This window comes from Siphateles boraxobius, unplaced genomic scaffold, assembly GCF_051911475.1.
Source record: "Siphateles boraxobius isolate OS27281-9 unplaced genomic scaffold, OSU_SipBor_1 2, whole genome shotgun sequence".
Classification (NCBI taxonomy): Eukaryota; Metazoa; Chordata; class Actinopteri; order Cypriniformes; family Leuciscidae; genus Siphateles; species Siphateles boraxobius.
The window spans coordinates 10,971-83,059 of record NW_027508810.1 but is presented as its reverse complement, the minus strand read 5'-3'; the positions used below and the strand labels follow the sequence as shown (position 1 = coordinate 83,059).

General features: G+C 39.7%; 4 protein-coding genes across 7 annotated transcripts in view; 3 read left to right on the top strand and 1 right to left on the bottom strand.

The window, feature by feature from the left end:
* The first annotated feature begins 17,843 nt into the window (after positions 1–17,843).
* On the top strand, positions 17,844–35,150 carry plp1a (proteolipid protein 1a). 3 transcript variants are annotated; one of them, XM_077235614.1, is made up of 7 exons: positions 17,844–18,225; positions 22,063–22,249; positions 22,472–22,628; positions 23,019–23,187; positions 24,508–24,581; positions 24,671–24,736; positions 29,391–30,078. In XM_077235614.1, the coding sequence occupies exons 1-7, from the start codon at positions 18,210–18,212 to the stop codon at positions 29,469–29,471; spliced, it is 750 nt and encodes a 249-aa protein (XP_077091729.1). In that variant the 5' UTR covers positions 17,844–18,209; the 3' UTR covers positions 29,472–30,078. The 3 variants fall into 3 exon arrangements, with proteins under 3 accessions (XP_077091729.1, XP_077091730.1, XP_077091728.1); XM_077235615.1 differs by lacking the exon at positions 29,391–30,078 and adding an exon at positions 30,800–34,726 and having other exon boundaries at positions 17,846–18,225; XM_077235613.1 differs by lacking the exon at positions 29,391–30,078 and adding an exon at positions 34,760–35,150 and having other exon boundaries at positions 17,849–18,225.
* A 3,615-nt stretch (positions 35,151–38,765) lies between these two features.
* On the bottom strand, positions 38,766–45,087 carry rab9b (RAB9B, member RAS oncogene family). Of its 2 annotated transcripts, none has more exons than XM_077235611.1 (2): positions 45,044–45,087; positions 38,766–40,008 (listed from the first exon to the last, which is right to left on the bottom strand). In XM_077235611.1, the coding sequence occupies exon 2, from the start codon at positions 39,984–39,986 to the stop codon at positions 39,378–39,380; it is 609 nt and encodes a 202-aa protein (XP_077091726.1). In that variant the 5' UTR covers positions 39,987–40,008; positions 45,044–45,087; the 3' UTR covers positions 38,766–39,377. The 2 variants fall into 2 exon arrangements, with proteins under 2 accessions (XP_077091726.1, XP_077091727.1); XM_077235612.1 differs by having other exon boundaries at positions 38,766–40,040; positions 45,044–45,086.
* An 842-nt stretch (positions 45,088–45,929) lies between these two features.
* LOC143744227 (nuclear factor 7, brain-like) lies at positions 45,930–49,664 on the top strand. The gene is made up of 6 exons (XM_077235610.1): positions 45,930–46,520; positions 47,349–47,444; positions 47,559–47,789; positions 47,907–47,929; positions 48,011–48,129; positions 48,544–49,664. The coding sequence occupies exons 1-6, from the start codon at positions 46,125–46,127 to the stop codon at positions 49,086–49,088; spliced, it is 1,410 nt and encodes a 469-aa protein (XP_077091725.1). The 5' UTR covers positions 45,930–46,124; the 3' UTR covers positions 49,089–49,664.
* Positions 49,665–67,514: 17,850 nt separating this feature from the next.
* pofut4 (protein O-fucosyltransferase 4) overlaps positions 67,515–72,089 on the top strand; it is an 8,343-nt gene continuing 3,768 nt past the window's right edge. The window contains exons 1-3 of the mRNA XM_077235607.1: positions 67,515–67,634; positions 69,434–70,106; positions 71,717–72,089. The exon at positions 71,717–72,089 is cut by the window's right edge and continues 250 nt beyond it. Of these exons, the coding sequence (XP_077091722.1) occupies positions 69,441–70,106; positions 71,717–72,089 (1,039 nt within the window). The 5' untranslated portion in view covers positions 67,515–67,634; positions 69,434–69,440. The remainder of the gene's footprint in view (positions 67,635–69,433; positions 70,107–71,716) is intronic.

Here is a 72,089-nt window from a genome sequence, read left to right as displayed (position 1 = left end):
ACAGGGTTTGGGTCCTACAGTCACTAACACCCGAGGCGGCTAAGGGTACCTCTAAGCCTGGGGCCACTGTAGCGATGGAAACAGGTGCTGGCAGACTGGAAAGTGCATCCACATTTCTGTTCGCAGAGCCTGGGCGGTATCTGATTTCAAAGTCAAACATTGCTAGCTCTGAGGCCCAACGATGTTCGGTAGCCCCTAACTTAGTCGTCTGTAAATAACATAATGGGTTATTGTCGGTGAAGACCACAAACTTTGCACCTAGAAGATACTCCCTAAACTTGCTGGTTATAGCCCATTTAAGGGCTAGATGCTCTAACTTACAGGAGCTATAGTTGGACATGTTTCTCTCGGTCGGCCGCAAGCCTCTACTGGCAAAAGAAATGGGCTTCCTACGTCCATCTTGCTCTTGGGCTAGGAGGGGTCTGAGCCCGGCATGGCTTGCATCAACTTTAAAGACGAACGATTTTGTGAAGCCAGCATACGCTAAGACGGGTGCACTGATCAGACAGTTTTTTAGTGTCTGAAAATTCTGCTGGCAATCTGCGGTCCAGCCATCTCCTAGTGTGTTGGCCTGGGACTTTGACCTATTAGAGCCTGTCTCCACCTGAGCAACCAGTCTATGCAGCGGGGTGGCTATCTTTGCAAAGCCCTCCACAAAACGACGGTATTACGATGCAAACCCCAGAAAAGATCTTAGTTCCTTTGTAGTGGTCGGCTGTATCCATTCTGGCTACCCCTGAGGCAGAAACGACAAGTCCCAAGTATTTTACCTCTCTTTGAAAGAAGTGGCATTTAGATGGTTTTAATTTGAGGTGGTTACTGTGCAGACGGTTAAAGACGAGTTCCAAGAGCTTCAAGTGTTTGTCAAAAGAGGTCGAAAAGATGATTATGTCATCTAGATTAAGAAGAATTGATTGAAAGCTTTAATCTCCAAAGATCCTCTCCATCAACCTCTGGAACGTATTCGGCGAGTTACAAAGGCCAAACGGCATACGATTAAACTCAAAGAGTCCAAATGGTGAACAAAATGCTGTCTTGGCCTTATCCACTTCTGCAACTGGCACTTGGTTGTAACCACTGGCAAGATCTAAAGTTGAGAACCACTTCCCTCCAGTCAGTGCATCCAAGGACTTATCTATACGGGGCAGTGGGTAAGCGTCCTTCCTCTTCTTTGCATTCAAGAGCCGATAGTCAACACAGAGTCTAAGGTCTCCCCCTTTCTTTTGCACGATAACTATAGGTGACGAGTAGGGACTAGAACTAGGTTTCACAATTCCGGTCTCCAACAGCTGCTGGATATGGGCTTTGACTTGGTAGTACTGGGAACGGGGCAGTCGACAGTATCTCTGCCTAAAGGGGACATCCTCAGTGAGGTAGATCTGATGCTCTACCAAGGTGGTACACCCTATATCACCATCCCCCTGACTGAAAACATTGCTGTGTTTCTGCAATAGCACCTTTACTTGATGTTCCTGATCTGCAGATAAGGTTGGCCAAGATGTGTTAGAAAAAGCAATTGAGGGAGTGGCTTTCATCTCAGCTGACTGGACTAGGCAAACCTGTTCCCCACTACCAGACTCGTCGCTATGGGCGGGCCATAGGGGGCCAGGCCCGCCCCAAAAAATGCTTGTGCCCCCCCACTTGAGGCACAGATAATTTAATTTTTATTTAATTTTAATATTATCAGTTGCTCATTTTGTTTTGCATTAATGTTGCATTATTTATCATTAAAACATTAAAAATATAAAGAAACAACGGTGAGATTTTGTTTGATTGATGGGAATCTACACTGCAACAGCCTATCACGGCCTTACTAAAAAGAACGTTAGGCTACGTACTTGACGTACAACGAAGCCGCTTAACAGTTACCGCCATTTTTGAAAGCTGTTTCAAAACGAGTTTTCGCCGGCTTACTCGCTTCAGTTCCTTCCGGGTGGAAGGATACTTTCATGTGGAGGTTCTGCTCTGAGAATCGCCGCCTCCCGGTGTACTGACAGGAGGGACTGGAGAGAGGACAGCGCTGCCTCCACTCAAAGTACCGGTAGGTTCAAAGTCTCTGTGCGAGTGTATGTGCGTGCGTGTGTATGTGTGTGTGTCTAATGGCAATGCATATCCCTCTGTTCACTGCTTTAAAATTTAATGTTTGAGAGATGCTTCTGGTGTTACATCTAATATGTTGTATAGTCAAGTGTTATATGGATATTCTTAACATTGCTTCTGTGTAATGTGGTGTAGGCTATAGGCTACCTGGTCATATTGCACATCAGATGTGTGGAAGTATTCAATCATGGATGACAAAAATATTGTAATATGCCAACTCTGTAAGGGCCGTTTACATATCGCATCTAAAAATGCATGGAAAGTGCATCCGCGCCACTTTCTCCTTCTTTCCACAAGGGCTTGCGCTCCCGTTGCGTCTGTGGTTGCTGTGCAACCATGAACTGAGCTCTCCAAGATGACGAGGAAGTATCAGCAAAGGATTAATTCATTTCTTGCCCTTGCATTAGCTTTACTACTAGATATATTTATGGAGATGAGAAATAAAAACACATATAACAGAGTGTCAATGTTGTTTTGCCTTTCAAGAGTTGAAAGGGCAGAAACTAATCAGTTCACGTGCCGCCTTATCTTTATGAGCCATTCTAACATTACATTGAGTATCATGATTCATGTACAAAACTAACGTTTATTTTTACGTTTCTGTCAATCTGAGACAGATTGCCATGATTCGTTGCTATGGGTTGAATCACTTGCGTGTCTTGCTTCGGACTTAACTGAAGGGGTCAGTCTCCATTTTCGAGGGTCTAAACTCGTGTAGCCTAGTGTGGACGGCAGGCATAACCGTAGCAAAATTTATGCGTTTTAAAGTGAAAATGCACTAATGTAAACGTCCACAGTCTGCTCAGGAACTGATGCTCTCGAGCCAAATATGGCTCTTTCAGTGCCTACCTATGGCTCGACGGCAGGAAAAAATAAACCAATCCATTTTCAATCTTACATATTTTAAAATATTACATAATTCATTGATGCCTGTTTGGCATGTATAAAACACAAACCAATCATCATCTGGCACAAGAAGTTCAAATTTCATTGGACAATATGAAGTGGAGCGGTAATTTTCCAGTCATTCATAAATCGTTTGAAAATTAGAAAGATTTACATTTATGAAGGATCTGAATCTGCGTCATTGAAACAATGGATGTTAATTTACTAAAAGCACTGCACAAAGCCAACAAAAAAAATTGCATTAATGGTTCAAGTCACTTGTGTTTAGCCTATGTATTTTGATAGGCCTACACTGTTTACCATTTGGAAACCTACTCGGTTACTAACGTAACCTCAGTTCCCTGAGAGTAACGGAATGGGTATTGCGTATCTAATACACAGTGGGGAAACTCCTTTTCCTTAAAATATTGAAGCAATCATTTAAAACGCAGTGCAGCTGCACAGCGAACACAGCAGAGTGTCTAGCTCGCTCATTGGCTGTGCTGCGGCAACTGCACATCCAATGGCCGAGCGCCTCGGACGTGCGACCCAATCAACTGACTTGTAAACTTCAGGAATGTGTGTTGGAGCTGAACTCTGCAGAAAGTTAGCTCTTCAGGAGTTGCACAACCCTGATTAATAATTAGACTGTGTGTTGAATCATGAGTTTGACAACAACACTGTAAATACTTAAATGTCCTCATATCAAGTTCCTTATCAATTTTCCTTTGACTCATGGCTGTTGATATACAGTTGACTCTTGATATGAGAAGCATATAATCATAACCAGGGAGCAACTACACAAGTCATAACTAGTTTTTTTTTAAGTATTCTTTTTAGTTTTTTAACTGGCTAACCAAGTGCGGGTAAAAAGTAATCCCAGTACAATACAATACAGATTGTTTCAAAGCAGCTTGAAGGGGGTGGATTCTTGAATCCACTGCTGCTTCAATGTAAATGTAATGAGTGATTAAAAACAAGGTATTGATCAATATGTTTTCCTTCTAAATATCAAATGAGTTGAATGACTTATTTAAGCTTATGAGTTCCCTTTCGAGAGGTCTCTCCTATTGCGTAAGCTTACGCTATGGGAAAACTCCTTTTCTCGAGAATATTGAAGCAAAATTTTTAAAACGCAGTGCAACTGCAACGCAGACACAGGAACGAGCGAGTTAACGAGGTCATTAAGCCTATGGCAGGGCTGCTAACACGTACGAGTCAATCGGCTCATTCGCGCCTTGGCACGTCAGAGCCCGCCATGATGGGCGTGGCTTAAGCTATATAAGATCCCCATAGGCATTCAGATTTTATCTCCTTCTTTTATCTCCTTCAGTGAACTCACCACTTCGCTGACCTCCGGAAATGAAGCTCGCCGCCGTCGACAAGGCTTTCCAGCGAGACAAGCACCTGAGGAAGCCAGCTTCAACTCGACTCGTTCGACGCCGGCTTCAGCTCGCTGACCTGCTGTGCCATCCGGCGCGCCGTTTTACCGTTGTGTCACACTTCCGAGTAAAAGAGCAGATTTCCTGCCATTGTTTCAAATGCTTCGCTCTTCGTGCGCCTCGTGCAGAGGCCCTCTCTTCAGTGGAGATCGGCACATGCTGTGTACTTCCTGTCTCAGACAAGACCATGCGGATGCTGCACTCACCAAGGGCGGCTGCCCTGTGTGAGATGTCATGGATCTCCCCACCCTGCGGGCTCGTCTAGCCATCTCCACCGAGGACGACGACCCTGAGTTTCCCACTCCCCTTCGTCGGAGCTGCGCAAGAAAAAGCGGTGCATGCTTAGAGGGCCCGAGTGGACGGACACGAACAAGCTCACGTCGGCCAGTGCCCTTGTGCCTCGCTCTCTCCTAGAGAAACCCCCTCGCCAGTCCTGTTTACATAGACGGACTAGCGCCCCTCTATGCGAGCGGCCGGTCTCGTCTCTTTTGGGGCATCGGACACGGAGGATGTGGAGGATGACAGCCTTTCTGTTGCTGCATCCGAGTGTGATGAGTGGGCGGCCTCCATTTCCGGCCCGGCGTCGTCAACACAAGCCAGCATGGAGAATGTAAGATCCAGCTTGGACGCTGAACTTCTCTGCGTGCTCACTAAGGTCATTGAAGACTTTGGGCTTGAGTGGTCTTTGCCCGAGGAGCCCACGCACAGCCCGTTGGATGAGTGGTTTCTTTGTAGCTGTGGTTGAAATGACGGTACTGAGCGGCACATGTCCTTTGCACCGAAGTGTTAAAACTACTAGGTTGCTTCGTGCCATTCACATTCCAGGGGAGCTCAACCGTGTGGCAGACGTGCTCTCACGGCTGCCTCCCCTGCCAGGAGAGTGGCGACTCCATCCCCAGTCAGTCCAGCTGATTTGGAGTGTCTTCGGAGTCGCACAGGTAGACCTGTTTGCCTCTCCGGACACGACCCATTGCCAGTGGTTTTCCTCCCTGTCCGAGGGGACCCTCGGCACGGACGCCCTGGCTCACAGCTGGCCCCGGGACCTGCGCAAGTATGCGTTTCCCCCAGTGAGCCTTCTTGCACAGACTCTGTTGCATGGTCTGGGAGGACGAGGAGCAGGTCCTTCTTGTGGCGCCGTATTGGGACTTGGTTCATCGAACTCATGCTCCTCGCGACAGCCCCTCCTTGGCCGATTCCTTTGAGGAAGGACCTTCTTCCTCAGAGACGGGGCACTCTCTGGCACCCGCGTCCAGACCTCTGGAAACTCCATGTCTGGTCCCTGGACGGGACGCGGAGGTTCTAGGTGGTCTACCACTGGCAGTGGTAGACACCATCACTTCCGCTAGAGCTCCCTCTACGAGGCGCCTCTATGCGTTGAAGTGGAACCTGTTCGTCGATTGGTGTTCCTCCCGTCAGGAGGACCCCCGGACTTGCCCGATCGGTGTCGTGCTTTCCTTCCTGCAGGATGGGTTGGAGCGGAGGCTGTCCTCCTCCACCCTCAAAGTGTATGTCGCAGCAATAGCCGAGCATCACGATGCAGTGGAAGGTAAGTCCCTAGGGAAGCACGACCTGGTCATCAGATTCCTTAAGGGTGCCAGGAGGTTAAATCCACCTCTGTACCCTCTTGGGACCTTGCTCTGGTACTTAGAGCTCTTCAAAGTCCTCCCTTTGAGCCTTTGCTGACGGTAGAGCTTAATATCCTGTCCATTAAGATAGCGCTCCTGTTGGCATTGGCCTCTTTCAAGAGGGTCGGGGATCTGCAGGCTTTTTCGGTCGATGAATCGTGCCTAGAGTTTGGGCCGGGCCTTTCTCACGTTGTGTTGAGACCCCGGCTCGGATATGTGCCCGAGGTTCCTACCACTCCCTTCGTGGACCAGGTAGTGAACCTGCAAGCGCTGCCCCAGGAGGAGGCAGACTCAGCCCTGGCTTTTCCCTGTCCCGTCCGTGCCCTACGGGTTTATATTGACAGAACGCAAAGCTTCAGAACCTCAGATCAGCTCTTTGTCTGTTACGGAGGCCAGCAGAAGGGGAAGGCTGTCTCCAAGCAAAGGTTAGCCCACTGGTTAGTGGATGCTATCACCCGAGCAAATGAGTCTCTGGGTGAGCCTTGTCCTCCCAGGTTGCGCGCTCACTCCACTAGATGTGTTGCCGCCTCCTGGGCTTTGGCTCAAGGCACCTCGCTGACAGACATCTGTAGAGCTGCGGGCTGGGCGACACCTAACACGTTCGCTAGGTTCTATAGCCTTTGTGTGGAACCTGTTTCCTCCCGAGTTCTGGCTACGGCCAGTGGGTCGAGGGAATAGGTTGTATTGGCTTGCTGCGCCACTCCGCCTCAAACAGCGGATACGTGCGTTCTTTGCTCCGTATGGCGCCCTCTGTTGGTTAGCCTCGTGAGTTCCTCCTTCACCCCTCCGGTGCTGGGCGTGGCGCTCCGCCCGGCGCCAGGTCTGCTACCTCTAGTAGGAGTTGTTAGTAGACCGGGTGCTCCAGTGGTCTCTACTGTGACCCATCATGCCACGTGCAGTTTAGCCGTGTCTTCCCCTTGACGGACTCGTTCGTCGTCCCTGCTGAGTACGCTCCCACTTCCCTTGGATTGGGACTACCTCAGGGACTGCCATATGTTTCACTATACCTTCGGGCTAGTACATATGTGTATTCCTGGCCTTCCTCAGTCAGGCTGGGGCTTCCGCAGCGTTCCCTCCTCTCTTGAGGGAACGCTTTCCCAGTGTTATCCAATGTCCACTGTGCGGGTCTTGCGGAACAGCAGTGTGGTTCCCGTGCTGGCTCCCGCAACTTTTTCAAGAAACTGCTGCAGAGTAGCTTAGCCGGGCGCTGGAAGGGGCCAGCACCATGGCGTTTTATTAGGGATCCCAATTCGTCAGGGAACTCCCCCGACGACACGTCGGAGTTCCCAGGACGAAAGGGAACATCTCGGTTACGTATGTAACCCTCGTTCGGAGGGTGTCGTCCCTTCGCCATGTTGCTGTACCTTCGCGGAGGACTGGACACCGTTCGGCTCCTCAGCGAAAATTATTGCGCAATGTTTACTTCCGCCTTTTATACCCGCGCAGGTAGGTGGGTCGCGGAATGCAAATCTTGCATGCCAATTTTCATTGGCTCGTTTTAATTCACTCGAAGGCAATTGGTCTCCCTAGCGTGATCCCAATTCGTCAGGGAACTCCCCCGACGACACGTCTCCGTTCCCTGTACTCAGGGACCCATACCCTGTGTATGACACTGTAATTTGCTCTGGCCCCCTTACTGTTTGCAGGACTTAGTAGACTGTCCTCACTCAATGGCTCGCTGTCTATGTGGCGTCCGCAAAATATAATTCATAGACAATTGGAAAAGTTTTTGGGACAGACCTGACCTGTTGAAAAGAGATGATATTCATTCCTCCTGGAATGGTGCTGCTCTTCTCTCTAGTAATATGGCATATATTCTTAGAGCTCAAACATGACGAATTGGGGCTCAGGTCAGGAAGCAGACAGACTGGCTTAAGTGACCGTCTGCTAGCTGTCTCACGTCAGAGGTCAGCTAAATCCCATCACGTAGAGACTCTTTCCCCTAGATATCATTATATAGAGACTGTGTCTGTTCCCCGAACTAGGAAATGTAAAAAAAAAACTCCCAAACCCATTTACGGGTAAAATTTGATTGATAAAACAGATAAAACATAGATATAGTACAGATGAACAAATGATCAAGCTCGGGTTGCTGAATATTCAATCCCTTACTTCAAAAGTACTTATTGTTAATGATATAATTACAGATTATAACCTAGATGTGCTGTGTTTGACAGAAACCTGGCTAAAACTAGACGATTACATTACTTCAAATGAAGCCACACCCCAAGATTACTGTTATAAAAACGAGCCACGTCTGAAAGGAAAAGGGGGAGGTGTTGCTGTAATCTATAGTATTAGCTTCAGAATTTTTTATAAGTTTAGTTTCAAATATAATTATTTTGAAGTGTTGGTGCTTAATGTAACAATTTCTAGTGTAAATGATAAATCCCGACATTTGTGCTAGCTACTGTATACAGGCCACCAGGGACAGACTTTATCAAAGAATTTGCTGATTTTTTATTGGAGTTAGTACTGGCTGCAGATAAAGTCCTAATTGTTGGTGATTTTAATATACATGTAGAAAACGAAAAAGACGCATTGGGATTGCTCTATTGGGCTTAACTCTATTGGAGTTAGACAACACGTGTCAGGACCTACTCACTGTCATAATCATACTTCAGATCTAATATTATCACATGGAATCAATGTTGATGCTGTTGAAATTCTGCCGCAGAGTGATGACATCTCAGATTATTATCTAGTCTTGTGTATACTCCATTTAGCCAAGGTTGCCAAGCCGACTCCGTTTTACAAATATGTTAGAACCATAACTAAAACCACTTAAGATTACTTTATTAATAATATACCTGATCGGTTTTATCTGCTCAGTATCCCAGTTAGCTTAGAAGAACTCGATATTACGACAGAAACTTTTGACTCTCTCTTTTCCAGCACTTTAGACACAGTTGCTCCTTTGCGTTTAAAATAGATTAAAGAAAATATTCCAACGCCGTGGTACAATGAGCACACTCAGGCCCTTAAGAGAACAGTCAGAAAAATGGAGTGTAGCTGGTAAAAAACAAAACTAGCCTTTTAAGAATTTCCCGGAGAGCGAGTTTGGTTTGTGTACAGAAGGGCCTTCAAAACTGCTAAATGTGCTTTTTTTTCGGCTCTCCTAGAAGAAAACAAACACAACCCTTGGTATGTATTTGATACAGTGGCAAAATTAACAAGAAATAAAACGTCTACTTCGGAAATTTCCAAAGAGCATAGCGGTAATGACTTTATGAACTTCTTTACTTACAAGATTGATAATATTAGAGAGAAAATTATATCTATGCAACCGTCTACTACGGTATCGCATCAGACAGTGCATTGTTGTGTCCCTGAGGAAAAATTCCATTTATTCGTTCCATTTAAACTCTTTAAATCATCTAAATCAACAACATGTCAGACCCTATACCGAAAGCGGACTTTTCCCTCCACAGACACACGTCGGTTAACTAAGAAATACACTGGCGCTCCCCGGGGCGGTTCAGCGCAAAGAGGAGGCGTGTTCCGGCGCAAACTTTCCCTCATGCTATTTTGCTGTTCTATAAAACAATTGCGCCACTGACCAGAAAAAAACTAGTCTAAAGTCAATGGCGCGTTGCGCGTACATTCAGATGCTATTTCAAGCGAGCATGCTTGGCCATAATACAGAGTGTGAACAACGTGCATACACTGTAGAGGATTCTCTCATCTACACAGATGCATTTAACTTTTTGCAAATGATACATTATTATAAGGAAAAATATTAAAACACGAGGGAAATTATTGTTGTGTCCTTGACGATGGGGAAAATAGGCATAAAGCTTACACATTTACCCAAATTATTATATGCATGTTTAATCGAAGCTAATTTGGGTGGGTTTGTCCCAACCCCAATGTCACTCTCTTTCTTTTACGGCCCTGGCGAGAACATCGATCTCCTCGGCTGAGAACCGATTCTGAAGCGCGCCTTGTAAATGCGCCGTTATAATAGTATTGCGCCATGGAACAAGCGCACCTCGTTCATCATTCTCTTAAAGGGAATGTGATATAAAGCTCTTATTGGTTTGTTTCCCGTTACGCCCAAACCACACCTATGAATAATGAAGCTACTTCAGACCAACCCCTTTTAGATTTGCGCCCGCCCACAAAGTTACTTGCGCTTTGCACTTTGACACTTGCGTTTCAGATCGTTAAAATAGGGCCCTATATCTCTTCACGTCCCGACGAAACTCACCAATTCACAAAATTAATGGAATGCATAGTATGCATGCAAAATTTGGATGACTAGTAATTTCCTACTACTTAATTCTGAAAAAACAGAGTTTCTAATGATTAGACCAAAAACCTCAGCACGTACGTAGCTAGAATACTGTCTAACAACTGATGGCTGCTCTGTCAAGTCTTTGTCGTCGGTTAGGAACCTGGGTGTGCTCTTTGATACTAATCTTTCATTTGAAAACGCCACGTTTCTAGCATCTGTAAAACCGCATTCTTCCATCTTAAAAATATATCTAAATTACGACATATGCTTTAAATGAAAAATGCGGAACAGTTAGTTCATGCGTTCATGACCTCAAGGCTAGATTATTGTAATGCTCTTATGGGTGGTTGCCCTGCTCGCATTGTAAACTACAGCTGGTCCAAAACGCAGCAGCTGGAGTTCTTAGTAGAACCAGGAATTATTTCCATATTAGCCCGGTTCTGGCAACACTGCATTGGTTCCCTTTTAAACATTGTATACATTTTTAAATATTGCTGATTACTTACAAAGCACTAAATGGTTAAGCTCCCCAGTACTTGAGCGATCTCTTAATGAATTATAGTCCTTCACATCTATTACAGTTGATAATACCTAGAATATTAAAATCGACTGCTGGCGGTATATCCTTTTACTATTTTGCACCAAAACTCTGGAACAGTCTCCCTAACATTGTCCGGGAAGCAGACACTCTCTGTCAGTTTAAATCTAGAATAAAAACACATCTCTTTAACCTGCCATACACATAGAACACTATACATTCATATTATTTAAATTAGTTAAATGATTATTAGGCTGCATAAATTAGGTCAGCCGGAACCGGGAACACTTCCTATAACATCTGATGTACTCGCTACATAATAAGAAGAATGGCATCTACGCTAATGTTAGTATTTCTGTTTATTCCGAGGTTTACTGTAATCAGCCGGATCCGGACCGTGTCCAGATCAGATGGTGGACCCGAGCCTAGACACGACCATAAGGCGTGATGTAGTCAGCCGGATCCGGGACGTATCCAGATCAGATGGAGGACCTGCGCATAGACACGACCCCACCGCATCCCTGAATTGTCAGCAGAGATTGTTAACTAGAGACTCAGCAGAGACTCTCCCCTGTGAAGGCCTCATTGACACAACAGACTCAAACTCAACAAACTCGTCTCCATATGCTTGTGATGACTCCGATCTTCAACCAGATGGAACTGGATAATATTCTTATTGTTTAAATCCAATCCGACTTCTGACCTATAATGCTGCCAGAATCATTATCATACACTATTCGTTCGTTGGCCAGAGGAGAACTGTCCCCCCGAATGAGCCTGGTTTCTCTCAAGGTTATTTTCTTCATTCTGTCACTGATGGAGTTTTGGTTCCTTGCCACTGTAGCCTTTTTCACCATTGTTTTTTAGCTTGCTTATGTGACGGAGCGGTACAGGTTTAAAACACAAGCCCAAGTTCTTTTACTTGTAGAAAATTAAACTACACCACCTTGGGAATTTCACCCAAGGAAATATTAATAGCACTTAGAAGTGTTTTAAGGTCACACAGGTTCGACTCTCTTTGCATAAATGGTAGGAAGGAAACTTGAGAAATGTATAAAAATGCAAAGATTTTATTGGTACAAAAGTTAATTTAAAATGGAGGAAGAAATCATTTTAAAGTGTCACAGCTCTCTCCAACAATAGAACCAAAAAGAAATAAACAATACACAAAAATAATTTTTACATGAAGACTAAACTGTACAGTTCACAGAAACGTAAAGACAGAAAATCAACAAAATACACTCACTGTTAAAGGTTCGTGGCTGAAACAGTTTTAATTAATCAAATAATAAAGAATCGAGGAAAGAAACAAATACATAAACACTCTACATAGAGACTAATATTCACACACTAACAAAAGGAAAAACATCAAAACAAACAAAGCACATCAAGTATGCGAAACTAGACCGTCTCTTGTGACAAAACAGCTTTAACTCGTACCTGACAGGGGGCAGTCGTCAAATCCACTAAAGCAAGCCGAGGGAAACACGGAAAGGGATGAAAATACAGGCTAGTGTAACGGTTTGTATATGGGTTCTGTTAAATTGCTGCATAAATGGGGACAGCGCCGCCTGCTGGCGTCACTTTCACATTGAAAGTGAAATAATAAAAAATAATAACTAAAAATAACGAATTATGGGTAATCCACAGCAGAACTCCTGATAACTGGTGTGGTAAGTTGCATGTTAAATGCTGCGGAGACAATTTTAGCCAAAATGCTTTAAAGCCTTCCACCCAATGTTTTCTTTTACTGTATTTTTGGGTAACACTTTATTTCGATAGTCCACTTTAGACATTCTACTAACTATAAGTAACTTTGCAGCTACGTCATCTAACTGTCATTAGAGTATTAGTAGACTGTCTGCTTAATATCTGCAAACACTTTATTTTGTTGGTCCCCCAATAGACATTCTACTGACTAAAAGTAACTTAGCAACTACAAGTCAACTTGTTCTCCTAACCCGAACCCTAACACCTAACCATAACCTAACAGTCTACTGACAGTCTACTATAGCCTACTAATACTCTAATTACAGTTACTTGTCATGTAGTTGAAAAGTTACTAATAGTTAGTAGAATGTCTAAAGTGACTCGAAATAAAGTGTGACCTATTTTGGTTGTAATGTAATTTAGAGATGAATGTCGTTTGTTTCGCGTCGCGTGAGTCATTAGTTTTAGGCTCAGAGCTGAATGCTAAATCTAGCTTATTTTGCATGGCTTCTAATGCTATTCCTCCATCTGACTTACTGTGTGTTGTGTAGGGCTGTTTATGTCTCTGTCCATGATGTCGACATGTCTGTCCTGATTCAGCTTGGTTTCGCCATGTGCTGATATTGATGTTGATTTGATGTTGACATTTGTTATGTGAGAAATGTAACCATTCCACTATACGATCACAGTTGAACAAAAAGAGCAGAACTCCTGATAACTGCTGTCGGCTGTTTATGTCTCTGTCCGTGATGTCGACATGCCTATCCTGATTCAGCTTGGTTTCCCCATGTGCAGATGCAGCTCCACACAGTGAGACGGATCCATAGAGAACCGTTACATTGGTGCTGTGATTGTGTCATTGAGTGAGTGGACATCTGCCTGCTATTGACAGACCACTGTAGCTGTGGCTTGATTTGGACATCGTGGACTGTGGTCTCATGAAGAGGACATCTCGGTGTTATCCTTTGCACGTTGGAAAGGATTTTAACTTAGCTCTTATTTTTTCTTTTATTTTTTGAGGTCAGTTCCCTTTCGAGGGAACTCGCGATGCGTTGATGATGCTTTGGGAACGCTTCCACCGTGAATGGGTCTGAAGCATCGATGTCAACTACTCCAATGGATGGAATGAACGGCACGTGCAGGTGACGTCATGGCCAGGAAGAGATAAGAGCGGATCCGATGAAACCGGTATTAACTTCTGTTGCCTCAGCAAGCGATCTGTGTAAAAATGGCTCTTATATTTACTGTTGTCTGTCTGATATATATATATATATATATACACTATGGCAAAACAATTGCACGAACTCCGTGTTTTTCCCTGCTCACGTTATTTAACGAGTGGGGACACACACAAGCTTTGTGTGATTTGTTTGGGAGTGGAGTATGCGGGGCTGATTGCCGGCATTGTGAGAAGCTTTCGCTTCACATGCTCCCCTCCCGCCTGTCACTTTTCGAGGAAAGTGGCCAGGCTCACAATTCTCTGGGTGCAAGACCCTGGGGATCGCAAATGGATTTCTTTTTTCAAAGGGATCCATTGCTCTCTCTCCGGTATCGGAAGCCCGCGCCACGGTTTCTTCCACCCGGGGAGAGAGACCAATGCTTCAGTGCTCTACCTCCGAGGAGGTAGATGTGTTGAGCATTGAAAGTGACACAATCATGGGGGAAAAAGATACGCCATCTCTTTCCCCAGCGTATGAGGAGCTGGTGGAGGTGATTACTAAGGCTGTAAAAAAAAAAAAAATTATGGCCAGCAGAGAAAAGGGGCACTCGTCCTAAAAATAAAAATAAATTAAAAAAGCACTTCCTTCCCTCTATTGTTTCACCTCCATCACGGGGCCTTCCATTTTTTCCCGATCTGCACAGCGAGCTGTCTAGATCATGGAATAAACCATACTCTTCACGACTATTCAACCCTCAGGTTCATGTTTATTCAGATATTAGAGGGTTGAGAGAGTATGGCTATGGGGCGATGCCCCGGGCAGAACAGACGCCTGCGAGCTATCTGTCTCCCGGTTCAGCATCATCCCTGAAGGCATCGGCTGTGCCCACAAAACCATTTAAGGAAACTATTTCCAATCTAGTCGGCAAAGCATATATTCTGGCGCAGTGTCACCTCGACATTGCGTCAGACTCGCGCCCTCTGAGGGGGGTTCGAAAACAGTCAGTTCGGGTGGTTCCTGCCAGTATGCTTCAGGTCCCCGAGACTGGCTGTCTCAATTACACAAGATGGTCAGCCTCGAGGTTCCCTTGGTAGATTTTCTGGCAGCGTGGAAGCTACTGACAAGTATATCTCTATGGGTCCTGCAGTTAGTAGTAAGAGGCAGATTTGGTTATCGTCCTCCAGGCTACAACGGGGTGTTGCTCACGTTAGTGCATCCCGAGCAGGCTCTGGTAATGGAGCAAGAGGTAAAGGCCCTGTTAGCAAAGAAAGCTATAGAGCAGCTCACCCGACATTGCGTCGAGTCTTTACAGTCGTTATCTCATTGTTCCAAAAAAGGATGGAGAACTGGAACGTCAAAGAGCTTCCTTCCTTCAGAGGGGATGGATCTGACTCAGTTGACATCAAGGAGTGGGAAGACCTGATGAGGGCCTTTGTTAAGAAGGGAAACATGCATACTGCCGAACATGTTAGGAGATACTTGTTCACCTGCGGGGCAGAGCAAAAGACATAGACATTCTCAACTCTATTGGAGTTAGACAACACATGTCAGGACCTACTCATTGTCGTAATCATACTCTAAATCTAATATTATCACACGGAATTAATGTGGATGCCGTTGAAATTCTGCAGCAGAGCGATGACATCTCAGATCATTATCTAGTCTTGTGTAAACTTCATTTAGCAAATGCTGCAAAGCCGACTCCGTGTTTCAAATATGTTAGACCTATCATTTCTGCCACTAAAGATTGCTTTATAAATAATCTTTCTGATCAGTTTCATCATCTCAGCATCCCAGATAGCTTAGAAGAACTCGATATTATTATATCGAAGTGCGAAGTCTTGATTAGCTCTGGCTGTCACCACTGAGCGTGGATTCCCGTGGATTGATTAATACCTTGACCTTGGACTGTGTATCCTGTTTCTGATTGTTCTCTGCCCGCCCTGACTTGGGTTGTTTACTGGACCTTGCTTCTCGCCGCCTGCCCAGACCATCGCCTGTTATCTGGTTTGTCTCTGCCTTGTCTTCGTTGCCCTGTTTGCTGTTGTTGATTCCTGCCTGTCTGACTACTCAAATAAAAGCTGCAAATGGATACCCTTGAGTCTGCTGCATCATTACAATAGTACTGAGACACCTTTCATTAGAGTCACAAATTATTTGCTCTTATCATCCAATTGTGGTTGTATCTGCATAGTTTAATCGAATAGTTTAATAACTATGCTGCATAGTTTAGATCAGCCGGAACCGGGAACACTTTCCATAAATCCTGATGTACTTGGTACATCATAAGAAGGATGGCGTCTACGCTAATATTAGTCTCTCTGTTTATCCCAGGGTTTACCGCAGTCCGCCGGATCCAGAACATATCCAGATCTGATGAAGGACCATCGCATGGACACGACGACAACGCATCCCTGAAGGGCCAGCCTCATCAACACTGTGAAGGCTTCATGGACAACTCAACAAACTCGTCTCCATACCGGCGTGATGAGTCTGACCCCCAACCAGATGGAACTGGATAAATATTGTGAAAGTTCTGATCCATTCTGACTTCTGACCTATAATGCTGCCTAAATCATAATCATACACTGTTCGTTCGTTGGCCAAAGGAGGACTGGCCCCCTGACTGAGCCTGGGTTCTCCCAAGGTTTTTTTCTCCATTCTGTCACCTGATGGAGTTTTGGTTCCTTGCCACTGTCGCCTTTTTTGCCTTTTCTTCACCTTTGTCGCCATTGGCTTTTAGCTTGCTTAGTTGGGGACATTTAATTTTATATTTAACAATATTATTACAAAATTATTTTCCTTTTATCTCTGTAAAGCTGCTTTGAAACAATCTGTATTGTAAAAAGCGCTATATAAATAAAGGTGACTTGACTTGATCTTTAATACTTTTCCATGCTATATTATTGCTGAGAAATGGTCATACCCATGTGTATAAATTCTCTACCGATTGAATTGTTATATCTGATCCAAGGATATTGTTTTGTTTTGTTTTTTTGTTTTTTGTTTTGTATATTGAAGTTTTTTTCTATAGTTTTTTTTTTTCCATTTTGGAATTTATTCATGTTTTTACATCTGCAAGCACATTTTGCACTTTACTGGCTTGGGAGAAACCAAAATAAACCGAAAACTGGCATTTAACATCCTCCATGTGTTGTTTAAAGAACTCTCGACGATATCCCTAGTTGATTCATGACTCTCTCAATTGCAAAATCCTTCCAGTGCACTGAAACCTTCTCATTGACAAATAAAGCTTAAAAAAACTGTTTTTTAAAAATCTTTTCAAAACTGATGTCATGTATGTTTATCAGTCCTAAACAATGTGTTTAAACAAGTTTCAGTTGTTAAATAACATTTAAAAGTGTTTAAATTAATTTTAGACATTTATGTCAGGCGGTACAACCAGATAGTTGTATGTATATAAAGACATGGAAAGTGTACCCATCCCAACCTACCCATCCTTGAAATTAGAAGTTTTCCAGTATTTGAGAAAGATCTACAAACCTTTTTTTTTTACTCGTAGCAAGGATCAGTTGGACTCCTCTGGATGATGCATTATCATGCTTACTGTTAATACCTTGTCAATTCCTAAAGTGCCATGTTTGCAGTTGTGCCACCCTGACATACAAAATTGCTGGACAAAATTTTTTCAATTATCTTAACAGCTTTAAAACTCCTGATATTTTTACATTTGTTTATATGAGAGGTTTCGAACATAAAATGATGCCATTGTATTTAGCTTTTAATTTGTATTATTAATATATTTTTATTAAACTCACAAACCCCAGTCTGGGAAACCCTGATGTAATGTAATATTTAATGCACTTCATGTTGTTGATAACAAAGAATGGAATATATTTTCTTTCTTTCTCTTTGTATTTTTTTTATCAATATGGTACAAGATTATCCTATTCAAATCAATATGATAAACGAGTAAGGTAAAACGTAATCTAAAAGTAATCAAACAGTTGTCAAATTAAATTACCTTAAATATGTAACGTAATGCATTATGTTACTAACTTAAATTTTTGTCCTGTAATTCGGAATCAGTAATGGACTACAATTAGCACTGCTTCTAATTTGATGCTAAAGCTCTCGTCTCAAGCACTTTGATGTGTGAACACTAGAGGTTAGCAGAGAGTCCAATCTCATAGAAATCCACACCAAACAAAGTTTTAGCTCATTAGCAGTACCTCTTTTCTAATGTCTTATGTTGAACTAAAATTAAGGTTAAATAAAATGACAAACACATTAAACTTTTAATAAAATTAAGGTTCAACTCTCAGTTTACTGAGCTGAAAGTGGCCTGTAATTCTGAATCACACACTTTGCATCTTGAAGCTGCTGCTGGCACTTATTTTAAGAGAGCATGTTTCTGCATCATCATGACCCTGTCAGTCTGCTCCCTGAACTCTGAGCCAGTCCATTGAAAAGACACATTGTTTCTTAAGACTGTTCTCTGAGTCTGTGTAGGAGAGACTGCGAGCAGCATTACACTGAAGCACAGCACTGATGCCTACAGACATGGGTAAGTTCAGCATTTCTACTCTTTAAAAGGGGCTTTTAAAAGGATTTTGTATATGATTTGAATAAAAAATGTTATCTGTAGTTTGATAAACTAGTAGAGACACAGTGATACACTTGCATATCCAGCTGCTACATATCTGAGAGTGTCTGAAAGTCACTGCAATAGATACTAAATTCCTGCACAGGAGAGTTTCTCAGAACTAACTTTTCATTCATTCAATCATAATTTCAGCTTTTGATCAGCTTGTATTTTAGTGCATGTATGAAGTCAGTTCCTCACACAGGTGTAGATCATAACTTTAACAATGAACATCATTCACTAACACCAATGCTCTTTGAACAGAATAGTCTTATAATTTCAAAACTAATGTGGAATGTTTTGTTTGTGCTTGTGCTGTATTTCTTGAAAATTAAATGACATTTCCTTTATATTTGGATAATATAATAGTGCAGTGTATGAATAGCTCTGGATATTAGACTTCAAGTTTTTCTTTATCCTTGTGTCTGTAGTCATTCAAATGATAAAGTTTTTCCTTAAGTTTAACCAACTTTACATAAACTGCTGTTCAAAAAGTGTGGGATCTGTAAGATTTAAAATTAGCTCACCAAGGCTGCATTTATTTGATCAAAAATAGTAATATTGTGAAATACTTTTACCATTTATCATAAAATGTAATTTATTACTGTGATCAAAGCTGAATTTTCAGCATCATTACTCCAGTCTTCAGTGTCACATGATCCTTCAGAAATCATTCTGATATTATTTCTGAATATTATCAATGTTAAAAACAGTTGTGCTGTTTCATTAATATGTTATAATATGGCACTGCTGAGTCACAACTAGGGTTGGGTATCATTTGAATTTTAACGATTCCGATTCTTATGGATTTCTAATTTCGTCTCCAATGAGGTAAACAAAATACAAACAAAAAAACTTTTGATATTATTCACATTTATTCTAAGTCTTATTGCAAAACATTTCATTGTAGCTGAATTCCATGAAAAAAAATCGACAGGCTAAAAGAAAAGAACAAATTAGCAATGCACAAATAAATACATCTAAACAAAGACATGATTGAAATAAACAGTATTTTCAGATATTCAGGTACAGAAACTGTAATCAAATGTAAAAAAACACAACTTTATGAATAAAATATAGTTACAGAAGTTCAGTCAAGAACTGCCTTTGTTGTTTGATTAACTTTATTATAGAGACGACAGCAGGAATATTAGGCTGCTGTCTTTTTTAAGAGCTGCACGGATCCAATTTACTGATACACGTGCCTTTTCTTTTTCAATTGTTTACAATGCCTGAAAACATAACCGCCTGCGTTTACGAGAATATTTTGACATATTTTTGTATGTCATTGTCCGTTCAACTGTAAAAACACACGGAAGAGAACTCAGTTCAGTATCGTGCAATATACAGTATGAGAGCCGGCTTTCTGTGTGTGTGCTTTGAGAAAACAGTGCGGGAGTCTTCTTGTGCTTGAATGGTTTAAAATCACATTAATATGCACACCAAGGAAATCTATAAGAGGAATCTAAATTTAAATTTTGCAACAAGTATCTGATTCCTGACCTTAAGTCAAATCACCTTTATTTATATAGCGCTTTTTACAGTAGAGATTGTTTTACAGTCATAACAGGAAAATGATCCAACTTAAGTATTTGATTCCTAACCCGAGTCACAACGTATTTAATTAAAAATGTATTATTTCACTTGATTATAAAAACATAATATTTCAAATAATGATTTGAACAAAAGAAGATATTCCTCTGTTTATAAATCATACGGCAAGGGGTATTTAACCCTCAGTATTCTGTCGAAGCTCCATCCCAAATCTTCCCCCTCAGTATTGACTCTGGTTCCTCCCCTAGACTCATTTCAGTCCGCCTGCAGGGCCTGCGGTGGCACCGGCTCTTTGTTTGCTTGTCATTGCTGGCCCTTGTGTGGCATCGAGACAAAGGCTATTGTCAGTGCAGCCACAAAAAGAGACACTCTGGCTCTTGGTCCTCCTTATTTTCTCACACTCCTTATGCCGTGGTACGGAGCAGCTCCGTCGCTCACACACACACACACCCCTACACACACCAGCACATGATCCGGGAGGAGGAAGAATCACACACACTTACACCCGTCCGCAGACACACACTCGGGCTCCTCGCTGCAGCTGCTGCTTTGTCGCAGTGTTTCAGATTTGGCACATGTGAATGAATTGTGAATAGACATCTATGAGAGTATGGGCTTGTTATATTGTTTTGGATTTGAATGAGCACTGTTTGCAGTGTATATTATTAGTGTATATTATTTACTATGCCAAGGTTGAATTCTTAAGCTTTGGGGGCTTGTTCAAATCAGCAGAAGTATAGATGCTTCACTGAGCAGGCGTTACTAATCACACTAATAATAAATCTAATAATCGATATTTCTAGCACCAGTGCTCCAGAAATGTCTTTTAGGGTTACTCTCTTGCTATATGCATTACAATTTGTATAGCGCATTTCACAATAATTGTTTCAAAGCAGCTTTACCGAAATGCATGTTTCACTGATGCAATGTCATTTGGCCCTAATGAATTAGCTTTAAATAAAGACACCGCATTGGTGGTGAGGTGTTGGAGAACAACCTTGAAAAGAACCCAACTATTTCTTACCACAAAATAATGTAAATTAACATTAATATATTGCTCTAAGTTAGTACAAGTTATGCGTTTGGTTAAACAATTGAAGTTACTATCTATTTACTAAAGTAATATTTATCATCGATGCAGGACTTAACACGTAGTCATTATAGAGATATGACCTTAAAACTCTAGCCCGCCGGTTTTTCAGTCCCAGACTAAAATGCATGATTGAGCTGTTTTAACTGAAAGCATATCTTAAAATATGTCAGTGCTATTGTTTTGTCTTAAGATGCACACCAGTAATGTTTTTTTTTTCTAAGGCACTTTTATAAAAGCCTCTTTAATGTCTTAATTGAACTTATAAGGCCTAATCCTGGCTTAATCCAAACCCTGTTTGTGAAACCGGGCCTATAAGATGCATTTTTAACCTGCCTAGATGCAAATTATATTGTAAGATAGGTGTAAAGGTTTTTGGTCAAGTGAATAATGTCTCGGTTTTATCAGAATCAAATAGAACACTATAAATAAATAAATGAAATTTTAATGGTAAAAGACATGTTGACTGGTTAAAAGTAAGTTCCATTACTCCAAATGGTGGAAAACTGTGATAAATCGAATGGGACATTTCATGTAATTTAAGAAAAAATACAGTAAAATATTGTTAAATTTACTGTGTTAGAAAAAAATCCTAAATTCCCAGAATTCCCTGTGTGATTCATATTTGTTTCTTAGGTTTTTTGTTATCAGTTTTGTAAATTAAGGTTTTATGTTCTTATGTATCTTAAGTTGTTAAATTAATGTTTATTGAATTGTTTTGCAACGTGTGTGTTACCACAATGGCGTTTTTTTTTTTTTTTTTTACAGTAAAGTTCTGACCAATTTTGAATTCAGTGAAGGAAATTACTGGTCATCCAATCTTTAATCTATTTAATACACTCTGTTAACAGGGATAATTTTGACATTTCTAGAAGAAGTACACAATATATCAGCATAACAATGGGATCTTGTGTTTACTAATAATATTTCCAAGGGGAAGCTTTTAAAAGAAAACAGCAGAGGGCCTAACACAGAGCCTTGATGCACTCCATACCTTACTGGTGTCACATTAGACGGTTCCTCTTTTGAACAGAGAATATGATGTGTGAAGGTCTGAGTGTCTGATATGGTAGACAAATGCTGACCTTTCATATGCCATTGTTATGAATCCCTAGGTTGTTATGAATGCTGTATGCGCTGTCTGGGAGGAGTGCCATACGTCTCTCTCGTGGCCACTCTACTGTGTTTCTCTGGCATTGCTCTGTTCTGCGGCTGTGGACATCAGGCCCTTACGGAGAGCGAAAGACTCATCGAGACTTATTTCGCCCGTGACCATCAGGACTTCATCACCCTAGCGTACCTGTGCGTGCCAGAAGTATCTCTAGCAACTATGTGCAATTCCAATTTCAGTTTTAAATAAATGTTTTCGCCTATAATCAAAAGCTTCACATTAAAAATCAAATGAAATGTGAATTTGTGCTAGAAGCAGTAGCTCATGTTTTAATATGTGGAACAATCAGTTATTTTAAAATCTTTTTATTGCGAACATTTCTTTCTCTCTCTCTCTCTCTCTCTCTCCTGTAGTATTGAGTATTTTCAGTACATTATCTATGTCCTGGCCTCCTTCTTCTTCCTGTACTGTATAGTCCTGCTGGCTGAAGGCTTTTACACCACCAGCGCAGTTCGCCAGTCATTTGGGGAATTTCGTAGTACAGTTTGTGGTCGCTGTCTAAGTACAACGGTGAGTGATTCACAACGTAGGCTGCAGTTTGCATTGGCTACTTTCCAAAATGCCGCACCCTCATGTGTAAACACATTTGCTTTACTTTCTTCCTGTCAGCTAAATTAGAAATTTTGAAAGATTTTTACGCTGCACATTTCCATACAATGAATCTATACAGCTTCCAGAGGCTCTCCAATTCAAAACGTTGATATTCACTGAATATGTTCCCATATGTATATCACTTCTGTATAGTCAAAATTGGTGTTGTGTCATTGATGTTAAACCTGGAGAAATCTATTAGTTAAATAGCTCATGTGTACTCATAAGTGTACTTTTTATTTTATTTTTGTCTGAATTGAATCAAAATATAATGCATCAAACTGATATTTGTATGCCTTCCTCCCACAGTTCATCGTGATCACATATGTCCTGGTTGTAGTCTGGTTGCTGGTTTTCTCCCTGTCTGCGATTCCTGTGTATTTCTTCTACAACATGGCAAACACCTGTCAGACCATTAACTTCCTCTCTGAAACTCCCTCCAGCATCAACCAGCTGTGCATTGATGCCAGACAGTACGGTAATGACCCTGGGATTCAGTCATCTATCTCTCAACAGCTGAGACATCTGATATCACAGCTCTGTAATAATGATTAAAGTCCTGTTGATGATGTGCCAGTCTTTTGAAGTGTCCTGATGTTCAGATGTTCTCCGGAAAGAAGTGCATGAATACAAATACTTGATTTCACATTGTGCTGCATTCTGAGATGTCAGATCATTAAAATCATGTGTATTGCCACATGAGGCAAGCCGTTTTGACTTTTGTTCATTCGCAGGATATGAATTCTTGATATCCAAAATGTAATTTCCATTAGAAAAAAAAAATCATTCTTGGTATCCACAATAACTTCATCACTTGCAGACATGCGAATTTTTCATATCAAGAATTTAATTTCAACTAGTAAAAACTATAATTCTTGATATCTGTAATAATATTTTCACTAGTTAAATGTCACCATAGACTGCCATTCAAATTAAATTGTTGATATCAACAATTCATTTCTTACTAGTTGAAATTCCAATTTCATACATCAAAAGTACAATTCTTACTAGTAAAAAACATAATTGTTGAAAAAAATTATATATATATATATATATATATATATATATATATATATATATATATACACACACATATTAGTTAATATTGCAGAAAAACATAAAACTGGAAATTCTACAATAGAGACAAGGTCAATAATTTAAGTATCTTAAAATATATAATATAATAATTTGACCTTTTTATGACAAGGTAAGGTTAATTTTAGTTGTAAAATGTCATGTGGTGTGTATGGATGCCTGTTTCTCCCACAGAATAAAACTATTTAAAAGATAATTTGCTACTTTTTATCTTGCAATTCTGACTGTATAACTCAAAACTGCAAGTAAAAAAAATCCGAATTGTGAGAGAAAAAAGTCGCAATTACCCTTTTTTTCTGTGGCGGAAACAATCTTCTAAAAATCGGATTATTTATTTATTTAAATATTTCTTACCTTAATAATGATTACGGTTTGTATCGCGTTGAAGATGTGAGGTGGAATGTAGGCTACTTGATTGACATTTTAGAGTCGCAAAATTTCTTGTAAAAAGTAAAAGTCTTGTAAAAAGTATAAACGTTCATAACCATGAGAAACCATTTACACAGTTACACAATATTACACAGTATATGTCATTGACCCATCTGTGTGCAATGTGACGGCGCACTTGAAATGCGTTGTTTTTGAAATTGTGTCTCCGTTCTCTTAACAAATGTTTTTTTATACTGGCACAAACTCAATAAAACGTCATTGTGCCTTGATCTCTTCACGCTGTTACAGTGTTTTGTGTCTCTGTCTCTCTAAGGTTTACTTCCATGGAACGCAGTCCCAGGAAAGGTTTGTGGCATGACCCTGTCGAATGTGTGCAAGACAAGAGAGGTAAAACTTTCCTCAAAGCCGAGATCAGTCATTCGGGCTGCGCAGTGAGTGTTCAGGATGTCACGTTTGGTTTCTGACTTGTTTTCCAGTTTTTCTTGACCTATGAGCTGTACATCGCTGCCTTCGCTGGAGCGGGGATGACGGTCTTGGCTCTGGTGAGTGTGTGCAGAACTGAACACAATCACAGTGTGTTTTCATGACGCCATTCCCGTAGGTGCCGAGGAATTCTGCTCCCGCATTTATTAAAGGGCTGGCTGTCATTTATTGTTCTCAGCTCCAGTCAGAAATGCCTTGGATGATTGTGAGAACAGATTATTTTGCGTTTGGAGGGAGTTTTCAGCACTGTGAAAATGTCAGGACCACACATGTGACTTTCTGATACGTGTGACGTTTGAGCTGCTGCTAAACTTTCTTAAAGGGAAAATAAAAACCAAAAATGAAGTATATGACATGTATATGAGGTGTATATGACATTCTTCTTTCAGACTAACACAATCAGAGTTATATTAAAAAATGTCCTGGCTCTTCTAAGCTTTATAATGGCAGTGAATGTGTATATTTTTAGCGGTGAGGATTTATTTGTAAATTTGTGTTATGCCAAAGGTTAATTTACCAGCTATTTGTGTGTTTACTTCTAGTTTTCACGGTACTTATGCTGATTGTAGAAGAATAAAAAACTATATTTGATAGTAATTTTTAGTCGATAAAGTTGTACATGAAAGTTTAGTACATGAACGTATCACTTCACTTCAGAAGGCCTTTATTAACCCCCCGGAGACGCGTGGAGCACTTTATCATGGATGGATGCACTTTGATGGACTTCAAAAAATATATACCCATTCACTCTCATTATCCAGCTTGAAAGAGCCAGGACATTTTTTAATATAACTCTGATTGTATTCGTCTGAAAGAAGAAAGTCATATACACCTAGGATGACTAGAGGGTGAGTAAATCATGAGCTAATTTTCATTTTTGGGTGAACTATCCCTTTAAAAAAGTGCAATGTGATTTTCATTTAATTAAGCCAAATTTCTCTGAACTCCCACAACCTCACAGCAACTCCCTAGCAAACATGTGCTATAGACATACAGTCCCCTCCAAAAGTATTGGAACGGTAAGGCAAATACCTTTGTTTTTGTTGTTCACTGAAGACATTTGGGTTTAAGATCAAAAGATGAGTATGAGACAAGAGTTCAGAATTTCAGCTTTTATTTCCTGGTATTCACATCTAGATGTGTTAAACAACTCACGACATACCACCCTTTGTTTGAACCCACCCATTTTTCAAGTGAGCAAAAGTATTGGAACAAATAATCTTAAAGTAAACAACATTTAATATTTGGTGGCATAAACCTTGCTTGCAATAACTGCCTCAAGCCTGCGACCCAACAACATCACCAAACTGTTGTATTCTTCATTTGTGATGTTGTTCCAGGCTTTTAGTCATTAGTCAGTCATCATCCTCATTTATATAGCACTTTTAACAATGTAGATTGTTTCAAAGCAGCTTTACAGAGATAAACTTATAATTGAAGGTAACAGAGATTGGTTTGGTTTTATAGTGGTTCTTGAAAAATGTTTTTTCCAGCTAAAGTTAGTTTTGATTGATTCACTTCCGTCTAAATGATCATTGGTTATTAAATTAGGGGCCGCTAAGACGACACGGTTCTCACTAAACAGACTTTAAACGTGAACCTGTGATAGACGCTGATGGCGTTCACATGCGCATAAAGAATTGATTCTATAGTTATGTGCGTTTGAATATATGTGCGCAGGTTTGTAATTCCTTATAAACCATGCCTAAACAAACTACTTGTCTATAAATTTTGATGCAGAATTTTTATTTTTATTGTTACCGCAGCTTCTTTCAGTTCTTGTTTGTTTCGGGGTGTTTCTCTCTTCAGTCTCCTGAAATGCATGCTCTGTTGGGTTAAGGTCAGGTGATTGACTTGGCCAGTCTAAAACCTTCCACTTTTTCCCCCTGATGAAGTCCTTGGTTTCGTTGGCAGTGTGCTTTGGGTCATTGTCCTGCTGCATGATAAACTTCCTCCCGATTAGTTTCAATGCATTTCTCCGTAAATTGGCAGACAAAATGTTTCTGTACACTTCTGAATTCCTTCTGCTGCTACCATCATCATCAGTTACATCATCAATAAATATTAATGAGCCTGTTCCAGAAGCAGCCATGCACGCCCAAGCCATGACATTACCTCCACCATGCTTCACAGATGAGCTTGTATGCTTCAGATCATAAGCAGTTCCTTTCTTTCTCCACACTTTGGCCTTTCCATCACTTTGGTAGAGATTCATCTTGGTCTCATCAGTCCATAAGATTGTGTTCCAGAACTTTTGCGGCTCATTTTTGTCCTTCTCTGCAAATTTCAATCTGGCCTTCCGATTCGTACTGCTGATGATAGGTTTGCATCTTGTGGCCTCTATATTTCTGCTCTCTGAGTCTTCTTCGAACAGTGGATTGTGAAACCTTCACCCCTGCATTGTGGAGGTCGTTGGTGATGTCATTTACTGATGTTTTGGGGGATTTCTTCACAGCTCTCAAGATATTTCTGTCATCAACTACTGTTGTTTTCCCTGGCCAACCTGTTCGACGTCTGTTACTCAGTACACCAGTAGTTTCTTTCTTTTTCAGGACATTCTAAATTGTTGTGCTTGCTATGCCCAATGTTTGTCCAATGGCTCTGGTCGATTTTCCTTCTTTTCTCAGCTTGACAATGGCTTGCTTTTCTCCCATAGACAGCTCTCTGGTCTTCATGTTGGTTTATCCTCTTTAACAGGAAATGCAGTCTTTATAGGTTTGAACCAATGATGAAAACTTAGACTAGTCATGCAGAGCTATTTAATGTTTTTATAATCAACCTAAAAGGCAACACCTGGGCAACAATAAACATCTATCAGTCACATGTTCCAATACTTTTGCTCACTTGAAAAATGGGTGGGTTCAAACAAAGGGTGTATGTCGTGAGTTGTTTAACACATCTAGATGTGAATACCAGGAAATAAAAGCTGAAATTCTGAACTCTTGTCTCATACTCATATTTTGATCTTAAACCCAAATGTCTTCAGTGAACAACAAAAACAAAGGAATTTGCCTTACCGTTCCAATACTTTTGGAGGGGACTGTAGATTCCTAATTTCCATGGGCTGCTATAAGCAAGCCATCCACCATATTGGAACAGTCAAAACCGGTCTGTGAACAGTCAAGAGCAGGTTGACTGTGACTGCCGCCGTAGTTAGAAGCTTGTATCAATATCTGCAATAGACTTCAGTAGATGATTTTCATAGGATATTGTTTATCATGATTAACTCAATACAACAAGATGAAGTCGTAAGCTAACATGACAAACCTTGAGTTAGTGCAAAATACATTCTCACCTGTAAAAGGTTGTCCAATTTCTTCTTGAATTTGAATCTTGGCCGTTTTTAAAACTAGAAGATGCGCAATGTTGTGGCATCTTAGAAAACTCATTGATTTTTATGGTGAGTGACGACACACTGACTGTTCCAAGATGGCGGACGCGCCGCCGTGTCTGGAGCAGCCGAATGTGAAATCGACATATACATATCTATGGGAAAAACTAGGGCTGTGACAATTCACGTAACTCGCGAGACAAGACAATACATGATATTGAGTTTATGAGAATGGGACGAGACGATGTTTTAACACTATTTATAAGAAATCTTCAATGACAAAATGCTGTGACTAACGATTATTTAGAGTAATCGTCGATTATTTTGACGATTAATCAGATTTTAAAAATTTGCCAATGAATAAAAAGTGAATAATAGCCTTTAAAATTACTTAAAATACATATATGATAACAGTGAGGCAATAATAATTGGTTCAAATAGAGTGTCAAAAGCAAGTAATCATATATTTCTATTGAACAACACTGTTAAAATACATAATGTAATCATAATCATCTTATGGACATGATGTATTATAACAAATGCCTGCAGAGGGCGCCAACCGCCTGCTAATTGTTACACTTTACAGCAAATCAATTCCTTAAGTATCTGCCAAACTACATTTAATTCAAATGTTCACTTAATCTTTAATATTTAACCACTTCTTTATGATAGAAATACTACAGCGAGGGTTTAAACTTTTATTTTGGAATCATGATAAGCATATTTAGAAACATATTGATGTATTCTCCTGTGGCGTAGGTTTCTAAATGATTTATGTTACAAATCTGAGGAAATGGCGCACATTGTGCTTCTAGATGAACGTTATAAGCAACACAAACTCACAGCATATGTAGAGATATGGAGTTTGTAAACCGAGCTGCTGAAACGCTCCGCGCATGTGAATGATAACAGTGCAACACTTCACTATGAAACACAAAGTGCGTCAGACTTTATCTGCGTTTCCAAATACGCATTATTGTAAACCCAAACTAACAGCACATTCAGACACTGCGTTTGTGTGGAGCAGAAAGAAACTGGTCTGAGACGCTGGGAGAAATCTGCATGTAAATAATTATAAGTGCCGCGCTTCGCTCTGAAACCTGCAGAGCATAAACTTATTTCATTATCAGATCAGTCTAATGCAAGCACTGTAAAAGGTTTTGCCACAACTCAACTCTGTCATGCTGATATCGCAAGACAGCTTTTCACCTCAACGAGAAATATCATCACGTTTTAATATCCTGAAATCCTGTGATCTCATCTCACCCCTAGTAACAACCACTCAGAACATTAGCATTGTGGGTTGGGTTTTTCTGATTGGTTTCTTGTCACTGGGTCTTATTCATATGTATTATCTTTTGTTTCTGTCTTTCTCTCTTCAGCTCACATATACTGTGTCCACCACCTATAACTTTGCGGTTCTGCGGTATCTGGGGAGGAAAGGCATCAGTCCGCGGTGTTAACACCTTCTCTTCTGTCCTGGTGTCCACTGGTCCTTCTACCCTCAATAACTGCACCATATCTCATCTCCTGCTTTTCCACAACACCGTTTCCGGACTGTCTTTTACATTTTTTGAATGTAAAGGCTGAGATTTTGGAATCTTTTCTCCAAACTACCTTTCATCTATTTTTTCCACCTATACCCCTCCCGTCCACCAGGGGAAGTCTTCTGCCTTCAAGTCTTCTGGGATGTTCTAATTGTGTTAATGTACCGAAACGGGTGTGCAAAAGATCTATGTGTTTTATCTTTCTTGTGCTGCCACAGAGAATGACGGCAGTTGTAGTTTGTTCACCGTCGCCTCATAAACTGGCTAAACGAATCATTTTTTCCCTTCCCATGTTTTAAAGCCAACTTTACCAATATTCTTCTTCAGCAGCACACAACTAAACTGTACAGTCAACTTAAATATGACCTAGCCTAGGCCTATATAGAGAAAATGTTTAAATTGTGTATAACATATAACACTGACTGTAAGATGTACGTACGTATGGGGTGGCATATTTTGAGTTTTGATCATGCCAACACGACTTAAAGTCTTTGTTAGTATTGGATTCCATTTTTACTTTTTTTTTATTATGATATGTGATAATATAGATCATATATATATATATATATATATACACACATACATAGATGCCTCATTAAGATGTCTGCCATATTGGAACGTTAAAAGCCTGTCCTTAAACATTTGAGAGCAAGTTGTTTGGCCGTCTGTAACCGTAGTTAAATACATATATGAATATCTATATATGAAATAGACTTCAGCAGATACTTTTGCTAAACTAATACAATACAACATGAAGGTGTCAGCTGACATGGAATTAAAACGTTACCATAGTATAAGTAAAAACAATAAAAAGCACCATAGTAAAAGCCTGAAATATTGGGTTAAGACATAAAAACGCAAAAAAAGTTTGAAAGTTTATCCCATTTCTTCGGGAATTCTTCAGTTTCACAACGAGAAGCTGTGCAATGTTGTGGCATCATTGGCCCTGTTTACTCCTGGTTTAAGTACGGAGTAATAATTAACTACATGTACTTACTATAAGGTTAGGGTGCATTTTATTAAGCATCATTTACTGTAAGTACATGTAACGTGTAACACGGACACTGTAAAATAAAGTGTTACCAACAAAACCATTGGGTAGTAATATCATAACATCAGATTTTTAGATCCTCAAAAAACAATCTCTCGTGGTGATGGCTGGTTTCCATGGGGACCATCCTTCACATCTGGTTGCCATGGAGAGAGAGACTGCAATGTGTGACCCCAGAACTTTTTTCTCACAGTCTCTTGAAAGGACTGAGTAAATCCTAAACAATGGACCAGCCCCTCTTTGTTGGAGGAAAGCCCACGCCACAGGGGTCAGTTTACGCGTCAGAAGATTTTGCCCACTTACAAAGAGGCTTCTGGGACTTTACAGCCGCTCGGATAAAAGCCTGTGCACAGATGGGGTTAATGATGTCTAATACTGCAGAGGGTGTCAGTGCTAATAGTGTTTCACGCCTGGGATATTTCACTCATAATTGAGAACAAAAATTTAGAAATGTAGAAAGTCTTCTCAGCCGTAGCTTAATTTTGTTTAGTTTTCTGTACAAATTTTTTTTTTTTTTTTTTTTTCATAACAAAAGTTAACCTTTTCTGTGATTCATTATGAAAAAATGTAAAATAATCAAAGTCTTTTGTTGGCTGCTTCATCGCCCCTAGTGTTTGGTGACAGCAGGATTTCAGTGTAGATTTAAAGCAGTAGTTCACCTAAATAGTTCACAAATGAAAACGGTCATCAGTGAATCGCCATACGTCGTTTCAAACCGCCTCACTAAGCAGTTTTAGGCAGAATGAAGTATGTAATTTTGCATTATATTCTGTCTTCTGAAGTCACACGAAATATAAGATTGCTTTTTTTATTGCCCTTGAAAAACATGCCCTTTTGCCTGCTATTGCTGTATGAAAAAGAACAGCGTGAACATTCTTAGAAATATCCCTGTTGTGTTCCACAGAACAAAATATAGTCAAGTCGTCACATTTATTTATATAGAGCTTCATATAAGGATTGTTTCAAAGCAGCTTCACATTAATAAACAGGAAAATAACAGTGTTAGGGCTTGTTCAGCTAGTTGCAGTTAAAAACGCGAGATATAGGTCAGTGGAATGCAAAAAAGTTAAGTTTTAAAAACTTTAAAAGTTGAACTTATTTTAACTTGAGCACAGTGTCTTTAGAAACGCTGTGTCTTTAGAACGCTGTGTCTTTAGAACGCTGTGTCTTTAGAACGCCTTGTCTTTAGAACGCTGTGTCTTTAGAACGCTGTGTCTTTAGAACGCTGTGTCTTTAGAACGCTGTGTCTTTAGAACGCTGTCTTTAGAACGCCGTGTCTTTAGAACGCCGTGTCTTTAGAACGCCGTGTCTTTAGAACGCCGTGTCTTTAGAACGCTGTCTTTAGAACGCCGTGTCTTTAGAACGCCGTGTCTTTAGAACGCCGTGTCTTTAGAACGCCGTGTCTTTAGAACGCCGTGTTTTTAGAACGCCGTGTCTTTAGAACGCCGTGTCTTTAGAACGCTGTCTTTAGAACGCTGTGTCTTTAGAACGCTGTGTTTTTAGAACGCCGTGTCACCGTGTCTTTAGAACGCCATGTCTTTAGAACGGCGTGTCTTTAGAACGCTGTCTTTAGAACGGCGTGTCTTTAGAACGCCGTGTCTTTAGAACGGCGTGTCTTTAGAACGCCGTGTCTTTAGAACGCCGTGTCTTTAGAACGCCGTGTCTTTAGAACGCCGTGTCTTTAGAACGCCGTGTCTTTAGAACGCCGTGTCTTTAGAACGCCGTGTCTTTAGAACGCTGTCTTTAGAACGCTGTGTCTTTAGAACGCCATGTTTTTAGAACGCCGTGTCGCCGTGTCTTTAGAACGCCGTGTTTTTAGAACGCCGTGTTTTTAGAACGCCGTGTCTTTAGAATTTCGTGTCTTTAGAACGCCATGTCTTTAGAACGCCGTGTCTTTAGAACGCCTTGTCTTTAGAACACCGTGTTTTTAGAACGCCGTGTCTTTAGAACGCCGTGTCTTTAGAATTTCGTGTCTTTAGAACGCCGTGTCTTTAGAATTTCGTGTCTTTAGAACGCCATGTCTTTAAAACGATGTGTCTTTAGAACGCCGTGTCTTTTGAAACGCTACGCTGTTTTTAGAACGCTACGCTGTTTTTAGAACGCTACGCTGCGCTGTTTTTAGAATGCTACGCTGTTTTTAGAACGCCATGTCTTTAGAACGCTACACTGTTTTTAGAACACTACGCTGTGTTTTTAGAACGCTACACTGTGTTTTTAGAACGCTACACTGTTTTTTGAACGCTACGCTGTTTTTTGAACGCTACGCTGTTTTTAGAACGCTACGCTGTTTTTAGAACGCTACGCTGTGTTTTTTGAACGCTATGCTGTTTTTAGAACGCTACACTGTGTTTTTTGAACGCTACGCTGTTTTTAGAACGCTACGCTGTGTTTTTTGAACGCTATGCTGTTTTTAGAACGCTACACTGTGTTTTTTGAACGCTATGCTGTTTTTAGAACGCTACGCTGTGTTTTTTGAACACTATGCTGTTTTTAGAACGCTACACTGTGTTTTTTGAACGCTACGCCTGTTTTTAGAACGCTACACTGTTTTTTGAACGCTATGCTGTTTTTAGAACGCTACACTGTGTTTTTAGAATGCTACACTGTGTTTTTTGAACGCTACACTGTTTTTTAACGCTATGCTGTTTTTAGAACGCTACACTGTGTTTTTTGAATGCTACGCTGTTTTTTGAATGCTACGCTGTTTTTTGAATGCTACGCTGTTTTTTGAACGCTACGCTGTTTTTTTAACGCTATGCTGTTTTTAGAACGCTACGCTGTTTTTTGAACGCTACGCTGTGTTTTTTAACGCTATGCTGTTTTTAGAACGCTACACTGTGTTTTTTGAATGCTACGCTGTTTTTTGAATGCTACGCTGTTTTTTGAATGCTACGCTGTTTTTTGAACGCTACGCTGTTTTTTTAACGCTATGCTGTTTTTAGAACGCTACGCTGTTTTTTGAACGCTACGCTGTGTTTTTTGAACGCTATGCTGTTTTTAGAACGCTACACTGTTTTTTGAACGCTATGCTGTTTTTAGAACGATGTCTTTAGAACGCTACGCTGCATTTTTAGAACGCTGTGTCTTTAAAATGCTACCCTGAGTTTTTAGAACGCTACACTGTGTTTTTAGAATGCTACACTGTGTTTTTAGAACGCTACACTGCGTTTTTAGAATGCTACACTGTGTTTTTAGAACGCTACACTGTGTTTTTAGAACGCTACAGTTTTTAGAACGCTACACTGTGTTTTTAGAATGCTACACTGTGTTTTTAGAATGCTACACTGTTTTTTTAGAACGCTACACTGTGTTTTTAGAACGCTACACTGTGTTTTTAGAATGCTACACTGTGTTTTTTGAACGCTACGCTGTGTCTTTAGAACGCCACACTGTGTTTTTAGAATGCTACACTGTGTTTTAAGAACGCTACGCTGCTTTTGGAACGCCGTGTCTTTGGAACACTATTCTGTTTTTAGAACGCCAAGTCTTTAGAAAGCATTGCTGTTTTTAGAACGCCGTGTGTTTAGAATGCTACGCCAAGTTTTTAGAACGCTGTATCATGCTCGAGAAACTTTAAAAGACATGACAAACTCCAAAAGTTTTTAGAGTAACTCCAATATCTGAGTGAACACAACACTCAAACACATCAGTCTAGTGCGTGTTTGCATAGAAAAACAATGGAAAAATAGCGCAGTGATATAGAAACGTGTTCTCTGTGAACGGCCCCTTAATGTTGCAAAACTGATAAAAATCGATATGATCGATCATATTACTGAATTGATTGTCTTTTAAAAGGAGCCAGTAGCAGGTGACCAAAACAAAAATAAAGTTTGGAACGACGTGACTGCGACAAAATATCTGAACCGTGAACTATTTTGTTATGTAACTCTAATTATCAGGAGATTATTGTAGTTATTGTATAACGCTTTCTTTTTCTTCAATTAATCAGTGATTTCTCTTCATTCATCAAAGGACTTTTTCAGTTTGTTATTTATTATAATTATCACTAACAGTATTTCCTAGATTTTTGTGTACACTCTCAATGCTTTGTTCCTGCTGTTTGCTGCACAGTACTGTAAAAACCAGAGAATAAAGGTCAGTGCCTTTGAGCGGTGGTGGAGTTGTGTTGTAATGTGTGTTCTGTTCTCCATAGATTCACAGTGCGCTGCATCTCGCAGCATGGCAGCTTGTGTTAGCAGAGCGTGAGCGCAGAGAGAGGCAGGAGAGGACACTACATGCGCTCTTCGGGCGAGTGTTAGATGAGCACAGAGGAACCCTGCGTTCCCCGTACGATCTACACACACCAGATGTGTGACTAGAGGACGCCCAAAACATATTGACTTGATTTGTTATAAACCAAACGCTATATTTGAGTTACAAAGATTGTTACCTGGCTAAACAGGACGGAGCATTTTGTTTAACGTTTAAAACTATGACAGTATATGAGTTAAAGCATAAACCACACATTATATGATTGCTGTTGCAGTTTGTTTATTCGTCGCATTGGATTCTTGCAAACTAAAGCAGTCTTGACCTCCTTATTGCATCGGAGATGATGTGAAACAGACATTTATGGTCTAGCCATTTTCAGGGATAATAACACAATCCCTGCTTTCCAAACACTCATTTGGTCCTTTTAAAGACGTCTGTCTGCATGTCAGTGGATACACAAGTGATTGAACACTGGGGTACCAGCCGTATACCAGTCACATGGTCAAACAGTCAGTACATTCAATGCAGTAATGCCCTTAATTCACCACACTTCATCCCCCACAGTTGAGAAATAATGAAAAATACAGTATTATTAATGCAATTCAACACTCCTGTGAACTGTAACAAGATAAAAAACTGTGTCAGGAACGCTACAACACTGGGGTGAATCTCACCAAAAACCTCCAGGATACACTTCACTACCAAATTATATATATATATATATATATATATACATATTCTGTATACATATACATACATTACATATATATGCGTATAATATATACACATGCATATGCCTTTCCATTTATTGTACTGTTGTGTGTACATTTGTTGCCCATCATTGTGTCTAGATTTTCATTACTATAGTAATTTCAAATGAGAATTTTGAGAGGGATTTTTTTTTTATTTGTCATAAAATCAGAATGCAATAGTTTTATAAATAGGCTTAATTTCTTCCTTTTGCACTTGTGGTGAAAATGGCCTGCACATTTCTCTGTGAGATTCACCTGCTTATTGCAAAGCTTTAGTTCACATTTCGACTGACTAACCAAAAGACTTTTGTAACACAGAAACACGTCCAAACAGTTGCACTTCTGCATGGAGAATCTTTCCATCATGTGATGGAGATCTGACGTAACATTTCTTCTCTGTAAAGCCACACGTTTGGTACCTTTATTCGCTGGAAAACACTATCCAATATTAGGAATGAATATGTTCAGCAGTTTGTGTACAGGAAACACAGTGTTTATCTATTTCCATTTCACAGTGTACCAAAAACCATGTGACATCCGTCAACAAAAACTAAGTAACAACAAACAATTTCTTGTGTTTTGCATGTAAAACAAAAGCATGAAAGCAGGCAAGCAAAGGTTTGTGTAAACAGAAACACGGCTACATGTTGCGCATTAATGCCAGTGACAGAAAGCTGTCAGAACATCAGGCTCTCTCTGGTTATGAGCAGTACAGGTGTAGAAAACATTCATATTGGGCGGAAAGCACTAGGAAATGAGGCAATATTATAAAAGATAGTAGTGAAATAAGTTTAAGTACCTATAAATGCACTAAAATAAAAAGTGCCCTCTAAGCAGGGTCAAAGGTCAGTGCAAGATACTGGGTACCGTGTGCTTTGGTTTCATATCAACACTGAACTGAGGAAACATGAGGAAAACTGAAGCTAATAAGAGCCTCTTCAAGACAGGTGTTGTTGAACGGTTCAGAAAACAAACTGTGCGTTTGTCTAAGCAACGTTCCTGAGAGTCATTCAGTGAGACAGTAGCTAAAGCCTAAAGTATACTGCGTTTCTTACACGCTTTAGTGTTTCAAAGTTTACTTCACTTGATACGTGCGCTCTGGGAAGTTTCATCTTTGTCCAGTGTCTGCGCTATTTTTCTCCTGAAATTATGAGCGTTAAAAATGTCTTTGTATTTTTTTTTAACTAAATTTTCATCTATCTCATAATAACCCCTCACACAAGCGCTTGTCTGTTGTTGTTGGAGTCTCTGGGATTTTGTTTTTGTACCGTCTCTTTAGTATGGAGGCTTGTTTCCACCACAGAATAAAACATTTTAAAAGATAATCACGACTTTTTATCTCACAATTGCAAGTTTACAACTTTATATTTCGCTATTCTGAGAAATAAAGTCAAAATTGCGAGATATAAAGTTAGATTTGTGGGAAATAAACTAAATAAACACAATTGTGAGATAAGTCCAATTCTATGGAAAAAGATTGATTCTTTTCCTCGGGATTGTGAGTTTATATCTCATAATTCTGACTTTATAACACGGAAATTCTGACTTTATATCTTCCGATTGCCTTTTATAAAGTCAAAATTGTGAGATAAACATGCAATTCTGAGAAAAAAAAGTCAGGTGACTTTATATCACGCAATTCGGAGATAAAAAGTCAGAATTGCTAGATGTTAACTCACAATTGTGTGAAAAAGTCACAATTACCTCAAGTTTCCATACTTTAGTTTAGTTTTCTTCTGTATAAACAACAGCCCGGGAAAGTGTTGCCACCTAGTGGAACAACTGATTACTGCAACACAAATTCAGTGTGCATGTGCGCACAAAGTAATGCGCGGTACAAAAATCCTTCGGTTAACGTACTATTCTGGTGCCGAAATTTTACGTTACGCGGACTCTCGCATACATGTAAAAATACAGTATACTTTGGGCTTCACCCTCAAACAAACACACACACACTCCTCACACAAGAGACTTTCTCTCTACAGCAGAGTCTTCAATTAGACATTGTAAAATTGCTCAAATATACACAACACAGGCTGAAAACTAGAAGTAAATAATTAAAAAAATAAAACAAAAAGATATTTAATATCGAACACCAACTCTGTACCTCAGAAAACAAAAAAAGGATAACTTCGATCAAAAGAAAAAGAAAAATATTATTTTAATCTTTTGATATTAGCAGAAATTCCCTTTCTGTCTAAAAAATAATGCTGTACCAATGTAGCTTGTTAGCAATATGCTAATCTGAGGTTATGTGTTTTACCACACGTACCATAATAGGGTGAATCTAACGGAGAAATGGTCATATTTCATCCCAAAATCAACTTAGCAGGAATAACATTAAGGTTTTTCTTGATATACTTCATTCATTCTGTCTGGACACAATTCTCTTTAATAATTAGTGAAGCCAGCATAAATTGAAGCCAATACAAAAAACGCGCTACAATAATTGACAGTTTAAATAATTTTATGAAACGTTATTTTTCATATTACAGTAATGATCATGCAATGTTTTTTTCACATTACGATAATGAGAATGTGGTTAAAATGTGTAATGATGATAATATCACAACATGTGGTGAATTTGTGGTGAAATATGACCCAAACATATTCTCATCAGACATCACCCAAAGAATAATTTAAGAGCAAAATAAATAAACAAAACGCCCCATTTCTTTCAATACCACATAAACACCCTTTCTCTCAAGCAATATTATATATCACTGACAGCAGTGGTCAGCAATGTGTCACTCTCAGGGGTTATGCATTATAAAATATCAGACATAGTACCACAACATATCGTTTAAAACAGCAGAATGTAGAAGAGCGGCCAGATCTGCAGTGAAACTCATCGAACAGCACAAAAGCCTTCGACGGGGGAATGATCATGGACTGTAGTGCTGGGAAACGATTAATCGCATCCAGAATAAAAGCTTGTGTTTACATAATATGTGTGTGTACTGTGTATAATTATTTTGTATATATAAATACACACATGCATGTACTGTATATATTTATGTACTGTATATAAATGTAATGTATATATTTAAGAAAAATGTGTTATTTATATATAAAATTATTATATTTATATATAATATAAATTATGTATAAATATATATACATGCAAATATTTCTTAAATTTATACATGCATATGTGTGTATTGTATATACAAAATAATTATACACAGTACACACACATACATTATGTAAAAACACAAGCTTTTATTCTGGATGCGATTAATCGTCGTTCACTACTTTGTGCCAGACTGTGGAGAGACGAGTGTGTGTAAAACACACGTGTAGCTCACGAGACGTGTCCGGTCCGGAAAGCTCTCAGGCACATCAGCAGGAAAGTGTGAGTCCACACGGACTAGTGTTGACGAAAGTACCGACTTCGGCACCAAGTCGAGACTGAAATTTTAAAATTGTGACGCTTTGAGCGGAATCATAAACACCTCTGATTGGCCATTGTACTCACGCGCCCATCAAATGTGTCTGTGATTGGCTACAATGATCAGCGCTTCACAAACATGTTGTAAATATACATCAGTGACGCTCTTCAGTGAGCGTTGGAAAGCAGGCGTCTATCAGCGGACCGGTCCTGCTCGTGCTTTCAAAACACTTTCAAACGCTCCCGTGCGCTGATCAATGTAGCCAATCACAGACATATCCGATGAGCAGTGAACACAACAGCCAATCAGAGTCATTATGATTCCGCTCAAAGTGTCACATTTTTTTAATTTTCAGTACCGACTTGGTACCAAAGTTGACAACACTAACACGAACAGGAGCGATTCGAAAGACACCTCAGCAACAGGACGAGCGAGACACTTTGCGGTTCCCGTGAAGATCGATGGAGCTGCTCAGGAGAGCGTGATCAATGGGATCCTCGCTAGCCAGGACCTCCCGAACCGCAGCCTCGAAAGCCGCGCCCACGTTCATGTCGTCTTTAGCGCTGGTCTCGAAGTACGGACAGCATCCGTTCTCCTCACACCAAGCCCTGGCCTCGTCCTCCCCAACCTCGCGCTCTTCCTTGTCCACTTTGTTTCCCAGCACCACGAAGGGGAAGCGCTCGGGGTCTCGCACGTCTGAGTAGTACATGAACTCCTTCTTCCAGCAGCCCAGGTTCTGGAAGCTCTGCAGGTCGTCGACGGCGAAGGTTAGCAGACAGCAGTCGGCGCCGCGGTAGAAAGGCGTGCGCAGGCTCTTGAAGCGCTCCTGGCCCGCCGTGTCCCAGATCTGCAGGGTCACCAGCCGGCCCTCGATCTCCAGGTCTCGGTTCAGGAACTCCACGCCGATGGTGTGGAACGACTGCGAGTCGAAGCGGTCCGTCACGTAGCGGTTCATGAGGGAGCTTTTGCCCACGCCGCCGTCCCCCAGGAGAATGACCTTCAGCAAAAGGCTCTTCCCACTCATAACGGCACGCGCTCAGTGCAGCCTGACAAACACACGCAGATACAAGCATACAAACTACATGAAGCACAAGTGCAAACACAACAACATTAGCCATTTTCACACATTTAAGGAGTAGTTCACTTCAGAATTAAAATTAAAATTCACCCCCTCGTCATCCAAGATCTTCACGTCTTCCGTCGAAAAGAAATAAAGGTTTTTGAGGAAAACGTTCCATATAGTGACTTCAATGGAGTCCAACGGGTCGAAGGTTTAAATGTGAGTTTCAGTGCAGCTTCAAAGTCTCGACACGATCCAGCCGAGGAATAAGAGTCTGATCTAGACAAACCAGCGCACATTTATAACAAAATAAACATTCATATACTTTTAACCACAAATGCTGGTCTTGCACGAGCTGTGATGCGACACACATTAGGTAATCACGTTGAAAGGTCACGCGTGCTCCGGTTCATAATTCTAGGGTGAAAAACTCCATCTCATTTTCTCCTCCAACTATAAAATCGTCCAACATCATTTTACCTTTTATTTTATTTTTGTAAAGGGCGTTTGACTTAGTCTTTTCACATTCGCTTTGTAAATACTAGGACTGTTCTTCCGCCTACGTCACGCGTGACCTTTCAACGTGATTACATAATGTGTGACGTATCACAGCTAGTGCAAGACCAGCATTTGTGGTTAAAAGTATATAAATGTTTATTTAGTTATAAATGTACGCTGGTTTGTCGATAAGACTCTTATTCCTCGGCTGGATCGTGTCGAGACTTTGAAGCTGCACTGAAACTCACATTTGGACCTTCGACCCGTTGGACTCCATTGAAGTCACTATATGGAGAAAATCCTGGAGTGTTTTCCTCAAAAACTTTCATTTCTTTTTGACTGAAGAAAGAAAGACAAATGTGCTGTTCAGAAGCAATGGCGTTCTGTCTTTTTATCTGTAAGATTCCACTCACACATCAGTACTAAAAGACCAGTAAACTCTGTGATCATCAGTCATCAGAAATTACCTTTAAACGCATTAACGCAAAAATGTTTTCTTCATTCTTCTTTTTTTTTTTACTTCTGAGTGACAGGCATAAAATGCACAACGCGGTTTTAAAGTCCCCCTGTGGTGAAAATCCAGCTTTTAATAATGTTTATATGTCTATGTGGTGTTTTTAATATTCTTTAAGACAAACCATGTGTAAATTCATAAGTCGACAGCATTGCTGAGTATTTTCTGCTTAAAACTGCAGTGAACCAAAGACAGTCTCAAAAACACGCTTTGAAATCGCTGGTGTTTCTGACGTCACAAACTACCTTGTAACCAATCAGATCAACGTGTGATCGTCAACGAGTGGATCTCTGAGTGAGTGAGTGAGTGGAGGCGGGGCACATTTGCATATTTAAAGAAACGCGCATACTAAATTAGAAAAGGGTGTTGAGTTACATTCAAGCTATTTTAAGGCATGAAAAAAACTTTTCACGTGAAAAACTGTTTATGTAAAAATAAAAATGTCATTTTGGTGATCAAAGATGAGTTTTAACGGATAAAATTGTTGACTACAGGGGGACTTTGAGGTCCTTGCACAATGCTTCCGAAATTTTCGTATGTGTTTCTTGGTATTCTTCATCCTAAAATTTCATCAACCACAGAAACCTTGCTCTCTGAGTCCGATGCGTTTTAATGAATCCGTTGTGGAAAAATTTGCATAATACAAAATAGAGTTTTGTACTGTATTCTGTATTGTACATCCTGAGATTGCGTAGAGAGGAAGGAGAATACGCTGCCGGATTATCCCAAAAGATTTAAAGTTTACTTCAGGATGTCAGTGGGTCAGTTTGATGCTCTGCTAGCGATACTTGAGCCACATTTTGAAAACAAGACCACTAATTGATCCTGAACCGCTCTGGATTTTGCCGTACGCTTGTACGGTGGCTCTGAATTGTCAAAACACCTTTCAAAATGTTTGCTACAAATTGGGAAAAACGCAGAAAATTTAATCCGATCCCAATTTTTTTATGACGGACGAAAGTTTCGGAGGAAGTGTGTAAACCTGAATGACAACGTGAGGTCGTATTTATTTTTTAACGTGCGAAAATTTCTGACGAGAACGTCCCGATTATGCGAATCTCGAGTGCGAGACGCTGCGTGACAGTCACACATCCGACTAACACCTTTCTATAAGAAGACCAGTTCACACCTATTAGCGACACACCAACCCACGATAACTTGCTGTTTAGTACAAGCAAGCGCTGGTTTCATCGCCTGTCGCTTTAAATGCTCAAGCTCAGTAGGTGAATTCTGATTGGCTGTCAATGACGTTCATCAGCTGAAAAAATCATTCTGAAACTGATTCCAAAGCAATCGTCCCACTTTGTTTTTTTTGTTATAGTTTTGGTGTGGGCACTTTGCTATTCTTTTCAATTTACATTTACATTTATTCACTTAGCAGACGCTTTTATCCAAAGCGACTTACAAATGAGAACAATAGAAGCAGTTAAACTAACAGTAGGACAACGATATGCAAGTCTCATATGACCCTTCTCAGTTTAATCTAACGTAGTACATGTTTTTAGAACGATTTTTAGAACGAATTTAGAAAAAAAATGTAGACCATATCTTTATCATAATAGTTATCGTCATTGGTGTGTCCGACAGAGCTTTATGATTCGCCCATGCTGACTTCGGTCACACTTTAGTTTAGGGTACAATTCTCATAAAATAAAATATTATTATGACTTTTACCTCAATAAACTCCTAATAACTGCTTATTAATAGTTAGTAAGGAGGATTAAGGAATGTAGAATATGGTCATACAGAATAAGGCATTAATGTGTGCTTTAGAAGTACTTATAAACAGTCAATATACTAGTAATATGCATGCTAATAAGCAAGTAGTTAATAGAGTAAAGTTGGACCCTATGGAAATTGGAAAATGCCAACTAATTTACCAGTATTTTGGAAGAGGTCCTGTTCACACTTCACAGATGATCTCTAAACTCTAATATACCGGTAATTTAAAAAGTCTATGTGTGAAAGGCTCATTTGACTTTCCAGGTTAAATAAACAGACATTGATTCGACAGCAGATGAACTCTGAACGATCTGAAGAACAGATAATGGCTGGTGTGTGGGACAGATGCTCTATCCCCTGACCCCGAGACTTTGGCCAGGACAACGCCTTCTCTAGGAGCACACGGACTAGTGACACGCGGGATTGTCACCGTTCCTCTTTCATTTCACCTTGTAAGGACTTTTGTTTTATATATATATATATCTTGTGCAAGGATGATTCAGGGCAAATTTGCAACAGGATATGATAAAAATAGGATAAATAGGATCTGTTCCATCACAAGCAAGACTCTTCTAGCTGGGTCACCATGTGATTGCAACAACAAAAATAAAAAAATACATCTTTGATTACCCTTAATACCAATTCACACTGTACCGACCAATGTGGACCGTCACCAGATTACAGTACGTCTCTTCTCAGACATTTTTCTCGACAAGTTTTTAAAATCATTACATTAATGTTACATATTGTTCTTAGTCCTTCTTTCCAGTGACTTTATTTTCATCATGAACAAGCCCGAAATACACAGGGACTCTTATTTTGAAATGTCTATGCTTTGCTAATTCTTAAGATTTATAATAAAGTAATATTAATAATAATACAGGCAATAATAAATATTCTTATTAAAAAATAAAACTGCTTAATTTTTTAGCTTTGCTTAAAGGATTTAAGGATTAGTTCACTTTTAAAAAAACTTTTGCTGATAATATACTCACCCCCATGTCATCCAAGATGTCCATGTCTTTCTTCAGTCGAAAAGAAATTAAGGTTTTTGATGAAAACATTCCAGGATTTTTCTCCATATAATGGACTTCAATGGGACCCAAACGGTTCAAGGGCCAAATGACAGTTTCAGTGCAGCTTCAAAGGGCTTTAAACGATACCAGACGGCAGACGATTAATGACAGTCTTATCTAACGAAACGATCGGTCATTTCAAAAATAAATAAAAGAGTTTACCTTTGAAGCTGCACTGAAACTGTCATTTGGACCTTGAACCGTTTGGGGCCCATTGAAGTCTGTATCTGAACTGTATCTGAATAGTTAGGCCTACAGCGCTACTGTATTTTCATATTGGTCATTATGGTGGTACTTGGAGAGCCACATATTTTCTGAGGTGTTACTCGGTGTAAAAAGTTTGAGAACGACTGATTTCATGAAATCATAGACTTCTTAAGTATAATAACCACATATCGCCAACTCTGTTTTGCGTCCCGAAATTTAAGACCTCTTAAAGTGACAGTTTAGACTTTTGCTATACTTTTTAAGAGTTTTTATGGCCTTAAATTTGATCAAACCAAATGTAAGGATTTTTAAAGACCTAATTAGTTTATCAGGTAAAATAAATAACTTTTAATTGTTTTTATACACTATATAATAAGCTATACATATTTTAAATTAATATCGTTCGTACGTACTTAGAATAATCATTAACCGACAGTTGATAGAGACCCGATTTTACGGGAGGACCTGACACATTAGTACAGCTTGAAATAGCGGATTTATCTGGATTTCAACATTTTTGGTGACATTTTGGATAATTTAAATACACGAGTCAAAATATATAACACTGTTTTAGTGCTTTTTTTGGATTATTTTAATCCAAAAACCTAATATTATGCCTTTAAATACACAAAGAGCAGGAAACAGATGATCGCGCCCTGCGCATGCGCAAACGTGCATGACAGCTGTGTTTTTAGCAGACATTTGCTCAAGCTATGGCTTATCTTTATTACTCTGTCTGTTATTACTCCAACTCAACTCGTATTATGACTAATAAACACAACTGATATTTTATGTTCGCCTTTGGTGTCATTAATCATGCACACATCCTCAGCCCCGTTTGCTAGATATAGCTCCACGACTAGCACAGTTTTGGATGCTTTATTAAATTAACTGCAGCTCTGTTACACATACGCGAATTACACACAGGAGAAATACGACACTGTGGAAAATCATCACTCTGGTTTTAAAATACTTCAATGATGTAAAAATACTCTATGAATTACCTCATATTGTACCACGAGCAGTGCTGCTGTCTGCAGAGATTTCCAGTAGCATAGCACCTCAATGCAGTAGGCTACATGAGATTTCACGCGCTTACGTGCGCGTGACCGTGTGTGTGTGTGTGTGTGTGTGTGTGTGTGTGTGTGTGTGACCATAGACATCATATATCTATGTGTGTGACTGAGTGCTCAGCAAATTTCAGAAACTTGTCAAAAATCCTAGCCTGGGAAAACCGAGACGAACTTCCGGCAAATTTAGATTTGCTCTGCAAGTTGCACTCAGTTACGACTGAGAAGGGTCTGGTTTTAACCAGGCTACAAAAATCCTGTAATTCAAGGAAGTTTTTTCTCCATTATGTTGTTTGTGTACAGATCAGTCAGCAACAATCTTACATTATTATTAAGTTGCACTTGTAAAAAAAAAGTAGCCCATGAGGTTCATTATTTTCATTAATTTGTATGGTTTTTTTAATTTTATTTGTTTTGTTTTTTACAATAAGTGATGCTCACACACAGGGCTTATATAGGCAAAATTAACAAGGTAATAAGACAGCTGAATGTAATCAAGCATAATGAGTCCAGGCAGGGGGTTATGGGAAATGTAGTCCATTATAAGAGCGCAAGATGTGGAGGTGCTTCCCCCTAGTGGAGATCATGGGCACTCCAGCTGGTGGATGGGACAGTTTTATATGACCCAGAAGGGACAATCAGTCTTATATTTATTAAATTAAATGTTTATGTAACTGACAAAAAAAAGTTATGAACAGTCTTAAAAAAATGTATGACTAACTTCTAGTTTAAGACTATAGTTTCAGCGGTTTATGCAACCAGTCCCAGAAGCTCATCAGAAACTCCACCCTCTTAAACCACCTGGAAGTGACTAGTCATTATTTCTAACTTTCATTTTTACTGAAAGCTAAAACGAGTTGTGAATAAAAGAGGTGGAGACATTATATTATGATTTGTGTGTATTTCTGAATGAACCTAGATTTGATTTTGATTGTAGGTTAATAGTTATTTATCTTTCAAAGTTCAGAAAGTGAGAGTAAATTGTAGATCGTTGGATCTTTTACAAGACGAGGAAATGGATTCAAAATCTGTGGAAGAGCTTTCTTGTCCTGTTTGCTGTGAAATCTTCAAGGTTCCTGTTCTTCTGTCCTGTAGTCACAGTTTCTGTAAAGAGTGTTTACAACAGTTCTGGAAAACTAAGGAATCTCAGGAGTGTCCTGTCTGCAGGAGAAGATCCTCAAAACTTGATCCTCCAGTTAATCTAGCGTTAAAAAACTTGTGTGAGTCGTTCCTGAAGGAGGGAACTGAGAAACGTTCATCAGGATCTGAGGAGATCTGCAGTTTACACAGTGAGAAACTCATACTCTTCTGTCTGGAGGACAAACAGCCTGTGTGTTTAGTGTGCAGAGACTCAGAGAAACACACCAATCACACATTCAGACCCATCAGTGAAGTGTGTTCATCTTACAAGGTAAGATACATGTCTCTCATTTCATATGCTGAATACAGTGCTAAACATAGAAACATTATTATTATACAATAGACCAGTATTTATATTTACTCAGACTAATTCTCTATGATTTATTACTGATGTAAAATTCTGCATTAATCTCCGACTCTGATGTTCAAATCTTCTTGAATGTAACAGCATTGGCACAAAAGATTTTTCGAAAAAATATAAATGTCATGGGTTATTATTATTTTTTTCAATAATAATATGTGATTTAAAACACCAGAAAGTGACTGATACTAACATAATTTCACTTTCTGTTGTTTTGCACACCACAAATGTAATAATTAAGAAGAAAATAATTAATAATTTTCTCCCGCCGATCATACATTCTTTAGCTGCCCGAAACTGGCCTCATATTGGGCTTCTTTTTTTTTACTTCATATTGTCATGTCTAGGGCTCTGCACGTTTCTACATGCCCTCTAGTCGCCATTTTTGGTGTCTCACTCGTCATCCAGACAGAAAAGCACATAGACAGAAAGCAGAGGTTATTGCTTTTGCTTCTCTTATTGCTAGAAGCTGCATTTAGTTGCATTGATTGGAAGTGTGCCGATATTTTCTAATCCTCTTGGGTGGGGTGGGGTGGGGTGAGGGGTTTGGGGGGGGGGGTTACTCTGTTGTTCCTGTGGATTTCTTGATGTTCATGCTTTCTAAATGAAATCATTAAAAATATATGTCCTGCAATTTTCAGGCACAAACGCTTCCCCCATTCATCATATCAATAAAAATACAATATTTAAACCTCTTATAGCTGGATAAGTGTCATATATTTTCACTTTAACTTGTAGGAGGAATTTAATACAGCACTGACGTCCTTACTAAACAAGCTCAAACATGGAGAAGAAGTGAAGAAAAAGTGTGATGAAACAATTGAACACATCACGGTGAGGATGAATAAAGAGTTAAATACTCAACATTCACACACAGAGTTTATTACTGACATTAGTGGAGTGTGTGTTCATACAGAGCTGACTGAAGTGAATGTGATTTGATTTCAGTCTCAAGCTGAGCACACAGAGCGTCAGATTAAAGAAGAGTTTGAGAAGCTTCATCAGTTTCTTAAAGACGAAGAAGAAGCTACAATCACTGCACTGAGGGAGGAAGAGGAGCAGAAGAAGCAGAGGATGAAGGAGAAGCTGGAGGAGATGAACACACACATCTCAGCTCTTTCACACACAATCAGAGACATGGAGGAGATGATGAAAGACAATGACGTCTCGTTTCTAAAGGTGACAAATCAATCTGGCTTCATTCTTTGTGCATAAAACAACTTGTATAGAGAGACTCATTGACAGTGAGAGTGTTTGATAAGATATTAAAATGTTTTTAAACTCTATATTTTCCAGAACTATAAAGTCACGATGGAAAGGTAAGTGAGCTGCTCGTATCTCTTCTCTCAGTGGATCTGAACTCAAATTCACTGCAGTTCTGACTCCTGAATGTTCCTCAGAGTCCAGATCTCACAGCCGGATCCACGGATGAGTTCTGGAGCTTTGATTCATGTGTCGCGTTATCTGGGTAACCTGCCGTTCAGAGTCTGGAAGAAGATGCTGGAAACTGTCCAACACAGTGAGTCTCGCAGATCTGACACAGTGCAGAAGATAGTTCAGATATAAACACACACAACATCAACATTTGATAGAAATATATTTAATAATCACTTGAATTTCTAAAGTGTAAATAATCAGCAAATCATCAGATCATACAGCGAACTCGTAATGAAAAGTCTATTCCTCATTATCTGTGTTTATGAATTAGGATACAATAGTGTGTATTGTATACTATTAAATAATATTCATATTATTTATACAATAATATTAACATTGAATTCAATATTAAACCTGAAGCCTCAATCCATTCTGACAGTAACTGAGAGATCATTGTTATGATTTATGATCTCTTTCAACAAAGTCTTTGTGTTTTACATTTACATTTCTAATACATCATATTTCATCCTGTAATCTGATGTTATTCTCTTTGCAGCTCCGTTGACTCTGGATCCAAACACAGCACATCCTCGTCTCACACTCTCTGCTGATCTGACCAGTGTGTCGGTCAGTGATGTATATAAAACACTTCCTGATAATCCAGAGAGGTTTGACTGGTGTGCATGTGTCCTGGGATCTGAGGGCTTTAACTCAGGAACACACTGCTGGGATGTGGAGGTTGGAGACAATACATACTGGTGTCTTGGAATAACCACAGCATCAAACCAAAGGAAGGGATTGGATTTCTTTGAGTCTAATGTCTGGTATGTGGAGTACATAGACAGCAAATACAGCTCACAATCCCCAGAGCAACCCTTCACTTTCTTCACTGTTAAACAGAAGCTTCAGCGTGTGAGAGTTCAGCTGGACTATGACAGAGAAACAGTGTCATTCTCTGATCCTGAAACTAACACACATTTACTCACATTCAGGACATCCTTCACAGAAACTGTCTTTCCATTCTTATATAATCACTGCACAACTTCTCCTCTGAAGATCTTACCAGTTAAACTGTTTATCACAGCAGAAAATCACAGTTAAATCTCATTCTGCTTCTAGATTAATACAGTTTTGCAAATTATGATTATATAATAATACTGTAATCAAAGGGTCTCATTGATCAATTTAAAATTTAGAGCCATCTTAACCCTTGTGTTTCCTTAAGGACTTTTTTCTCTATTTTTTTTTTTTTGGATAATGTTTACTTTGTTAATGGCAACTGCGTCAATTTTGCGTATTTTATTATGTATGTTATTATTTCCCCCTCATTATCTTTCATAAATCACTGGGTACATAAAATAGTTACTCAAGTTTGAACCTTAAGGACAAAAATGTCCCCATTGAAACTCATTTAAACGGCCAATTTCTTTTTTCCCCAGAGCCATTTAACTATTAAATGATTCAGTCTTTGTTAAGGCTTTCCTGCTTCTGCATATTAGAGTCAATTGGATACAATATTGTGTAATAAATGTGAGTGTGTAAGAGTGAGTTTTGTATGTACTAAATAAAATTGTGTTTGTGCATTTAATATTTGATAAAGAAAATTTGTACTGTAAGTGTAAGTCAAGTAATTATTATATCAATACTTAAGTAACCATTAAACATGTCTTACAATAATTAAAGTGTGTTTAAATTCACGTTTACAATATGTAAGACAAGATAAAGTGTCGACACATTTTAATAATCTACTCGCCAGTGAAATCCTCATATGCTCATATATATATATACTTTTACTATACTTTAATCAACCGTTATTTAAAACAGTTTCAAAATGTTTAAACGTTTTTATATTTTTATACTTGTATATATATAAAGCACCTCACAAGATGCAAAATGATGGAATTCAATGGATTATGTGTACAACTACTGTGACAAATATACAGTAAGTCATAATACCATAAATAGGACAAAATGACCATTGATGATGTAACAGGACCCATTCTCAGCACCAGTGACTGCAGTGCATGCTGGGATTCGGGGGAAAAAAACACTTCCCTGGTTATGATGATACGCTTCTCATATCAAGAGTCAACTGTAGGATTTTCTCTGAAATATACTCTAGCCCTGAGTCAAAAGTTCATTGATAAGGAACTTGATATGAGGACATTTAAGTATTAACAGTGTTGTTGTCAAACCCATGATTCAACACACAGTCTAATTATTAATCAGGGTTGTTCAACTCCTGAAGAACTAACTTTCTGCAGAGTTCAGCTCACACACACATTCCTGTAGTTTACGAGTAACCCTGAACATCTAGGTGACGTGTGTTTGATTAGCATGAGGAGCTAAACTGTGTGTGTGTTTGTTTGTTTGTGTGTGTGTGTGTGTGTGTGTGTGTGTGTGTGTGTGTGTGTTACTCCCTCTGCTGGACAGGCTCATGTAGTGTAGGAGAAGATGCTGTAACAGTGTTTCCCAACCCTGTTCCTGGAAACACACCAATATTTGTGAACTCTTCCTAATAAAACTCACTGATGAAACTCATCAGCTCTTTAGTAAACGCTTCATAGCTGTGTTCAAAATCATGTTCTTCCAGAGTAGATATAGGAACGTCATTCAACTAGTGTTTTTAGGGGCACACGTAACAGTTCTGGCTCTTCTTCCTACACTGTGAATCCTGAGACTCAATGTAATGTTGGAATGGCTCATAAATATGAAGCGGCACGTGAACTGATTCGTTTCTGCCCTTTCAACTCTTGAACGGCAAAACAACATGAACACTGGGGGGGGAGGGGATAACAACGATAGCAAACAACGGAGGGGATGGGATAACAACGATAGCAAAACTGTTTTTTGCTATCGTTGTTATCGTTGTATGCGTATTTTTTTATTATTATTCTATCTTTGTGTATTTGCTTGTTCACGTGACAATTCGCATCAAATTCGCGGGAATCGCGGCAGAATAACGTCTGTCTCCTCCACGCGAGAGAGGAGAGAAGAAAGTTGGTAAATGTCGGTTCAGTTGCAATGAAAATGAAACCATAGCAGAGTCTCAATGCAACAGACAGCAATGATTTCTTGACTGAAATCCGCGTTTTGAAGGAATCACTTGCTTCTTTCCCAAATGAATCAGCCGTTTGAACAAATCGGTTGAATGAATGAATCCCTCAACTCACTTAAGACTGTGACTTTCCGCCGCCTACTGGCGGTTTTAGTTTAATATTTAAAGTACCCTTTAATTAAAACGTTAAAATTAGAAATCATTTCATATTTAAATATTGATTTAAAAAAAATGTCATAGCTTTATTTATGCAATTGTAAATGGAGTGTAAATATATTAATGCCGCTTCTGTCACCTCTAGACTGCACTGCAAATATGGATTTTGATTGAATTAATTAATTTGACTGGTAACAGTGGTACTGTATAATTATTGTATAATTAAGTATTATTGTATAAATAAGTATAATTACTGTATAATTTGAATGTTAGTATTTGACATAAAAGGTGATTCATAACTCTAAATAAGTTTAGAAAGAATGTCCATATATAGGTGAAAATGCCCCTGGAAATCAATTTAAGGTGGCAAATTAAATTAATTAAAAATTAATTTCGGTCCCTGCTGTTAACTTACCACTGCATAGAATATTAAAAAATATGAATATCTTTGTGAGTCTGCTGTCAACAACAGGCCTAAACTAGCCATGTCACCAGCACAAAAACACAATCAGTAAAATATCATCTAATTATCAACAAAACATTGAAAATATTGAGATATATTTTTGTCAATATTGCACACCCCTAATGTACGGTATGAATTTTGGTCTTAAAAAGCCTTACATTTGACTTTAAAAAGTGTGCAGTAACCTGTAAACGGTTAGACATAGTTACCTAGCGAGTCAGTTAATTTCAGTAAATGAATTAATACGCTTCTTGGTCCCCATTGCTTTTGCTCTATAGTTCTCACCAAAATGAACAGAAAGAAGGACATCATGTCAATTACAGTTACTGTGACTGATACTGAATATGTAATGCAAATGTAAAAATATAATGGAAATGCAAATACATTGTTGAATGATTATAAACATGGTATTTTGCCTGGTAATGCCTGCAGTGCAGTGCAGAAAATGATATGACAACAATAAGGTCTATATGTAACTGGCCCCTCTAACAGTACAACTGGCCCCAGCTTGGCCCCCCCAGTTGAAATGGTCTAGAACCGCCACTGTGTGACCGAGCTCTATCTGCAGTATTACCTGTATTAACTGTACATGTTACGTACAGACACGTCACTCTCTAGTACTAATAAAACCTGAGCAGATTCTTACATTACCATTATAGTTTAGTGGTGTTATTATAAAGTATGTATGAGGGCCGGGGTAAAATCCTGATATAATATACATTTTTATAATGAATCAAGCAAAATTGCAAGTGAACTCGACTGCCGGTGATCAACCTGCATTTCATTGTGGAAAACAGTTGATTTTTTAAATTACATTTTAATAAATACAGTCATGTCTTCAGACCGACTTATATAGTCTACTTTTGAATTATGAACCGAAGCAAGAACATGCATTATTTCTCTTTAGTCCTTTAGAGAAATGCACCGCATATGTAACAGATTCCCTAGATCTCTCAGTCATTATCACATAAGGCTGTTATTTCAATGGATATGTAAGGCTAGCCTCATTAAATACCAAATACTGCTTTGGGTGAGTTATGCTTCTGAGAGTAGGAACAACACCGATGAAGAACTTACTTTTGAAAAAGTGTCTATATAGTATCTATGTATGAGTATGTGTGCAGTGTACCGACTGTACTGACGCTGCTGTATGAGAACTGAACTGAGCTGGAGGATGACATCTTTTTTTTGCAGATCTGCTTTATAGATTAAATGAACTAATTTAATAATTGATGATCTTTACAACAGAACTGAATCAACACTGAACTGACTTCAGCTGAACAACAGTGCATAATTGTCCTGTTCATCACTGTGAAACTGCTTTAAAACAATCTGTATTGTATAAAGCGTTATATAAATAAAGATGACTTGACTTACAATCTGCACGGACGGTCATGTGACCTACAACACTTCCAAATCATGACTTCTCTCCATTGAAGTAGTAGCTAGTGTCCATCAGATGAGAACTTCATGTGCATCATTTGCTCCTTATTTAGCTTGCACTAACGTTATAAAGCTGCCTGCACTTTAAGAGAAGAGTCTGGAAAAACGGGGCCAAATGTACTGTGTTAATATGAAGGACTTTTCCCTGTGTTTTGAATAATGCATTGCATTGTGATTTAGTGTTAAAGGAAATGTCCATGAATTTATTGGATATTGTCCTGGCAGAATACCTTTTCTGTTTTTCTATGGATTTTGTTCTTACAGTATGTGTTTGTTATATCACAATCTCCAGTCACCAGTCCAGTCACCTCAGCACTGCGTTTCCCAGAATCCCTCCTGGCTCTCACCTGCACACACTCGATGATCACCCGCTGCTCATTTCCTCATCAATCACTCAGTATAAAAGCACACACTTCAGTTGCTCTTATTGTCTATTGTCAACTTGGACCTCAAAGAGCTTGCTATGGTCTTGAATGGTGTATACATGCCTCCTGTGATGATCCTCGTACTGAATGACCTGCTCCTGTGAGCTTACTCCAGTCTCTCCAGTAGTGATGGTGAAATGAAGCTTTCTGAAACACTGAGGCTCTCCCCTCAGCTTCATAGTAAAATGGTTAATTACTCGTAGCTTTTCAACACTGTGCGCACGAACGACATCTTGTGGTCAAAAGGTGGAAAATCTGCCCTTTTTTGCGTCCCAGATGACCCAGATATTTTTTGATTGGTTCAAATAATAACAATTCAGTTTGTGTTACAAAAAAAACATATATAACGCAATAAAGATTTCATCTATATAACTGTACGTTCACACCGCCGCCGACTTGAGCGACAAAGAAGCTCTGGCCGCCCTGCCAAGGACGCTTGTCAAAAAGTACGGGGAAGCTTGTTGACGCTTTGGCCGCTCTGACGTAGCAGGGAGAAGAGAAGTGTCACAACATTAAATGTAATAAACAGAATAAACAAGCAATACATTGAAGAAACCTTTTATAATGACAGCATTTTTATAACCGTTTTGGTCACATTTGATCGGGGTAAAAAAAGAAAAATTAGCTATTATTATTATTATTTGCATTAGTTCAATTGGTCAAATCGGTGTTTCCGTGAGCAAATGAATTGAATTCCCGCTTAAAACGAGCGTTTGTAAATATTTCAAATAAAAGTTGCGCTCATTCTCAAACGTGTATCCCTGGATCATGGATAATCGCGAAGTTGATGTGTTTGGTGCTGCAGTATTGTATTTGCGCAGAAGACATCGGAGAATTGTATTTGCGGAGAAGATTTTGGGTTCATGACCTATATGCAAACAACATTATATCATAAATGATAGGAAACCCAGCAACGGTGATGATTAGCTTCTCCTCCATTTTCCCAGAACTAATGTTTTGGTAGGAACGAAAGTTTACATGGTATGTTTCTCTGGAATCAGCCAGCGCGAAGGACGTCTATATTCCGATTGGTTGCTGGCTTTTGCCGCTGCTTGCCGCTGAACCGCGTCATAGCTCATTACCATAAAGTTGAGCAACTTTCAACTTTCTGATTGACGCTCAAAACGCGACGCCGATGGATTTGACGCTCCTTGCAGCTGAGAGAAGCCAGCTTCCATTGAAAATGAATGACTTCCGGTAGCTTTGGAAGCTCAAGTCTTAATATAACGCTTAAATAAACGCTTAAATAATAAAATGCTTAAATAAACACTTTTGAGCGGAGTTTTGATTTGATCCGTTTTATTTTATTGCCCTGACCTTCATATTGAGTTGCACACACATTTTTATTGAAAGCAGGACGAGGCCAGTGGCGTGAGAGAGCGGCACGAGGACGGTGCCGTGATTACTGATGAGCGACACCTGCGCGAAGCACCGGTCTCGTATCTCTCACGGAGGACCAAAGGCATAAAAGGAGGAGCGACGACAGTGGAGATTGAGAGAGGCTAGGCCTGGACTTGTGTTGTATTTGTTTTGTTATATGTGACATACGGCTGTCACTTTACGTTCGAAAATCGATTGCACAATCGATCGGATCAACCAACACAAGTTTCGAAAACGAAAATAGGGAATCGATTTTTGCCTTTTTTTTTTTTTTTTTACCAAAAATGTGTTTTAGTTTGACAGATCAATACAGTGCACAGAACATGTAGGATGTTGGGAAATAACAATGTCTTTTCCGTTAACCAAATGCTTTTTAATATTCGCTATTGCTTCAGTGCAAGTGAACAAGCGCTTTGTTACCGTTATTTGTTCCTTAGTGACGTGTGTGTTTTCAAGCAAGCCAGAAATGCGCAGATTCTGCGCAACACGCTGTATTTAATATATCATGAGGACTCACGAGTTGCGTATTTGCGCTAAATCCACGCAGATTTGGCTTACACGAACTTCCCCAGCAAAGTGAGTAAACATAGAAACACGCAAAATTGGCTCGTGATATGACAGCGTTACCCGCCAAAGTTCATTTTTATCCGAATTTGGCGTGTCCATTTCAATCCTTGAATGTTGCACTCCTGTTTGTCACCTTGCAAAAAACTTCACGCCAATAAATCATCAGAAATATTGCTGACTTGTGCGCGTCTCAAGCGCCCTCCTTACGTTCGTCCTAATGCCTGTTAGTTGTCCGTGGATTTGTCAATATTTGCTGTTGAAAATGGAAACGTCTTTAGACATGGAAAAATCGATTTTACAATCGATTCAATGAACACATATGTCTCAAAAATCGAACAGGATTTGTTCACAAAAGTGACAGCCCTAATGTGACAGCAGTTGTCCGTGATGGGCTGCTGTCTTTTACTTTCATTTTGCATTTGTTTTATTTTGTGTCATTAAAGTCTTTGAATGTTCGCCGGTTCCCGCCTCCTTCTTTCCATAACATCTGAACTGCGTTACAATGTTATATTCCCTTTACCCCTAGCCAAACATAAAAAAAAATCTAAGGGACGTAACATATATGGGGGCTCGTCCGGGATTTAAACAATTTGATTCTTCCAGGATATAATTTTTTTGTGTGTGTGTATATCATTGTTGTATTTTGCAGTAACAAAAAGGAAACGCTTGTGTACAGTACCTACGCATATAGTGAAAGTAGCGTGATTGTTGAAGTTCATTGAGTACATTTGATTTACAGTCATTTATTGTTAACCCTAACCATTTAAGTGTAGGAAGGATGATTTGTCGAAAATCGCTGACCACTACGGGATCTCTGTGTGTGAGACAAGTACTAAAGAATACAATTAGGAGTGTTATTTATCAAAGGCTGGTTTACCTTCATGTGCTTGTATTGACAGATGCAGATAGTGAGGACTCCGGCCCATCGGCAGTATAGACGTGTCCAAAATACGTCGGAGAAGGCGCTGACTGAGGCTTCCGAGGTGAGGTTGAGGCCGAGACCAAGGCCGCCTTGCCGCGGCCTTTTTCTCCGCCTTCCAGTGGGCCTGGTGGCGATGTGCGGCTTAAGGTCTGAATCGCCCGTATGCAGATGGAAGCACAGGAGCGGGCAGAGACACGTAAGGCCGAGAGGAAGCTGCGTCTGAGGGTCCGCAGCTTATAAATTGAGGCTGAAAAACAGGTAAAATTGTGACAAAATTAATTGGAGTCAAGGAAAGTTGCTCTGCTTGCTCCCGTCTGCCTTGCTGCTGGTTTGCATCTTTGAGCTCCGGATAGCTTTCTGTTTTGAATCTCTATTTACTATCATTCCTTGTTGTTTATATTGCCAAATATAACTTACTCATCAACATACAGTATATTAGATATCACATTAATCTGACATCGCTAGCTTTTTACTAAATCGTTATCGCTAGCACAACACACTAGTATCTCGCTAGCATGTTAACCTGCCATCCGTGCTTGCCGTCTTTTTGAGTCCAACAAACAATTGTGGTAAGTACGACCAGTCAATAAACACGTTGAGTAATGTCTTCTCCTGTTATTGTCACTTGCCTAGCTTAGTTAACTCTGTACATTGTTCTGTTCCGGCTGAAGTAGAGCCCGTGCAGCAGGGCAACTGGGTGACCGTGAGACGCTATAGTCGCGGGACAAAACACCGCTCTCCGTTCCGAATACCATAACAAATAGATTCTCCCCACCCACTGTGAATCCTGTTGAATGTGCCTTAGTTATTGGTGATTCTATCACACTGTAGCAAATTAGCTCTATGAAATATTAATAACCAATCATAAATAGATTATGAATATTTGTGTCAGTTAATCGGGTTAACTTGATGTAGCTACATTATCATTACAACCAATTACTCAGTTCATCCGGTGAACCCTCAATATTGGTTTTTAATTAATTAATAGAAATGTCCTATTTCCGGGGCATGGGAAATGTCTTTCTTTCTAAGTACTACTAAGAGCAAGTAGTCAAGATCTTATGATATGATTAGTGACTCCGGATATGAGCTTGAGGCACGGACAACTTTACGTGTGATATGAACAAGACTTTATTAACTAGACTAAACATTTAAACTACTCTAACATACACATACATACATGCATACAGTTTACCAAGGGAAAGAGAGCTGAAGAAGAATACAGGAAAGCAAGAAGTTATAGCAATGTTTGACATTCAGCAGATCAACAGCCTTGAGCAAACCATCAGTTTAGTTCTAACACGCCCTTTAAAAGGTGTAAGGATACTTAATGTATCAAATAATGAAACTAAGTTTGATACTTGCATGTCTCGCCCATTTGAATTAAACTGTCCTGATGCAATTTGTTGAGGCTCCTGTTAGAGATGCGCGAATGGGATATTATTATTTCTTCCGCAACCGCATCACAAAACTCATCATCTGTCCGCAGCCTGGCACACGCTTGGGGGTCCTTAGAAAACTTCTAGTTTAGCATCATCTTCACATCAGGACTTCTCAGGAAGGATGAACCAAGAGAAAGAGAGAGCTAAGAGAGAGCGAAGAGCAAAAAGAGTCAAGAGCGACCAGCGAGAGCAAATGGTGGAGGTCGATGCAATTTAAAGTGTAAAGATGTCGCACCCTCTGGGAGTCTGTGAGCCAGTAAGAAGTGTTTCCTTTGGAGGGAGATTTTACGACCGTTTGAGTTCAAGCAAGGCGTTTGAATCTGTAATTTCATTGGGTGTTCAAGAAAAGAATCTTCAAGATTCTTATAATACCCATGCGTCACAAAGTTAGCAAATTGCAATGTAAATTAACAAACGGGGAACGAAGATTGGAGTTTATAGAGTTCAAACATGCTACACATATGATTTTGGTTAAACATAGTATGCAAAGTCTGAAACATTAACCCATTAGAGTTTACAAGAAAACAAAGGCCAAACAACATAAAAAGGAAAATCATGAGATGGGAAAATTAGATACATGTTTATACATTCCTCAAGTGGTAATATATATAAAATATATAGGATTAACAGGGTTTATTTCTCCTTCTCAGAAGAATTAAGTGAGAGTCACATCTCTCAGGAATTCCCTTTTTGGGGTCGTAAAGGTTCTTATCAATGTAACCGGACACTGAATTCTGCCAGTGGTGTTAGCTTCATTGTGAGTTTAGTTTCGGGGGAAGTTACACAGATCTTTGTTGGGAGAGTGAGTTTGCCGGACTATTCATTATATATAATGAATAATTTGTGTGTGTGTGATTGGTCCAGACGCTACAAACACGGAACGTGAAAATTGAGACACCAGCCACCATAGTCACATGTTTACCGGGAGCCAGAGCGCCTGACATCAAAGCAAATTTAAAAGTGCTGGCTAATGCTAATTGTAAATTCTCTAAGATTATTATTCACGTCGGCACTAATGATGTTCGACTTCACCAGTCGGAGATCACTAAAATTAATGTTAAAGAGGTGTGTGAACTCGCAAGTACGATGTCAGACACTGTAATTTGCTCTGGCCCCCTTCCTGTTCGAAGGAGTGATGCGATACCTAGTAGACGGTCCACACTCAATGGCTGGCTGTCTAAAAATTGTCAGCAAAATAATATAGAATTGACCCTTCGCTAAGCCACGCCCGAAAACCGCCACAGGCCAGTCATGGCTTAGCAACCGTAACTAGGCGCGGGAGGTCTGGCAAGCTTTCGAGCGAGGGAAACATGCCGAAGCGTTGTGCATACGGATTGTGTAAATCTGATTACAGTTTCTGTACCTGAATATCTGAAAATCTTAAAACACTGTTTATTTCAATCATTTATTTGTTCAGGTGTATTTATTTGTGCATTGCTAATTTGTCTATTTGTTATTATTTAATTACTGAGTATTTAATTGTCTTTAATGCTTGAAATTTATATTAGGTTAGTTGTTTTTGCTAAGGTTTTTTTAAACGCTAAAGTTAAAGGCTAAAGTTTCTTGTGCAAGTGTTCATTTAGCGTGTTGATTTTTTTTTCATGGTATTCAGCTACAATTAAATGTTTTGAAATAAGACTTAGAATAAATGTGAATGATTTCCAAGTTTTTTTTAAGTTTTTTTTATACCTCATTTGAGCCGAAATTAGAAATCCATAAGAATCGGAATCGTTAAAATTCAAACGATACCCAACCCTAGTTGTGACTCAGCAGTGCCATATTATAAAACGTTAAGCAGTTCTGTATCTGTAATATGATATGAAGCAGCACAACGGTTTTCAACATTGATAATAATCAGAAATTGTCTTAGAATGATTTCTGAAGGATCATGTGACACTGAAGACTGGAGTAATGATGCTGAAAATTCAGCTTTGATCACAGGAATAAATTACATTTTATGATAAATGGTAAAAGTATTTCACAATATTACTATTTTTGATCAAATAAATGCAGCCTTGGTGAGCTAATTTTAAATCTTACAGATCCCACACTTTTTGAACAGCAGTTTATGTAAAGTTGGTTAAACTTAAGGAAAAACTATATAATTTGAATGACTACAGACACAAGGATAAAGAAAAACTTGAAGTCTAATATCCAGAGCTATTCATACACTGCACTATTATATTATCCAAATATATAAAACATGTCATTTAATTTTCAAGAAATACAGCACAAGCACAAACAAAACATTCCACATTAGTTTTGAAATTATAAGATTATTCTGTTCAAAAAGCATTGGTGTTAGTGAGTGATGTTCATTGTTAAAGTTATGATCTACACCTGTGTGAGGAACTGACTTCATACATGCACTAAAATACAAGCTGATCAAAAGCTGAAATTATGATTGAATGAATGAAAAGTTAGTTATGAGAAACTCTCCTGTGCAGGAATTTAGTATCTATTGCAGTGACTTTCAGACACTCTCAGATATGTAGCAGCTGGATATGCAGGTGTATCACTGTGTCTCTACTAGTTTATCAAACTACAGATAACATTTTTCATTCAGATCATATACAAAATATGGTGAAACGTCCCTTTTTTAAGAGTAGAAATGCTGAACTTACCCATGTCTGTAGGCATCAGTGCTGTGCTTCAGTGTAATGCTGCTCGCAGTCTCTCCTACACAGACTCAGAGAACAGTTTTAAGAAACAATGTGTCTTTTCAATGGACTGGCTCAGAGTTCAGGGAGCAGACTGACAGGGTCATGATGATGCAGAAACATGCTCTCTTAAAATAAGTGCCAGCAGCAGCTTCAAGATGCAAAGTGTGTGATTCAGAATTACAGGCCACTTTCAGCTCAGTAAACTGAGAGTTGAACCTTAATTTTATTAAAAGTTTAATGTGTTTGTAATTTTATTTAACCTTAATTTTAGTTCAACATAAGACATTAGAAAAGAGGTACTGCTAATGAGCTAAAACTTTGTTTGGTGTGGATTTCTATGAGATTGGACTCTCTGCTAACCTCTAGTGTTCACACATCAAAGTGCTTGAGAAGAGAGCTTTAGCATCAAATTAGAAGCAGTGCTAATTGTAGTCCATTACTGATTCCGAATTACAGGACAAAAATTGAAGTTAGTAACATAATGCATTACGTTACATATTTAAGGTAATTTAATTTGACAACTGTCTGATTACTTTTAGATTACGTTTTACCTTACTCGTTTATCATATTGATTTGAATAGGATAATCTTACCACATTGATATAATACAATAATACACTCTATTCATGAGTTGTATTGGTTTACAAACAGGAAAAATGTCCACATCCACGATACAATTTGTTATCTTTATTGTTTTGAGTTATTAGGAGTATTTAATGGGACAGGTTGTTGTAATGTAGGCTATTTAATATATTGATTAATTAATTTATCCACCTATCCATTCATGTTTGCTTCCAAGATTAATGCGTTCGGATGTGAAACATTATCCGACACAGCACTTTCCCTCACTTTCACCAGCAGAGGTTCTCGTCGAGCTCTGATTTGAAAAGCTGGTGTGCAATGAAACTTTTTCCAATACAGTTGTGTTGAAAGCTTCACTGGTTCATAATTCTTCACTTCAGCATCACTACAGAAAACACAGGCAAAAGGGTATCCGAAATCCAGAAGACAGGCAGAGGATTACAAAAATTAAAAAAGACACATGAAACCAGGATAACACTCAGAAATGCAGAGTAACAACATTCAAGACTTTTGCAAGGAATGACATGGTCTTGTTTATAGAACATGATTCTGGTTCATTGGAGATGAACATATGTATTTATATATATATAAAATATTCACATATATATATATAGGCCTATACAGTGGTTAAAATGGGATTTGGTAGGTAGGGGAAAACTCAAATTTTGTGTAGGTACAACAGGGAAAAATGACTCACCGTGGGACAACATATTGAGTATCGTGGTATAGCAATACTTTTTGGGACAAGAGTGTCACAGTGGCACAACATATCACAATACTTATATACTTGATATTTTAATGGTTTTATTTTGGTCCATCAACACTGATATGTGTAATGTATTGTGTTGCCACTAGAGCGCGCTGTTACGTTGGCTGGGCCAGTGCTTTTCGTGTAAACACCAGCAACGCAGAAGTTCCGCGTTCTTCAGTAAAAGCAGTTATTGTGCAGTCACACTCGTTGTGTTTATTGTCTCCAGTATCTTACATGGTGTCAGAAGTGTAGCATGGCTACCCCACAGTTTGAGCACCCGAAGATTGACTGGGAGGCTGCGTATTTATATCAGGAATTTGACCGTTTTCGGAGCCACGTTATGTTTGTTTTTGATGGACCACTTTCAGAACTAACTGCAAAGCAGCAAGCCGGCTGGCTGGGTACATGGATTTGCGGACAAGGCAGAGAAATTTACAAAACGCTCACCTGGGCTGAAGGTGAGAAAGAGGATCCTGAGAAAGTGCTAGAAAAGTTTGAGAAGTATATCAGACCAAGGAAGAACAAGAGGATAGCTCCCCATCGTTTCAAGCAGAGGAAACAAGACGTAAGTGAGAGCTTCGACCATTTCGTTAAAGATTTACGACTACTGTTAATGGATTGCGCATATCCCGACCCTGACGACATGTTGGTTGACGCGATTATCGTGGGCGTGCGTGAAAAACGAGTGCAAGAGAGACTGTTAGACAAAGGTGAGGAATTAACACTAGCCAAAGCCATTGAAATCCCTCAGCAATATGAGATGTCTCAGAAACAATTGAAAATAGTCCGAGATGATGTTACATGCTCTCAGGTGTCCACTGTAGCAGAAAGTGTTCAACCTAAATTTTCTGGCCAAAGCAGAAAAACTCGCTATCCAGATCGCAAGTTCACTCAGTCAAAGCCCTCAGCTTTCTGTACTAGCTGCGGTAAACATCCCGATCACAAATGGAACGAGGGAAAGTGCCCAGCCAAGGGCTCAACATGCTCTTACTGTCACAGACCCAACCACTGGATGGCGGTGTGTCGTAAACGTGCTGTCCACACACTGAATGTAGAGGCGCTGGAGGAGACTGATGATGAAATACTGAACATTAGCCTAACAGACGTTGTGCTTCCAGCAGCTGCATTAACTTTGGACAAATGGACTGTGCATTTGCTAATACTTTCACAGAGAGTCCAGTTCAAGATAGATACTGGTGCCAAGTGTAACACTTTGACTCTTGATAGCTACCATCAACTCGGGCACACTGGTGAATTGAAGCGTTCTAACAAGCTGTTGCGCACCTACTCTAATCATAAGCTCAAACCAGTCGCTGCCGTAGATTTATCAGTGTACTACAAACAGTGTGCCACCGATGCAGAGTTTGAAATTGTGGATATTGCACAGGAAAGTGTGCTCAGCGGAGCCACGGCTGAAGCTTTAGGTTTGATAACACGGCTGAACTCTGTACAAAATGCTGCTGAAGCTGAGGCTGACTCGCCTGTGGAGGGCATTCTCGAACAAGACATTGTTCCTCAAGGCCTTCGTGACTTTCCTGAGCTAATACGCACTACAGGGACTCAGCTAGGGAAGTACACAATCAAAATAGAGACCAATGCTAAAGGTGTTGTCCACCCTGTGCGCAGACAGCCAGCTGCACTCAAGGGACAGATTGTCCATAAACTGCATGAAATGGAGGAAAATGGCTATATAGAAAAAGTCGAGCAGCCCACTGAGTGGGTCAGTTCAATGGTGGCGGTCTCTCGGGGAGACAAGTTAAGAATTTGCATAGACCCCAGCGACTTAAATAAGGTAATCAAAAGAGAACATTACCCCATGCGCACTGTTGAAGAAGTCGTGTCATCTATGCCTGGAGCACGAATATTCTCAGTCCTTGATGCCAAGTCAGGATTCCTCCAGATTGAGTTAGATGAAGAAACATCATTCCTTACAACCTTCAACACACCCATTGGTAGGTTTAGGTGGTTGAGGCTACCGTTTGGAATAAAATGTGCCCCCGAGATCTATCAGCGGATCATGGATGGCATGCTAGAGGGCATTATGGGAGCAGTGGCCATTATGGATGACATCCTGATTGCGGCCCCCACTGTGAAGATGCACGATGAAATCCTACACAAAGTCATCGAGAGAGCAACAAGCTACAACTTAAAGCTTAACTTCAATAAGTGTCACATTCGGCAGAGCAAAGTCCCATATATTGGCCATTTACTGACTGCAGATGGTCTGAAGCCTGACCCAGCCAAGGTCCAAGCAGTAAGGTGCATGCCAGAACCTGTTGACAAGGAAGGGGTTTGCCGTTTTTTGGGTTTTGTGACTTATTTGTCAAAATTCATACCGAATCTCAGTGAGGAAGATGCACCACTGCGTCAGCTCCTGATAAGCAATGTTGAGTTTGCGTGGCAACCAGCTCAGAAAAGAGCCTTTGCGAGGCTCAAAGAACTCTGTTCACATCCCCCTGTACTGAAGTACTATGACCCATCAGAGCCAGTTGAAATTTTCTGTGATGCAAGCAGCAGTGGATTAGATGCTGTGCTTTTGCAGGACAATCACCCTGTTGCATTCTCCTCCAGGTCTCTGACCGATGCTGAGACCCGCTATGCACAGATAGAAAAGGAGATGCTTTCTATCGTCCATGCATGCACTAAATTTCATCACTATATCTTTGGAAAGTCAGTGACTGTGTATAATGACCACAAACCACTGGAGGACATTTTTAAGAAATCACTTCTTATGCCTGCGCATCCAATGGTACGATCTGACTGTCAGGTATAGGAAAGGAAAGGATATGGAGCTGCCTGATACACTATCCAGGGCGCAACTGTCACACAAGACTCCAGAATTGGAACATTTGGAATGTGTATCCATGCTGAACTATGTGGCTGTAAGTGAAGAGAAGTACGCTGAGCTACAGGAATGCACAAAAAAAGAACTGAGCTCCTTACAACACATCATCCAGCAAGGTTGGCCGGAGCACAGGAGAGATGCCCCAACTACTGTTCAGCCATATTGGGACTCAAAAAGTCAACTGACCATATGTGATGGAGTAGTGTACAAAGGACTGCGTATAGTTATACCACCCACTATGAGACAGCACATGTTAAAACTCATACACCAGTCTCATTTAGGGATTGTAAAAAGCAAGCAGAGAGCACGTGAAGTGCTCTACTGGCCGGGCATGAGTGCAGAGATAGAGGAGGTAGTGAAGAATTGCAGCAAATGTGCCGAGTTCCAAAACAAACTACCAAAATTGCCTCTAAAGCCAACTGAAACCCCAGAACTGCCATTTGAGCTAGTGGCCTCGGATATCTTTGAATTTGATGGCAAGCACTTTATTCTTCTCGTGGATTACTTTTCAAAATTCATTGAAGTGGACGAGCTTAAAGATCAGCGAAGCCGTACTGCCATTGAAATACTGAAATCACAGTTCAGTCGTCATGGGATTCCTACTGTCCTACGAACAGACAATGGGCCCCAGTATGCGTCAGAGGAGTTCAGAGACTTTTGTGAGAGCTATGGCATATCACATCTTGCATCATCACCTCACACACCTCACTCAAACGGAGAGGCTGAGCGTGCAGTACAAACAGTGAAAAGACTTTGGAACAAAGCTTCAGACAGACATTTGGCATTGCTGGACTACAGAACAACCCCGCTGGAGGCGGTTGAGTTGTCCCCAGCGCAGTTGCTCATGGGCAGAAGACCCAGAAACAAACTCCCTGCAGCTCAACAACTGCTTGTCCCAAAGGCTTACAACTCTTTGAAAGTCAGGCACCTTCTCAACAGGTCCAAAGCTTCCCAGAAGTACTACTACGACAAAGGCAGGACGATGCACTCTCGCCCTGCGCTGGTGCCAGGTGAAGAAGTCAGAATGCAGCCCTACCCCGGCCACTCCAAGTGGTCTCCAGCTGTTGTCATCAAGCAACATAGCCGCACACCCAGGTCTTACATCGTAAACTCTGGTGGCATGGAGTTCCGCAGGAACTGTCAGCACCTTCGCAAAAGCACTGCAAGAGCGAATCACTTCCCTCACCTCATGCAAGATGAGCCTTGGGAGGAGTTTCCCGATGTCCGCCCAGAACAAGAGGAACTGATTCCTCCCCTAGTTGGGACTACAGCATCACCTGCCAAGGAACCCCTGAATGTGGGTCAACCACAGCCTACTCTGCCCTACACCACTAAGATTGGCAGAGTGGTTAAGCCCCCTGAAAGACTGGATTTGTAGTTGCTACCTGTCAGGAGTCAGATGAGTCCAGTAGTGAAACAATCCAGTAGGCCTACTGTTTGTTGATAGCTTTCAATAGTTGGTAATGATCTCAAGTTTCTCCTGAATAGTTAAAGAAATATGTCAAGTGTGGTGCCTCTGTATAACGTCATTAATAAGTTTGAAGGTACCTTGAGGATTTTGCTTAAGAAACCTTCAGTTGTATTAGTTTACTATATATTGTATCCCCACAAATAGGCAGAAAAAGGGGAGATGTAATGTATTGTGTTGCCACTAGAGCGCGCTGTTACGTTGGCTGGGCCAGTGCTTTTCGTGTAAACACCAGCAACGCAGAAGTTCCGCGTTCTTCAGTAAAAGCAGTTATTGTGCAGTCACACTCGTTGTGTTTATTGTCTCCAGTATCTTACAATATGATGACGATACTATGTTAAAATTACTGAACACTGGGACAAAAATTGAGCCCTGGCATTGTAGCTACATTGGCCCACATCACCCCACAGCCATGTGCATTTAAATGGGACGTAGTTAGGGGGGTGCGGGAGAGAAAATTTTAATTTCTCTGACCTACATATGTGCAATTTAAGACTTTTGAAGGTAAAAAAAATGGATAATAAATAGCTTTAAAACCATGTCAGTGTGCATTCGATTATTTGTCAATACCTGCTCTCTCATCTTAATCTTTCTTTTTCTCTCAGTCTCCTTATCCTTATCCAGTCTTTTCATTTCCGTCTGTGTCAATGAAGAAAGTAAACATAGGCTCAACTGATGAGTTTTATGAATTATTTTCTTAGATAAGTTAATTTACTCAAGGCTACCAGATCAGCATTGCCAATAGGAACCTTCTACAAGCTTTGGAATTTGAAAGGTAATTTTAAATAATACAAATTATAGGCTACGTTTAAAAAAGTTAGTGAAATTGGCACACGTTCAGTAGACACGTGATGTGGAAACGCGTCAAAGCATAAATATGCAGCATTAATGCACGGTGATTTTGAACGAATATTTAATGTCGATAATGGTTACATAATGTTAAAACTAATCCTGCTATTGATATCTTTGTAAGACTGCCGACCCTATAGAACAGTGGCAAGGGAAAACAATGTCCGGCCCCTGCATAGGCCTATATAACTTATATAATCCATGTCAGTTGTACCAAAATACTAGACTGTTCCACTGACACAATAACAGAACAACCGTAAAGTGAGACATCTCTGCTGCTGAAAAAATATGATCGATGTATTAGATATGAACGATTTTGGTAAAAAAAAGAAGAAAAAAAAGAAAGAAAAACATTTTTTTTTTTTCAATTTAATGTATGATTGTATTTAATTGTTTGATTACACAAGTTAAAATGAGAAAATATTAAAAGTCAGATGCAGAGTTGTATGCAGTTCTTCTGTCTACATCTCATCCAGAACTGTAGGTGTCAGTAACGCTCAGCTTTTCCCTCGGTCATTCCCCAAAGCAGGAAGAGCACTCTCAACACAAGCATCATTCCTGATCCTGATCCTGATCCTGCAGGAGGGAAGCCGTGGGAAAGCAACAACACAACATGCGTCTGTCCTGAACTAAAGTAAGGAAACATGGAAAACGAGCGTCTGTCTTTGTGGGAAATATGTTTGTAGATTCTTCTTTGGCTGTGCTTGTAACCCAAAAGGCATTTAAAAAAAATAATGGTTGCATATGATGCCCAAAATTATTATTATGTAGGCTGCTTACTGAATTGTGGTACTATGATACTCAAAGATGTTGACTAAATTCGGCACCTTAGTAGGTTTTGAGAGCTTAATGGCCAGAATGCTGTAACTACAGCTGACTGTGTTTGGAAATCTTTTTCTGTTCGATCGCTGCACATGTTTATTACTGCATGTTTATTACTGCATATCTAGCTAAAATGCTCTGAATATTTAACAATGCTCAACGCTGAGGATTATTTACTCACCTGGATGGGTCAGTGATTCAGATTTTCACTTGCCCAAAGTTTTCACTGTCCCTGCTAATTTTTTTTTAAAATTAATTTGAAAACATGTTTTCGTTGTTTTTGACCCATGTAACCTAGTATCCTGATAAATGAGTTTGTTACGACACTAAAATGTTAGATACCAGTCTCAATGTCACAATTCTTTATTTCGATATACCAAGGCAAAAACTACTAGGCTAATATGGTTTAAATGAACATATAAATTACATGATATAAGACCAATAAATGCAACAGAACAAAGATGCAAATGAAAAAAAAAAGTGCTTTAAGTTCTTCAGGTTGATCTAACAGTTGCTAATATACAGAAATGCTACATAAACGAGGGAATGAATTGTTAAAGGGATAGTTCACCCTAAAATGAAAATTAAGTAATTTACTCGCCCTGTTGTTGATCTAATGTGCCTGTCTTTCTTTTTCGAGCCACAAAAGGAGAATTTAAAGAGTATCCCAGAATGATCCGTATATTCCAAGTGTTCTGGGGTTTATGATCAGGTTTGGTGAAAAACAAACCGAAATTTAATGTGTTATCAACCCTCTAAGGACACACTGAAGCTAAAGTCCACATTGGCTAGTACATTTTTATTTTTATTTTTTTACTTGTTAGACTTTTTACATGGAATGCCAGAACAATGCCGATAAAATGTATTGCATAAATATAATATACAATTATAAAATGTAAATTTCAAATACTGTTTAACACAAGTAAACAGTCTGTAATACAATAAGAAAAATAATGACACTACAAGCAATAGCACAAGTAAACACAATAGAACAGATACAAATTAAATAAACAGTGCTTTTCAAGTTTTGCAGGTAGATCTCACAGTAGTGAGATTATTAAATATAGATTAATCCTTATTAAAGTTACAGAAGTTATTCAGTCAAGAGCATTGAGTAATTTTTGTTTGTTTTTGTAGTGAGTCTTTTGTTGTTTGGCTAACATTAAAAACATAGACAGCTGCAGGAATATTAGGCTGCTGTCACTTTAAAGGAAAAGTTCGGTATTTTACACTTAAAGCCCTGTTTTAAGATCATTTCTGATGAAATAGAACGGTTAAGATTGAAATTTTGACAAATGCTGCTGTCCCGGGAATTTTCGGTTTCTGTGTTAGCACCTCCCACCTCCACAATGGTTTCATAGGGGCACTGGAAGAATCATTCATAAAACGCATTAAACTTTAGTTTATAAAGACGTGAAACTCACCGAGTGATCTGGGGTGTTCACTGATATGCTCACACAAAAATCGCTGCAAAAGATGCTACGGCATAATAGTGCAACTTCTGTTTCATGCTGACTTTAATGATATTCCCAGTCCAGTGTAGATGCCTGAACCTCACTGCAGCAGTTTAAGGGTGAAGGAAGTTTGACTCCGTGTCCTTTCCCTCCTCAGGTTGGCTATGGCGCTCAGCCTGTGGGTTATCGCGGTGTTCCCGCTGTTCTGCGGGGCGCAGGGGCCGGGGGACGCGGGGGACGGGGGTGTTTTCCAGCCCCAGAGTGCCCTCACTGACATGGAGTTCGCCTCTGTCAGCTCCTACCGCGGCCCTGGAAACACTGACCCTCGGCCCAATAAAGAGCTGCCTATCCTCCTGTGGTGGAGCGCCAATCTCTTCCCGCACTTCCCAGGAGACACGGAGCGCGTGGACTGTTCCCGCTCGTCCTGCCTAGTCACGAGCAACCGGAAAGTTCAGTTGTATCGTCGCACGGCATCCGTTATTTTCTACGGCACGGACTTCCGTGCGTACGAGGCTCCGCTGCCACGAATGCCCCATCAAACCTGGGCGCTTTTCCACGAAGAGTCTCCCATGAACAACTACCTTCTGTCTCACAGTGTTGGGATCAGGCTGTTTAACTACACGGCCACGTTCAGGCGGGAGTCGGACTATCCGCTGACGCTGCAGTGGTTGCCCTCGCTGGATTATCTTCTGGCGCCGACGGCCGTCCCTCTGCTGGAGAAGAACCGCTGGCGACGGGCCGGTCTCGCCCCTGTGCTCTACATGCAGTCCCACTGTGATGTTCCTTCGGACCGGGACCGCTACGTTCAAGAGCTCATGAAGTATATAGAGGTTAGTACTCCCTGTAGTCAATCATTGTAGCCCTTAAAACTCAATTTTTTTCATCACAAAAATGACATATTTAACAAAAAAAAAATCCTCCTTCATGTCTTAAAATATCTTGTTACGAATGTAACTCGACACCCTTGCCTCATTTAGTATGCGCGGTTCTATGAATATGCAAATGAGCCCCGCCTCCACTCACTCACTCACTCACTCAGAGATCCACTCGTTGACGATCACACGTTGATCTGATTGGTTACAAGGTAGTTTGTGACGTCAGAAACACCAGCGATTTCAAAGCGTGTTTTTGAGACTGTCTTTGGTTCACTGCAGTTTTAAGCAGAAAATACTCAGCAATGCTGTCGACTTATGAATTTACACATGGTTTGTCTTACAGCATATTAAAAACACCACATAGACACATAAACAACATTAAAAGCTGGATTTTCACCACAGGGGAACTTTAAAACACTAAAAACCAGTTCACACAAAGGAGGGTAACTATAATGATAACGAATTGTGAAATACTCTATAATAAACACACTTGTGACCTCATCACATCAGTATTATAACTGTCCCACTTTTGTTGCTTTGTTTGTTTTATGAAACCTTGCCAGCTTTATAGTAAGCGTTTTATGAAATCAATAAGCCCAGTGAAGTTTACAGTGATTTTAGCCCCTGTTCTTTAATCACAGTAAACCATTTAGTCCAGTCATTTTATTGAAAAAGGTTGAACAAATTGCAACAGAAGCAAACTCAACTGATTTTGTATACACACATGCACACATGCATGTATACATATAAGAAAAAAATTATATTTATATATAAAAAATGTATATTTATATATAATATAAATTATAAATAAATATATACAGTATATACATGCAAATATTTCTTAAATATATACATTCATGTGTGTGTATTTATTTATATATATATATATATATGTATACAAAATAATTATACACAGTGCACACACATATACTGTATTATGTAAACACAAACTTTTATTTTGGATGCGATTAATCTTTTCCCAGCCCTAGTAAAAATATTAACCGTTAGATTTCACCATGAAAACTAGTTGATTACTCAACAAATAGCCAGCAATACATTGTATGGGTCAAAATTATTGATTTTTCTTTTATGCCAAAAATCATTAGGATATTAAGTAAAGATCATGTTCCATGAAGATATTTAGTAAATTTCCTACCGTAAATGTATAAAACATTTATTCTTCTGAGTGAATGCAGGACAATCACGAAAATAAATGCACAACTTTAAAGGCGATTTTCTCAATATTTCGATTTTTTTGCACTCTCAGATTCCAGATTTTAAAATAGTTGTATCTCGGCCAAATATTGTCCTATCCTAACCATACTTCAATGGAATGAGATTTATACATAATAAATAAGCTATTTCAAAAAATTGACCCATGTGACTGGTTTTGTGGTCCAGCGTTACACATCACAGTAAACCACTGCTTCACACTGCACAAATATGAGACTTTCTATAGTGCAAATGTTGAGTGCCTTAGTTCGCACATACTTTCAAATGAAGTACACTTTGAAAGGCTATGTGTTTGTCTTCAAAACTCATCGTAACTTGTTTCGTCTCCTCAGATCGACTCGTATGGGAAGTGCCTTAACACCAGAGCTCTGCCTGAGCACCTGGAGGACACGAGCACCGCCACCGGTGAGGACGTGCGCTTCATGAGCTTCGTGGGCCGGTATAAGTTCCACCTGGCGCTGGAGAACGGCCTGTGCTCGGACTACATGACGGAGAAGCTGTGGCGGCCCATGCACCAGGGCTGTGTGCCCGTCTACAGGGGCTCGTCCTCGGTGTCCGACTGGCTGCCTAACAATCGCTCCGCTATCCTCGTTGATGATTTCCCTTCTCCTCGAGAGCTGGCGGAGTTCATAAAGGCTCTGGATCAAGACGACGAGGAGTACTCGCGTTATCTGGAGTACAAAACGCCCAGTCGCATCACTAACC

Coding starts and splice junctions, on each gene's coding strand:
- plp1a (XM_077235613.1), top strand. Junction 24,582..24,670: donor ATGTGTGCAAGACAAGAGAG/GTAAAACTTTCC, acceptor CTTGTTTTCCAG/TTTTTCTTGACCTATGAGCT. Junction 24,737..34,759: donor GGATGACGGTCTTGGCTCTG/GTGAGTGTGTGC, acceptor TGTTCTCCATAG/ATTCACAGTGCGCTGCATCT.
- rab9b (XM_077235611.1), bottom strand. CDS start 39,986: ATGAGTGGGAAGAGCCTTTTGCTGAAGGTCATTCTCCTGGGGGACGGC.
- LOC143744227 (XM_077235610.1), top strand. CDS start 46,125: ATGGATTCAAAATCTGTGGAAGAGCTTTCTTGTCCTGTTTGCTGTGAA. Junction 47,445..47,558: donor AAACAATTGAACACATCACG/GTGAGGATGAAT, acceptor ATTTGATTTCAG/TCTCAAGCTGAGCACACAGA. Junction 47,930..48,010: donor TATAAAGTCACGATGGAAAG/GTAAGTGAGCTG, acceptor AATGTTCCTCAG/AGTCCAGATCTCACAGCCGG.